The sequence below is a fragment of the Colossoma macropomum genome, unplaced genomic scaffold, assembly GCF_904425465.1.
Source record: "Colossoma macropomum unplaced genomic scaffold, Colossoma_macropomum, whole genome shotgun sequence".
NCBI classification, from domain to species: domain Eukaryota; kingdom Metazoa; phylum Chordata; class Actinopteri; order Characiformes; family Serrasalmidae; genus Colossoma; species Colossoma macropomum.
Genome location: NW_023494801.1, coordinates 32,142,382 through 32,214,470, shown reverse-complemented (window position 1 = coordinate 32,214,470; position 72,089 = coordinate 32,142,382). Strand labels below are relative to the sequence as shown.

At 41.4% G+C, this 72,089-nt stretch overlaps 2 protein-coding genes, 1 long non-coding RNA gene and 2 other non-coding genes across 5 annotated transcripts in view; 3 read left to right on the top strand and 2 right to left on the bottom strand.

The window, feature by feature from the left end:
* Positions 1 to 11,583: 11,583 nt before the first annotated feature.
* Positions 11,584 to 40,109, bottom strand: si:ch211-51c14.1 (protein kinase C and casein kinase substrate in neurons protein 3). Its single transcript, XM_036589791.1, is given in 11 exon segments — positions 11,584 to 12,804; positions 14,302 to 14,381; positions 15,026 to 15,064; positions 15,066 to 15,100; positions 16,508 to 16,628; positions 17,641 to 17,816; positions 19,544 to 19,699; positions 20,473 to 20,708; positions 21,508 to 21,664; positions 26,585 to 26,652; positions 39,944 to 40,109. Coding segments are annotated over 10 exon segments (1,170 nt in total). The 5' UTR covers positions 26,645 to 26,652; positions 39,944 to 40,109; the 3' UTR covers positions 11,584 to 12,694.
* Positions 40,110 to 43,340: 3,231 nt separating this feature from the next.
* LOC118821325 lies at positions 43,341 to 45,919 on the top strand. Its single transcript, XR_005008329.1, has 4 exons — positions 43,341 to 43,545; positions 44,594 to 44,628; positions 44,822 to 44,849; positions 45,572 to 45,919. It is a non-coding gene; the product is annotated as an uncharacterized LOC118821325 (long non-coding RNA).
* On the top strand, positions 44,061 to 44,150 carry LOC118821873. The gene has a single exon (XR_005008379.1). It is a non-coding gene; the product is annotated as a small nucleolar RNA SNORD88 (small nucleolar RNA).
* LOC118821874 lies at positions 44,664 to 44,753 on the top strand. The gene has a single exon (XR_005008380.1). It is a non-coding gene; the product is annotated as a small nucleolar RNA SNORD88 (small nucleolar RNA).
* A 10,691-nt stretch (positions 45,920 to 56,610) lies between the features above and the next one.
* Positions 56,611 to 72,089, bottom strand: part of shank1 (SH3 and multiple ankyrin repeat domains 1) — a 204,788-nt gene continuing 189,309 nt past the window's right edge. Inside the window, exons 21-28 of the mRNA XM_036589679.1 lie at positions 71,947 to 71,973; positions 71,770 to 71,826; positions 70,848 to 70,960; positions 70,323 to 70,443; positions 64,655 to 68,288; positions 59,502 to 59,507; positions 58,323 to 59,228; positions 56,611 to 58,009 (exon numbers count right to left, since the gene is read on the bottom strand). Coding sequence (XP_036445572.1) covers positions 57,925 to 58,009; positions 58,323 to 59,228; positions 59,502 to 59,507; positions 64,655 to 68,288; positions 70,323 to 70,443; positions 70,848 to 70,960; positions 71,770 to 71,826; positions 71,947 to 71,973 — 4,949 coding nt within the window. The 3' untranslated portion in view covers positions 56,611 to 57,924. The remainder of the gene's footprint in view (positions 58,010 to 58,322; positions 59,229 to 59,501; positions 59,508 to 64,654; positions 68,289 to 70,322; positions 70,444 to 70,847; positions 70,961 to 71,769; positions 71,827 to 71,946; positions 71,974 to 72,089) is intronic.

Below are 72,089 nucleotides of genomic sequence, written 5' to 3'. Positions count from 1 at the left end.
TTCTGTCCAGGATACAAGAGTTTTCTTGAACTTCTAGATCTCACCTTAAGTTCCACAGTTCCCATTAACTGCCATGTCATACTGACCTTTCTGACAGCAGAAATATGTGCTTTGATATCCTTTTTAATGGCCATTTTTATGCTCACCAGCTCACAGTTCCTAAAGATAATTCTGCCTAACCAGTCCTAACAAGTTAATTAAAACCTAATGAGTTAATTAGGTTCTGAGTCCAAACCTTTGCACATGCCACAATTATTATTTTTTTTTCTATTTTTAAGTTAATCAAACATAAAGTAACTGTGCATCAACATTTTCTGGAAAAAAAAACTGCTTTAGAGGTTTGCTTTTACCAGAATTTGCTGATTTTTATTGGAATCCATTCTTCCATCATTCCTTTCCATTGGCTGCCACACAATCCCAACAAAAAGCAGCATCTGATGCAAAGAACACCTTGCCAACCGTTAAGCACTGGGGATCCATTAAGCTTTGGGATTGTGTGGCAGTCAGTGGAAAGGAGTGATGGAAGAATGGATTCCAATTAACATCAGCAAATTCTGGAAGCAAAAGTGCCAAAGTCAGCCAAGAAAGTGAAGCTGAAAAGATGCAGGACGATGATCCAAAATGACTTCAAGAAATGCAAGCTGAAGCTCCTGGCACGGCGCTCACAGCCCCCTGACTTCAGTTCCAATCTGAGGGGGCAGATTTTAAACACGAGTTTTGCAGAACTTGAGGAGTTCACCAAGGAAGGGTGGGGAAAAATTCCTACAATGAGATTAGAAAGATTCCTCTTGTAGGAGAGGAAGATACATATAAATAACAATATGAATAAGCATACAAACAGAACCAGCTTCAAAACACACACAGTCTGTCTCTCAGTTATCCACACACACACACACACACACACACACACACACACACACGCAGCGAGCGCAGAGTGACTGACAGACGACTGAACTGTTTGTCTGCTGTTAGTCTCAGTGGAGGAGGGTGTGAGTCAGAGCTCTACACACTCAAACAGGCGCTTGTGGGTGTTTACAGCGTGGAGTCCCCCAAACCGGGATACTCACATACATACACACACACAGACACACACACAGACACACACACACACACACACACACACACACACACACAGACAGATGCCAGGGGAGTAAAAATGCATCGTGATGCGTCGATCTGTAGGTGGTGATTCAGCTGTATTGATTTTGGAATGTCAGAATGAAAATGAGGCTATTTTCATTTCAAAAATGTGAAATTCACTCTCTGTACCACATTACTGTGTAAACAGCTCCTCCAGCCACATTTCAGTATACAGTACATTTTTAATTATGATTCTGAATCTTACTTTGAGAATCAAATCAAATCAGAGAGAGAGAGAGAGAGAGCGAGTAAAGAGAGAACGAGAGGGTGAGAAAGAGGATGAGAGAGTCATGAGATAAAGAGAGACAGAGAAGGAAAAAAGAAAGAAAAGAAAGGGGTGAGAAGGAGGACGAGAGAGAGAGTATAAAGAGAAAATAAGGGAGTGAGAAAGAGGATGAGAGACATGAAATAAAGAGAGAGAGATACAGAGAGAGAGAGAGACTGTAAAGAGAAAGTGAAGGTGTGAGAAAGAGGAAGAGAGATATGAAATAAAGAGGGATAGGTGCAGAAAGCAAGTAAAAAGAATGAAAAAGGGCGTGAGATAGAGGAAGATAGAGAGAGATAGAAAATAGAGAGAGAGAGAGAGAGAGAGAGAGAGAGAGAGAGTATAAAGATAAAATAAGGGAGTGAGAAAGAGGATGAGAGAGACATGACATAAAGAGAATCAGATACAGAGAGACAGAGAGAAGAAAAAAAGAATGAAAAAGAGAGGGGGTGAGAAAGAAGATGAGAGAAAAAGTGAGAAAGAGAGAGAGAGAGGGAGAGAGAGAGAGAGAGAGAGAGAGAGAGAGAGAGAGAGAAAGAGAGAGATGCCATCTTGTCTATAGAAAACTCCTGAGGGAGGCTGCCAGTGGCTCTAACAGAACTGTGATCTAACAGTGCCCTCTGGTGGTCTTTCTGTGCTCCTCAGGTCAGTATAACTCTCTGCCCTGGAGTTTGATACAGTAGTTACACAGTAACGGTCAGTGTAGGTGAGGGTGAATGATGGAGTTTAAACAGGCGTTCCAGTCTAAACCAAGAGTTTAATATGTTTATTTTTTGTGTGTTTGTTGTGTTGTGCAGTGTTGTGTGGTGCGTCATAATATCATTCAGCCTCATCACTGTAACAGAATGCACAACTTTTATGTATTCATTTATTAATGTTCTCTCACTACAATACCCAGCATGCAGTATGCAAATACATCACACAGCCATTGGGAAACCCTGGTTTGGTGTCAACCAAAAGATGAGAGCAGGCATGTCTCACTTCCCTGTTGTTCGAATGACCACACCCTAATTTTGGGTACAAACAAACCTGGTCAGAGCACCGGCACTAGATTGAAAATACTATTATCAGAGAACTTGTAGGGAGGAGAATTCCCACTCTGTAATGTCTTCCGGAGTTTTCTTTGCTTTTTTAGTGAAATCCATCCTTCTACTTTCTAAAATTAAAGGAAAGTTCTGGGCGAGTGATTAGAAACTATTCTAACTTTTCATTTTTAGCCATTTAGCTCCATTCACTCCCATTCATTCAGGACTCGCTCGCGGGCACGCTCTGGCATTTTGCAGTCATTTTTTTAAGATTAAGATTAAGAGACCCTTATTAGTCCCACAACTGGGAAATTTCACCTCCGCATTTAACACATCCATGCAGTGAAACACCACATACACACCAGCGAACACACACTAGGAGGCTGTGAGCACGCTTGCCAGGAGCGGTGGGCAGCCCTATCCACAGTGCCCGGGGAGCAGTTGGGGGTTAGGTGCCTTGCTTAAGGGCACTTCAGTCACGTACTGTCGGCTCAGGGGATTTTGATATAATGGGGGAAATAGGAAGAGTCCAGGCTCCTCATAAACCAGCTCTGCTTGTAACACTATGCCAAAACCTGCTGCGTCACATTTTGCATGTCTAACAATAATACAGTTTATGATTTTCTTTACTTCCTCAAACAGCGAAGAACAGCACAGGGAGAGATCTGTGGCTTTAGGCCACATGGTGGGACCCAGCCAGTTGATACGTGTACATCTGAGGGAAGCAAGTTAATGATGTTGAAGTCAACAGTTATAATGTTAAAATTCAGTGTAGTGAATGTTGATGCTGCATTGAAAGGGCAGCCAATACATAGAACACAGTGAAAAGGAAATCCAATTTTATCCAATTTAATGTTAAAAAGGGTTCAGTTAACTAACAGCAGCCTCGCTAGCACTGGCTGCTGGCTTTCCCCCAGTTTGTTGAAACACAGGTACCAAGTAAAACAGCTACACCTGCCTGTTCCCTAACCTGATTCTTATGTCATGATTATCGCTATATTAATCCAAATTCATTATGTGTCTAAATGCTGCATTAATGCCATGATAATAAAACTATAGGGCACTGAATTGTAAATATGACACCTCTGGCCACTGGATAGGGATGTTCATCCACTTTAATGGAAGCAGACTGAAAGGACACTCATTCACCTCTATTTATTTAATTTTCTGTATAACGATGCCAATCTTTGATTGGCAAAGAGATAATTGTTTCCCTGACTAGCTGTAGGATTTGGGCTCCTAATAGCTATAAATCAGTATCATTATTTTATGCTATTAAATTGTCAAAAACCTTAGAATTTGTATTCACCACCAGTCAAATTAGAGGAGCTGCTTTCACCCAAAAAATGTAAGGGCAAGGTACTCGACTGTCTTGCTCTTATCTATCCTGACTGCTAGCCACCGATCTATAGGCTAACAAATACAATCAAGCTAGCATTAGTGTAACTCTCCCCTCGGTTGTTGAACAAAGTCATAAAGAAAATCATAAAGATTCCATCGTCATTCGTCACACAACGGACACCAGAGACGAGTTTTTACCCTTTGAGACAAAGAAACGAAGCCAAAACTGATTTAACGTGTCTACATAGCCAGTTAGCTACCTTGCTAACTTTATCTTTTAGCTTGTAGTCCTTCATCTGTCATTTCTCTCTCGCTTGATTAATCATTCTCTCCATTGTGATGATGGTTTGAAGACAGTTACTACAGTTATACAGCAGCATCCCCGTTAGCAAGAGCATAGCGGGCCACTGGCTTTTCGCTTAACGTTTTCCAAGTGGCCAACCAGTGGTTAAGCAGAGTATTAGACTAAATACCACTTTTCATCGCTCATTTTCCACTTCAGTTCAACTGACTTGTTTTCCCTTCATTTCTTTCTTTCATTATCTCTTGTAAATTTGTTCAGTAAATAATTTTAACAGTAATATTATAAATAAAGCTGGTTATACTGCACTGTAACCAGTCTAGCACAGTATTAGCAGCAAGAACAAAATCAACAAAACCATTTTATGTTAGGCCTGGTCAGTAATACTAATATTTGTAATATTTGTTTTAGTGTATTTTCCCATAAAACGCATTTAAAATTTGTTGAGGAGATTAAAAAGTAGTTAAACCTTGTGTGCAGGACCATAACCTGAGTGGTCTGAGGGTGGACCAGCAGTGTCATATAGTCAGCGGGGTGATATATGCCCTCTACCTGGGTTTCCAGCAATTATCTGAATGCATGTGTTCTGTATTCACCAGCCAACAAAAAAAGAAATAAAGAAGATATGAGCTGTGTCCCAATTCAGGGGCTGCATCCTTCAGAGGCTGCATTTGAAGGCCGACCGCGTCACAGCGGTACGACTAGGCCGTCCCATTTCGAAGGCTCCCTCATATGCGGCCGAGAAATGTGTCCCTCTTTTCCATGGCAAAGAAGGATCTAACAGGGTGGATCCTTTGCCAGCCAACATATCCCGAGGTTCATTGCGTGCTGGTGAGGATGCGAGAACATGGTGGCGTCAGCAGAGGAGCGAACGGCGACTGAGGAGACACTTTAAATGTACATATTGGGTTTAAGTTGAGTTGAATAGCGAACGATATAAATGTTTAAAAAGCCAATGTGGTCAGAGGCAAAACGTACTAAGGTGCAGGCACCGGCGAGGAAGCGTCTCCAGCTCTAATAAATGAAAAAATAAAAAACTCAAATCAAAGTTTCTGGATCCATGTTTTAAAGACCTTGATAGGAACGACGTTTTTGTGATGCAACAGTAAGAGCGGGAACAGCGGTGCTGCGGCGCGAACAGGAAATGGCCGTAGAGCAGACCGTCTCATTTCAGTCCAGCCTTCGCAGGTCTACACAGCCTTCAAAGGACGTGGTCTACAAAGGATGCAGCCCCTGAATTGGGACACAGCTGTAGTTTTTTAAAAGTTCCTCCCACCTTCAAGACACGTCATCAGCAGGGGGTTCTCCTGGTCTCGCTGTTCCACCACAGCACCACTGTTTACTAAGGTCACTCTGACTTAGTCAGATCTGTGTCAGTGGCTTTGAGTGACAGCAGTTCTAACCAGTAGTTTAAGCCAGTGGGATGCATTAGTTTTATAGTTGATCGTGTCAGGGGGTCCCTGATTAACACCCTTGACTTGCGGTGGAGTCAGGGCGCCCCACCCGCCGGGTCGTCCCCTGGGCCTTCGTTTAAAAAACCCAAATGGGCATCAGGGGAGAGTTAGCCATGCCGCTAACGAGCTGATTCTCTGTCATAATTACTCTGACAAACAACTACGTGTTAATTGTTATGGGCTGCCACTGCACTCAGTGTGAGATGAGCGACTTAATGAGTGTAAATGAGCCCAGGTTGATCCTGCTTTTTATAGCCTGGGCTTCCCCTGCACTGCTGATTCTCTGAGATTTTTTCAGATTTTGCAGTTTCTCTGGGCTTTCCCTGCTGAGATTTCATCATTTCCATCATCCTCGGGACCCCTGATCCAATCGCATTCATTTGTAATACTTAAACTCAAACCAAAGAAAGAGGGAGATGGAGAGAGGAGAGTGAGAATAAGAAAAGAGAGATAACAGACAACAAGAAACGAGAGGAAAAAGAGAAAGACTGAGAAAGATAAGAAAAGAGAGAGAAGACAAAAAGAAAAGAGAGAGCAGGAAGGAAAAAGAGAGAGGGGAGACTGAGAAAGAAAAAAAGGAACAGAAGAGAGACAAGCCATAGAAAAGAGTGGGAAGATGAAAAAAATGAGAACAGAGAGAAGAAAGAAAGATGAGAGAGACTCTGATTGACACATTTATTGATCTGAGACTGTAGAGAGAGAAAGAAAGAAGATTGAAAAGAGAGGCTAGAGAAAGGAAGGATAGAGTGACAGAAAGAAAGAAAGAAGAAAGAAAGAGTATAGTGAAAAAGAAAAGAGAAGACATTTTGCACCTTATTCCACTACCTCATGTCCAGAATGAGTGCTGTGTCGGCGCTGCACTGTCCTGTCGGTTTACTGTGTCTAACGTCTGTTGTCTGTTTTACTGTATTGTTTCTGCACGTTTGCACTTTGTACTGTCTATGTTGTTCCATGTTGCACCGCGTTGTTCCTTGGAGGAATGTATTCGCTCCACTGTGTACATAGATGGAATGACATTAAAAGCCTCTTGACTTTTGACTTTGACTAGATAAAAAAGAAAAAAGAGAGCAGATAGACAAATAGAAAAAGACGAGAGACTGAGAAAGAGAAAAGAGAGGGAAGACAGAAAGAGACAAAAGATGAGAGGAGAGACAGAGAAAGAGAAAAGAGAGAGAAGACAGAAAGAGACAAAAGATGAGAGGAGAGACAGAGAAAGAGAAAAAAACAAGACAAGAGATGGGAAATAAAGAAAGAGAAAAAACGAGAAAAGAGACAAAAGAAAGATGAGACTCAGAGTGACACACTTGTTGAGCTGAGATTATAGAGAGAAAGAAAAAAGAGGGAAGCGAGAACACAAAAAGAAAAGCTAGAGAGAGGAAGGAGAGGGTGACAGAAAGAAAGAAAGAAAGAAAGAAAGAAAGAAAGAAAGAGAATAAAAGAGTAAAAAAGTGAAGAAAGAAAAAAGTGGGATAGAGAAACAAGAGAGAAAGAGAGAGATAGAGATAGAGATATAGATATGGAGAGATAGAGAGAAAGAAAAAAGGAAGAGAGAAGACAGAAAAGCTAGAGAGAGAAAGAAGAGGGTGACAGAAAGAAAGAAAGAAAGAAAGAAGAAAGAAAGAAAGGGGATAAAAGTAAAAAGTGAAAAAATAGAAAAAAAGGGTGGGATAGAGAAACAAAAGAGAGAGAGAGAGAGAGGAGAGAGAGTATAAAGATAGATAAAAAAGAGTGTGATAAACAGAAAAGAGAGAGATAGGTATAGAGAGAGAGCGAGAGAGAGCGAGAGAGAGAGAGCGAGAGACTGAGAGAGAGATAAAGAGAGAGAGACAGACACACACCCCCACTCTACCTACCCACACCCTCCATACCCCACTTTACTGACCCCCCAACATTACACAACTTATTTGTGTTTGCAAAAATGTCAATGTCATTAGTTTATTAATTAGTATGATTATAATTATAAACAGTAATAATAATACTGTAATATTGCAAATATAATAATTAATATGGTTATTATTTATGTTGGTTCTTTTTATCTTATGTTTTCATTGTTTTCGTTGTTCACTTCTACTGTTGTGATGCTTTAGCAATACTGTACCTCACAGTCATGCTAATACAGCTATTCTGAACTGAACTGACTGACAGAGAGAGAGAGAGAGAGACAGAGAGACAGAGAGAGCGAGAGAGAGCGAGAGAGAGCGAGAGCGAGCGCGAGAGAGACTGAGAGAGAGAGAGAGACAGAGAGAGAGAGCGAGAGAGAGCGAGAGAGAGAGAGAGAGAGAGAGAGAGAGAACACAGCAGGCTGGTTTATCTTGTTTTATCTCTTTATTCATATTGTGACGTTTAGAAATGGCCGTTTTGTGTGTTTAGTACAAACAGCTTCTGTGAATTCGGTACATTTAAGATACTCTGACTCACACAGACACTCACACAGTACTGTACCATCTTTGGTTAGAGTAACACTGCATATAGAGAAACACAAAGACAGAAGACTCTGACTGCAGCCGGCTGATAGAAAGAAACCAATGCTGTGTCCCAACTGGCCCACATAAGCTCCGCCCACAAATGCAGTCTTTTATAGCTCGTGTTACAAAGTTAGACAAGCTTTATGGCAAAAATCCCCTTCAGTGAGAAACTTGGACCAGTACAACGTTTGTTTAGAGCTGCTACATAACATTGAGTTTGCTACGCTGCAGAGCTGGACCATGTCGTTTAGGGCCAATATAGCAAAAATATAGCATCACAATATTTCACGATACACCATATGTATCACAATCTTCCATTTTGCTGAGGTTAAATAAGTTGGAAAAGACAAAAAAAATAAAGAGGGATGCACAATGAAACTGGACGCAGTAGATATTTGCTTAAAAAATATTCAAAGCTTTAAAATGAGCTGTGTTGAATTAACGCACCTAACATAACCATCTAAAGTGGAGCTTGACCATCTAAGGGTGTTTCACACTAGTCCCAAATTCTTGAGTCCACACCCAGGACTGATTCTGGGCTCGTTTGGGGGCGGGGCTCATTATCACCGGGTTGCTTTCAATCACAAAAATTCCATTCAAACCATACGAATCTGTCACTGGGGTGGGACCCTTATAGGTCCATCTCAGTACCTTTAGTCAGGGAACATAACTGAACCATAATCCACTGAAATGATATGTTCTAAGCTGTACTGACTCCACACACCCCGTCTCGTCTCCAGGCTTTTATTTTATTGCTCTGTTTTAAAACATTCGGTTATGAAAAGGTACAAATGTGAAGTTTAAGGTGCACAACTGGACCTTAAAGCCACTGTTGTACCTTTGAGGGAACATTTACATTGTTTGTACCTTGATGAACGTTATCACATTACCAAATTAACCAATCACGCAACCCCACTTGCTCCACCAGGAGTGGATAGCTTCCACTTGTGCAGCAGGCCACACCGGAGTTTGATGGAAGTGACCCCCGACCACCGATTTGTGAGGACCAGAGGTCACTCCTGGTCTTGAAAAGAGTTTTCACACTTGATCAAATGTACTGAACTCGCAGAGCAAGCGGCCCTGGGTCCGGATAAAAGCTCTAGTGTAAAAAAAGCCCTGAAAGAAGTCGACCATGCACAAACTGGCCAAGAAGATTTGAAGTCCTGCGCCTTGTATTAGTGCTTAGCATGCAATTGGGACACAGCACAAGTCTTCATTTGAAATCACGCAGGACTAAAGGCCAATTTATAGTTCATGCGACAACCATCGCTGGACAAAAGATTACATAAAACAGACTAAATCTGTGTCTGCTTGGGTGTCACAGACCTCGTCGCGTACTTTAAAAACATCTGAAAGGGCGCAGACGCTGTCGCACAATCTGACTGGATAGAACCTCAAAGTTCTACGTTCTGGATTGTTGCCAGCTATTCACAACTAGGATCAATACACATTTATAAGACGATTTGTTTTCATTTCTCAAACATTTTCCTGCAACTGCAATTACTTTAACCCTTGTGTGGTGTTCAGGTCTGTGGGACCCATTTTTAATGTTCACCAGAATAAAAAATTATGTGATTTATTATTATTTGAAGGTCAGATTATTGGTCTTTGCTCATTTTCTGTGTAGAACATATAAAACACCCCATTTTCAGTGTCTTCACTCTGTTCACCCCCCCACACATTTATATTACACATGTGGTGTTGGGTGAACCTGCGGAGTGTAAAAGTGTGGAGGTGCTGTGTCCTTCACTCTGTTCTCCTCCTATATGGCCTGCTGTTAGTGTGTGTGTGCCTGTATGTGTTTGTATATATGTGTGTGTGTAATTGTGTGTGTGTGTGAGGATGGACAACATGCACAGGCTGCTGACTGGCTACAGCTGCTAAAGGAGAACCCTACGCTGGACTCTTGTGATATTTTAAACATCTGGTATTTTTACATAAATTGTTATGACTGTATTGGTTTAATAAAACAATACTGTGGTGGGTCCACAAGACCACTGAGTAACAAACACATCAACACCACACAAGGGTTAAAAAGGTAGTCCAAGCAGAAAACACACCACGTGACAGTGTAATATGCCCCGCACTGCACTCCTAGACTAGCCGGAATTTTGGGGAAAACTGTAAATCTGGCAACCCTGCATGACTTGTGAGTGAAACACATGCGTGTGGAAAGCAAGTAGTATTTCTGGTTGTCACAGAGACAAATTGAAATCCCTACTGTTAATGCAGTTTCACCATAGCAGCTGTTTCCAGACTGTTCTGTGTGGTTTCACTACTGCTTCAGTAGCTGCAACGTCATACAAGTTTCATAGAAACTACAGATGATGTTCTATTCCGATGTTTTGACCACGAAAGCCTACAGCACTGCGATATCTGTCGACCACAGTCTTTTGGTCGAGCGACTTGTGACCTCGACTATAAATCGGCCTTAACACTGATAAACCAGCAGAACTGGAGCTGATAACGTTATAAAAGTTCTCACTCTGAATAAGCAAGAAATGCAGCTCCTGAAATACTCCAGACGGCATTATTCGCACATACGTTTTACGCATAAATGCGTACAGCTCTCCATGACCTTGTAATATATTAGAATATTTCACTGTAAGTGTTGTTGAATGCCCCTGTAGACGCCCCAGCATCAGACAGAACAGTCAGAATATAACCTAAACAACATTTTCTCAAGAACAGTTTCAGATGAAGGCACTTGCGAAAGCAACTCTTTTTCCAACTTGTACTGTTTCTAATCTGAACCCTTCATAAACACTTTGCTCCACACACTGTCCACCTCCGACCACCTCCATCCAGCCTTGTGCCTGGGCCTTTTCATTCTACACAAAATACAAAGCAGACTGAAATAAAACAAACAAAGAAATGAAGAAAAGTGGCGTGGAAAGGTCAGGCCAGCTCTGGACAGAGTAGAGTCCCAGTAGCCTGGATGAAGAGAGCTGAGAGAAAATGAAGTATGGACTGCAGAACAGGGGCAGCACTTTCTGATAGCATTAGCTTCACTCATGTGCCACTGTTTAAAACTGTACAGCACTGTGCAGAAGACTGAGACAACCAAGAGAATGTTTTTAAAGCTGTTTATCTCGGCATCAGCACGTGAAGAATAGAGACCAGAGGCCGTATTACAGAAACTTTTAAGTCCGAAATCTTATCTGGTTAGTCACCATGACAACTTCAGTTAGGACTGAATTTAAGACAGAAGCTGTTACAGAACATCAGTTTCTTAAGTTCATAATCTTATCATTAACTCCAGATAAGAAAACAGTGTTACAGAAACATCCTAACTAGACTAAACCTCCTAAATACTGTCCTAACTTTAGGATAAACCCCAGAGGGTCTTAAGTTCTGTTTAACTGTCTGTTTCTATTGTTTTATGCAGTGAGAGGCAGCACAGTTCACTATAACTAGCATAAATGTTGTTACGTTTATCTACATTGAAAACGGTGCTTTGACTCCTGAGGGATTTTTGTGTTTTAAAACCCCAGTCACTGCAGACTCGATCTCCACCAAACCCTCTTATTACCTTTGTGTGATAATGATGATGAAATATTACAGTGATGGTGGTGAATAATGAGGAGACAGAGCTGAACACGTGTCTGTTTATTAGGAGGAATAACGTTAGCGCCCTCGGCTAAAGTGTCTGGGAAATGGAGACTGAAACTGGGGAGCGGCAACTCTGATAAACAGCACGAAGCGCTGACACAACATTATTAACTTCGGTTTTGTTTGACTCTTTTTTACCTCAGTAACGGTAGCTAACGTTAGCTGTCTGGCTAGCTAACATCATCATTTTGATTACGTGTTTACGCTGTGCGCCTATGGTCGGTTGCTAGGTAACAGACATGACAGTTGATTGTCGACTTCGATCGAGTAGGTTCAGATTTCCTAACTGGAGATAAGATGCTGTAAGATGACGTTCCTAAATTAAGATAATATTTGCTGCTGTAATACGAGTTTGTGAGTCTTACCTTGACCTCTCAGATCTTAAGTTACACTTATTTGAACAAATAAATGCTTACTGCCCAGATAAATAGCTCTACATATCAAGACTTTTGCACAGTCCTGAATATTCTTGGTGTGAAATTATTATCATATTCCTTCTGTTTGAAGCTTAAATTCAATGAGAAGTCATAACACATTCTCCTTCCGCACTGTGATGTATTTTAGAGGGAAACATGGTATTGGGGGGTCTCTCAGCTAGCTGAGCATTTAATCTCTATAACAGCTGGAGGTGGGAAACATGAAACATGATATTACTGGTTAATATTACTTTGCCCCGCCCACTGGTGCACAGTGACGTCATTAAAAAAATCAAGAGATATTTTGAGGCAGGGCAAAAGTCATTACATTTACATGGAAGATTACAGCGAAACAAAATTTTGCCTTTTGAATGATGAATTATACTTAATCTGGCCAGGGACACGAACTAACAAAGTAAAAAAGGTCAATATTGATTTGACTTTAACGCATCTTACAGGCCTACTGGGTCTACTTGTATCAAGCAACGCAATAAAAATAATCTTTTCCTGACCTCTGCTGCTTTAGAATCAATTTCATTCTGCACTGACTGGAATTTGACCAATCAGGACGCTCTCTGAAAGCAGTGACAAACTATCAGAGGATATCATAGAATCAAAAATACGTCCCACAGTCCATCTCAGGAAAGACTGCATGTATATGTCTCTCCCACGGCCCTACACCACCTCCACGTAGTTTGCGGGGTAAAGTCCCTCTTTGCCTCCGTCCATCATCCCTCTACACCAGCCCTGGTCATCCTCATCCTCAATCTTCAGAAACTCCTCACCTGTAAACATACACAGATACACGGAGGGTTACAGCTCATTCTAAGGCACCCTCAATACCAAACTTTCTCAAATATACAGTACTGAGCAAAAGATAAAGACCACCCTTCATTTTTTCATTTCTAGTTAAAACAGACATAAAATACATGAAGTAATTTTCCAGAGGATATTTCTGAAAGAAAAAAAAAATAAGTGAAAAACAGGACTTTTCAAAACTAGAGTTCAAAAACTGATTAAAAGCTACAGAGAAAACAGGCCTCCTAACAACCACCTGGAAGACCTGGTAGACACCAAAACTGCCCCCATCAGATAAACAGCACTTAAAGCTTTCATCTCTGAGAGAGAGGAGAAAATCAAGCTGCTTCAGATCTGAAAACATCCACAGGTGTTTCTGTCCATCCTTCCACTGTGAGAAGACGACTCAGCGTTGTGGGTCTGAAAGGATGTGTAGCTGTCAAGAAGAACCTCACTGAGAAAAGGAGACGGACACATCAAACAAAGAAGCTGAACAATGGACTGACCACCCCAGAGTCCAGACCTCAACACCACTGAATGTGTTTGATTACTTCAGAAAATGATCAACCAGCTTCTAAGACTGAACTTTGGAGGTGTGTCTGCAGATTCTTTGAGGAACTGAAAGTGAGTCTCCTGAAAAGAATGGAAGCTGGAATGAAAGTAAAGAGTGACACAGTAAACACTGAAAAAATGGGTCATTAAGGCTTCTGTGTCATTTTCTGTACAATATATCACTGCTGTCGGAAGAAAACCTCGTATCTCCATTTTTCATTTTTTGACATAATTTGAAAATGCCTGTTGTCCTTTACATTGTGTGTAAATTCATGATAAATGGACAAAAAGGAACGGCCCAAAATTACATTAAACGTAAAGTGGGTTTTTTCTTCTCCTGTAAAGTTATCATTTTGGAGATACGAGGTTTTCTTCTGACAACAGGGAATGTTTTTTGCTTTTTTCCTGAAACTGAGAAATGAAGAATTTGTACTTAATGGCTGTTTGGACGGAAATTAAATAAATGAAGGTGGTCTCTGAGTTTTGCGCAGTACTATAGCTGTATAATCAGATAAAATATGCTTAATCTGAATGTATTCATTACTTTCAAAAATACTTTTATCATACAAAATTGCGTTACTAAACAACCACTGGTTTTGGCAGAAGTTAAAGTAGTAGTTTTGCTAAACATCATATTTATATTCACACAGTTTCCCCCATCACACCAAACTTAGCCAGTCAACGAAGTCATGAGAAAATGTGATTTTTGGCCAAATTATTGCTTTAAATTTTTGTCTAAAAATTGGGGCCTGAATCTTACCAATGAACAACAACTAAAACTAAGGAAAAAGTATATAAATAAAACAAATAAATAAAACAAAATAAAACAATTCCCAACAGGCCTAATACAAATATGGGGTTTTCCAATCATAAGAGAATAAAACAGTAAGTTTATACACACAAACAAACATCCACATGCAAGACTGAGTTACCAGCTTTAAAGGAGAGCTCATCCGGCTCCTGTCCAACATAATCATACAGCGCTCTGACCCGCACTCCACCGATCATTACACTGAGAGAGAGAAACACACACAAGTTCACTACAAACACAAAAACATTCTGCCAAATAACAGATAATATAGAGAGATAACTATAAATCACCAGCTACACTTGATCATATGAAGGCTTTAATTCCCAAACCCACTATAGCCCAGTTTTACAAAGTTTATTTTTTATGAAATGCATTGCTGGGAAGAGGTTTTACACATTCAAGAAATATCAATGCTATATTTCAAGCACGTTTCATACAACAAGCACAATAATCTGCCACTATAGTGAGATGATTTTACTTAATCAAATTACCTAAAACAAGTAAATAATGTCTAGAGATGAGCTAAAAAATCTTAAATTAAGGTTTACAACAATCTCAACAGGAGAAATTTTAGATTTATTGACTACATTTACGACCATTTCACTTGACAAGATACCATTTTTTGCAGTGTGGATATACAGCATAGTGAAATTAAAGTATACCATATTGTTTTCAGCTGTGTACAGCGTCCTTATAAGACCAAGACAGATTAAAAAAAAATAAACAAAACATAAAACATAATTCGTAATAGTCAGCCAGGAACATTTTCTAAAATCTGGTGATCTGAGGCAGATTTACTGTTTGTTCAGTGACTCAAACTGAATCTTGGTTGAAGACTGACTGACCTTCTCTCCATGACGACCGCTTTATGCTCCACCTCTTTCTTTCCTTTTTTTCTGTTTCTTGTCTGGTACCCATTCCTGAGAGAGAGAGAGAGAGAGAGAGAGAGAGAGAGAGAAAGAGAAAGAGAGAGAGAGAGAGAGAGAGATGTAGAGAGGCAGAGAGATGCTATTATAAACCGAGTGAGAACAAAATGTCGTTTTTGGCTGGACACTCCGCACACACCGCTCTATTTATGGAGATGTGGTGGAGCAGCTCTTAAAAAATAGGGTACAAGCACAGTCACCAAACACTGCAGACAAATAAACTGAGATACAAAGACCAAAGTGACCCAAAGCAACCAGTACCAACATCTTTACAACCTGCAACATCACCAGCTCACTATTACTACTACACTATGTTTCAGACTGAAGCATCTAGGATCACATATTGATTGAAGAAGAGAAGCAAATAGAAATTTTATTTAAAAATGAAACCACTAGTGGATAATAACTATTTCAGATTTCTCATCTATCTGTCTTTCTGTCTATCTACCTATTTATCTATCTATCTATCTAGACTGTAGTCCATCTGTTTCTCTGCATACTTTGTTAGCCCCCTTTTACCCTGTTCTTCAGTGGTCAGGACCCCCATGGACCCTCATAGAGCAGGTACTATTTGGGTGGTGGATCATTCTCAGCACTGCAGTAACACTGACGTGGTGGTGGTGTGTTAGTGTGTGTGGACTGAGAATAGTCCACCAACCAAAAATATCCAGGCAACAGCGTCCTGTGGGCAGCGTTCTGTGACCACTGATGAAGGACTACAGGATGACCAACACAAACTGTGCAGCAGCAGATGAGCTATCGTCTCTGACTTTACATCTACAAGGTGGACCGACAACGCAGGCGCATCTAATAGAGTGGACAGTGAGTGGACACAGTGTTTTAAACTCCATTGGCACCGCTGTGTCTGATCCACTCGTACCAGCACAACACACACTAACACACCACCACCACCTCAGTGTTACTGCAGTGCTGAGAATGATCCACCACCCAAATAGTACCTGCTCTGTGAGGGTCCATGGGGGTCCTGACCACTGAAGAACAGGGTAAAAGGGGGCTAACAAAGTATGCAGAGAAACAGATGGACTACAGTCTGTAACTGTAGAACTACAAAGTGCACCTATATAGTAAGTGGAGCTGATAAAATGGACAATGAGTGTAGAAACAAGGAGGTGGTCATAATGTTATGCCTGATCGGTGTAAATATACACTTATCTATCTATCCATACTTATCGACTTATCTATGCAAGCATTTGTCTGTCTACCTGTTTATTTTATAAATGTTTTGTTATTTGTTGGTGATATGCTTTACATTTGACAGTGTAGTTTCTGTAAAAGCGTTAATTGCATTGCAAATGTCAAAAGGAGGCAGCGTTCCACACTCCCTGACATCGGCATACATGAGCCGTAGCCTCACATCTGTGTTAAATTTTGGAGCAGCACCTTGAACTGAGGCCAGTCAGTGGGCATTCCTGGACCATGAGTGTTCTTCCACCAGCGCAGATCCTCCTGCTCATTAATGCTCATCAGAGTGTTGTGGAGCTCGTTGTACACAGCCTTCACACTGAGAGAGAGAGAGAGAGAGAGAGAGAGAGAGAGAGAAAGAGTTCATTTATGGCAGGTTCTCCAGAACAGATTTAGAGTGAGACTAAATTTCAAGGTAAATTTGTCACTGGAAAAAAAAAAAAATATTTTGTTTGCACTGCAGCCATCTTGGAAGCTAAATTTAGACCATGTTTATAGATAACAGTGAGTCATACAGTGTCAGAAACCACACAATCAAGACTATTAGAGATACTGGACCACTCCACACGGTCTGTGGCCTGCAGTTAGCACGATGCTAATTGGTGGGGTATACGCTTGCACTACTTGTTAGCTACATTGGCCTAGTAGCTCAGGTATGAAAAGAAGCAACAATTCAGACACCAAACATGTCATGGCTGGTCAACTACATTTGGGGTAAGAGAGAAAAATTGAGGACAACTGTGTAAATTTGCAAATTATCGCTTTGAATAATAATAATAATAATAATAATAATAATAATAATAATGATGATTTTTTTAACCAGCAAGGTTACAGAAGGAGGAAAGATGTAGAGGAAAAAGATGAACTGGCGAAGAGATCCAGGAGACTGACGGAAGGACCAGCCACGTACAGAACAAAAACATCCAATCAGGCCACAGAAAATGTAAAAAAGTATCCGATCAGAGGATAGAAAACACAAATTAATCCAATAAGAGCACAGAATACATACGCATATCCAATGAGAGCATAAAAAATATGAAAAGTATCCAATCAGAGCACAGAAAATACAAATGGATCCAATGACAGCATAGGAAATATGAAAGCTTCCAATCAGAGCACAGAAAACACTAAACTATCCAATTAGAGCACAGAAAACACTAAAATATCCAATCAGAGAACAGAAACCAATAAACTATCCAATCAGAGCACAGAAAACATAAATGACGTGAGAGAGTGTCAGTGTGTTAGTGTTGTTATTTGTCTCTGTTCTGTTTCACTCATTCACTGAAAAATTCCCTTTAATTTCACCACAGAGTCGGTAGAGTTTGTACCTCTCGTTGTTGGTGACGTCCAGGTGTCTGTGGATGGACAGGAAGGCCTGCTTCAGGAAGCTGATCCTCTTCCTCTCCTCCTCCTGTGATTGGTCAAAGATGGACTCCATTTCCTCCATATATCGCGGGGCGTAGCGCGTCACTTCCTCCAGAACCTTCTCATAGCGGGCTTTCACCTGCACACACACACACACACCACAGTGCTGCCAGAACCGTTCACAGTGGTGGTGATAGGAACCAGATCTGAAGCAGTAAAGGCTTCTAAAAGCTCCTTCACAGTTCACATGGTTATGAATACACTGCCTGATGTCTGAGACAGTAAGTGCGTTTACATGCACTCAATAATCTGATCATAATCAAATTTCTGCGGTTATCTGATTATTCAAATGGTCATGTAAACAGCACACACTGATTTCTTAGATCAGAGTAAGGTCTAGAAATCCGATTAAGAAATGCGATAAAGAGAGCTGGATTTTAGCTCAGTAATCAGATTTCTCAGTGCATGTAAACTCTTACTCTGATTTCTTTCGGATTTCTCAGTCTGCGCATGTACAAAAACAGGCGGTGGTACCGGAAATAAGCAGCAGTGTTGCTGCGAGATGCAGCAAAACACTTTTGGAGCAACTCTGAAATAATACATGCTTGACAAAATGAAGGATTCAAATATTCTTCATCTTCTAGATGATCTATGCTCATATTTTTCAGGTAAAGTGGTGCAATGTTTAAAATAAAAGCCGCTGCATAAAGTTTGAGATTTACATTATGTTCACGTCACGTCTTCTTCTGTGAGTTTACTGGCTGGTTGCAAAGCAGAAATGTGGTTACTGTCTCACTCATGTAAAGCCAGAGTTTCCTCATTATCGGATTACTCAAGTGTACGTAAACACGTTGATCGGATTACTGACAAAATCAGATTTTCTGCATTTATCAGATTATTAAGTGCATGCAAATGTACTCACTGTTTTACAATAGATTTGAAATAAGGTTTTAGTGTAAAACATATTTCTTTAAATCCATTTATAGTAGAGGGGTATATGCAGGGTATTGTGAGGCAAAATAGTCCCCAAAGAAAACGTATTTTTTCAGATTTAACAATATGTAACCATCATCAACATTACATATAAAACTCTGAAGACTCGTGTAGGTCCCCTGGTGGTTTTGGATAGTAAATAAAATGGCTGTATTTGTATTGTCATGGCGACCCCTGGTTCTGATCACCACCACTGTAAAGACATCTCTACAATTAACCATTTCATCACTCTGAATCACTTTGTTTACATCCCAGCTTTGGAATTACTGGTGGAATTCCACATTAAAGCCTTAGTCTATGTGAATCTGACCAACAGAAATGGTCTGAACTTCCTTTAAATAAAATGTCTTACCTTTAACACACATTACAGTTATAAACATTTTTGCTATATTTATTCATTATATATCCAAAAGTATCCAAACAGCCCTTCTAATGAGTGAATTCAGCTACTTTAAGGTGACACAGGCAATGACTTGCACACAAAGCTTATATAATCTCTATAGAAAGCATTGACCAATAGAATGGGACACTCTGGAGCAGCAGCACATGAGCCTAAGGTCTCCATGCCCAGTGCCAAACTTGGGCTAGAGGGGTCTGAAGCCCCCCAGCATTGGGCTGTGGAGCAGTGGAGCTGCATTCTCTAAAGTGATGTAGCTCCATCCAATACCATTGGGATGAGTTTAAGTGATCCAGAACTGACCATCCAACATCAGTACCTGACATCACCAATGCTCAATCAAATCCTCACAGCAATGTTCCAACATCTGTCTTAAAGGCTTCCCAGAAGAGAGTTGAATGCCTGGGTCAGTACTGGGTGTCAGTATTCACTCACTGTTAAGGCTGTCTGGACATACAGTGCAGGAACATACTCACTTTCTCCGTCTCCTGCTGGGCGAGCTCTCGCTCCTCCTGGATCTTCCTCTGTTTCTCGATGGCGATGTCGGGGTTTCCCTGAGCGTGAGCTTCTCTCTCACGGGCCACGTGCTCCTTGCGGCTCGCCTTGTGGAACGCGGCCTTCGCCTTCTCCAGCTACGAACACAGACACCACCAGCAGAGTCAGGGTTAACGGTGCGGGACAGGAGCAGCTGTGGGTTTAGTGAGGAATAAACCCCACACAGTAAAATCCTCCAGTGTTAAATAAACTCCCACCGAGTTTAACGCCCTCCTGCAGCGTCCAGCTCAATTCAATTTAACAGACAATTTAACAAACTCAACGCAGGCCAGTTTACTGAGTGTGGCTTTGAACCTGAAGGCTTATGGGAATGCTTTTAAATTCAACATCAGTACACAGAAGGGTTTGCTTCAGTGAATGGGATCAGTATTATAATCAATATTCAGGCGCAGACAGATTTTAATTGGCTCGCGGCTTCACATTATATGTGGCCCGCCAGCCCATATATTTCCTTTTGCCTGTTGGTGGCAGACTCACAGCGTGTTGCGCCACCCTGTATTTACAAAGTTAGCTAAAGTTTAGCCAGAGTGTCTGACTAGACCTGTTCCAGTGGCTTTTCCACACAGGCACGGTTCAAGCTAACTGTACTCGGGGCCACAGAATCATTTGGTAGACTGATGAAATGACATAGCTATTCGCTGATTGGTACTATGTTTATGTTGATATCGTGCCTCCACATCCTGCCGTGATATTTTAAACCAGAACACAATCAAATAATCAAATGAACAAAATGGACAAATGAACAAAATTGATATCACTGACTGGACTGACTGGATAGCACTGTTCTGACCACAGTCTATTACAAATCATGTAATATAAACTGAATGTATAGTCAAATCACATTAATGACCTTCTTGAGTCTTTTGGCCCAGGGCTTCTGCGCGCGAGCGAATCCTGTGTCGAAATCCTGCGACTCCCTGAATCCTCCAAAAATCTTCTTGTGGAAGGTCTCCTTCTGCCACGTCCTGATCCGGTCTCCATCCTCTGAAACCAGCGAGCGACAGATGGAGGCGTGAAGAGTGGAGAGACGGTCAGCGGAGGAGAGAAAACACTGCCACGCCCGCAACAGAGAGCCATACAGAGGACCTGAACAGAGAGAGAGAGAGAGAGAGAGAGAGAGAGATGACAGAGAGTGAGAGAAGAGAAGAGAGAGGGGCAGGGAAAGAGAAAGAGAGAGAGAGTGGAAGGGGGTAGAGAGAGAAAGAAAAAAAAGAGAGGGAAAGAGAGGGATAGGGAAAAAGAAAGAGAAAGAGAGAGAGACAGACAGAGATAGAGAGAGAGAGAGAAAGAAAGGGAGCAAGAGAAAGAAAAAAGAAAAGGAAATAGATGTAGAGGGGAGAAGAGAAAGGAAAGAAAAAAGAAAGCAAGAGAGAGTGTGAGAGAAGAGAAGAGAAGAGAAGAGAAGAAGAGAGAGGGAGAGAGAGGGAGAAAGAGAGAAACAAAAGAAGAGAAAGAGGGAGAAAGAGAGAAACAAAAAAAGAGAAAGAAAGATGTAAAGAGGGGAGAAAAAAGAAAGAAAGAGGGAGAGAATGATAAATAGAGAGGGAAACAAAGGGAATTAAGAGAAGAGAGAGAAGTAGAAGAGAAAGAAAGAGAGAGAACGACAAAGGTGAGTGGGAGAGAGAAAAAGAGATAGTGTTGACAGAAGAGAGCACAGAATGAACAAAATGAGAAAATTAAGAGAGAGAAGAGAAAGACAAACACGAAGGTGAGAAAGAGAAAAAGAAAAGAGCAAGAGAGAGAGAAAGAGAAGGGAGAGCGACAGAGAGAGAGAACTGAAGTGAACTCGGAGAGGCTTCACTGTTATGAATATATTAAGTTACAGTGTTTTAAATCAGCGTATTATATAATTATGAGGTAATGTAGCTGAGGCTGCAGTGCTCACTGGCGTCCACTATGGGCTTCCATTTGTTTGTCCACTCGCTGAGCTGCTGGGCGTACTGCCGCTCCACACGCGCTCGCTCCTGAAAACACGCCACTATATCATTACACACCTGGAACGAATCCTCCGTCCTCTTCACCGTCCGCTGATAGTTCCCTGGCTGAGAAAGAGAGAGAGAGAGAGAGAGAGAGAGAATGTATACAATTAAATCTGAGTCATAGAAGTAAAGAATGACAGCAGACTGAGCCAATCCTATTTAAACAAATACAGTATGTGTGTGTTTGTGTGTGCGTGTACGTGAGTGTGTATACACGTGTGTGTCGTATATGTATTTATGTAAATGAGTATTTATGACTCTTCACATGCTTTAACAATAAAAACATAAAAAGAGAGAGAGAGAGAGAGAGAGAGAGAGAGAGAGAGAGAGAGTGATGACATCTCCAGAATAGATGTGGTATGGAGGGCTGTTTAGGGCAAAATACACTGAAACATTTACACACCACTGATACACTCGCACACACCACTGATACACTCGCGCACGCCACTGAAACACTCACACACACCACTGAAACACCCGCACACCACTGATACACTCGCACACACCACTGAACACTCGCACACCACTGTAACACTCACGTGTTTGTGAGTGTTACAGTGGTGTGCGAGTGTTCAGTGGTGTGTGCGAGTGTATAAGTTGACACACTCGCACACACCACTGATACACTCGCACACCACTGATACACTCGCACACTCCACTAAAACACTCGCACACACCACTGAAACACTCGCACACACCATTGAAACACTCGCACACACCACTGATACACTCGCACACACCACTGAAACATCCGCACACCACTGAAACACTCACAAACACGACTGATACACTCACACACTCGCACACACCACTGACACACTCGCACACACCACTGATACACTCGACACACACACCACCGACACACTCGCACACCACTGATACACTCGCACACGCCACTGAAACACTCGCACACGCCACTGAAACACTCGCACACACCACTGATACACTCGCACACCACTGAAACACTCGCACACCACTGAAACACCCGCACACCACTGATACACTCGCACACCACTGTAACACTCACAAACACCACTGACACACTCGCACACACCACTGATACACTTGCACACGCCACTGATACACTCGCACGCCACTGATACACTCGCACACACCACTGAAACACTCGCACACACCACTGAAACACTCGCACACGCCACTGAAACACTCGCACACCACTGAAACACTCGCACACACCACTGAAACACTCGCACACGCCACTGAAACACTCGCACACACCACTGAAACACTCGCACACTCCACTGAAACACTCGCACACACCACTGATACACTCGCACACACCACTGAAACACTCGCACACGCCACTGAAACACCCGCACACCACTGATACACTCACACACGCCACTGATACACTCACACACCACTGATACACACACACACCACTGAAACACTCACACACACCACTGATACACTCACACACCACTGATACACACACACACCACTGAAACACTCACACACACCACTGATACACTCACACACACCACTGATACACTCACACACACCACTGATACACACACACGACTGATACACTTACACACCACTGAAACACACACACACACCACTGATACACTCACACACACCACTGATACACTCACACACATGACTGATACACTTACACACCACTGAAACACTCACACACACCACTGATACACACACACACACACCACTGATACACACACACATGCCACTGATTCACACACACACCACTGATACACTCACACATGCCACTGATTCCCACACACACCACTGAAACACACACACATGCCACTGATTCACACACACACCACTGATACACACACACACCACTGAAACACTCACACATGCCACTGATACACACACGCCACTGATACACTCACACACCACTGATACACTTACACACCTCTGAAACACTCACACACTAATATGCTAGTGTGTGCAAGTGTTTCTGTGGCGTGTGTGAATGTATTCCACCCTAAACGGCCCCCATATAGGTGTCCTGTGTGTCGATGTGGAGTCTGGAACATGCGCTCTATATTTTCCTGGCCTTCACCACTATTTCTACTACAGATTATCATTCAACATCTATCTCTCTCTCTCCCTCTCTCTCTCATCTTTCTCAAATCTCTCCTATACAGTGTCCCCACAGACCCTCGTTCTTTCAGTTTCTCCACTCCTCTAGTCTCTCTCTCCCTCTCTCTCTCTCAGCTGTGGTTTGCTCTGAGTCTCTCTCCCCACCAGTCTTAGAAAAAGTGAAAACAGCTGAGGAATCCACTCCGTTGTCCAAGACCACAGTGGAGCATTAGCGGCCAAACCAATCACAGCTGCCCACGCAAACAGGACCCGAACGCCAAACCAATCACAGCTGCCCTGTCACACACTGCTTAGTACCACACTATCACCAACAGCACTGTTAAAGCGACAGATCAGCTACAAATCAAATTCACACAGTCCTTTCCTTTACTCCAAGTGTAGTCAATCGGCTGAGGCATAGTTGCTGTTTGAAGTTTGCATGATTAGTGTTAGTTTTAGCACCGGAGCCATAAAATTAATGTAGCTAACGAGTGCTGGAAGCTTATACCCCACCAATTAGCACTGTTCAAAAGGAGTTCACAAAATTTCTGCATAATTTAGTTTGTCAGAGTGGTTTGATATGAAATGGTTCACACTTACTCAGATTTATTTACAGTATATACAGTATATACAAGGGGACACCATGACTACAACACAAAAATAGCCATTTTATTTACCACCCGAAAACAACCAGCGAACCTACACTTGTCTTTCGAGTTTTCTATGTAATGTTGATGATTGTAAAAATAATAGTAGAGCTGAAAAAATACGTTTCTTTGCCTCACAATGCCCTGCACGTACCGCTCCACCTTTAATGTAATTTAAAAAAATTAGCCTAAACTCTCAAAACTGTCTTAAAATGTCTCAGACTTGGTACAGTGCAGCGGTCTCCAACTCTGGTCCTGGGGGGGCTACCCTCCTGCAGAGCCTAGTTCCAACCACAATCTTTGTTTACATCTTAAGTAATTGCTTATGCAGAAATTTTGAAAAATTGGTGGAATTTCCCTATAAGTAATGTCAAATAGACTTGCTTATGTGGTTTATTACAGAAGCATATTGTTAGCCAGTGTTTGCAAAAATAATGTAAATTAGATTTTTGGTAAAAATGATGTTGTAGCCAATAACAGCAACTGACACAAACAAAGTCACTCTGTCACATTTGGTCAGCAGCCAGTTTATTACAAAGAAGGGTACAGCAGCCAGACGTCCAGCAGGGCTGTCCAAAAGTGTGACGGGCAGGAGAGACTGGGTTGCTGCTTTCAGCTGAGGATCAGCGAGCGTGAGCTCAAAACACCAAATCCCAAACAGCAGAGCGGCTCTGTATATTAAACTCACGGCATGAAAGCACAGTTTCTCCTGTCCATCACACTTTTGGACGGCCCTGCTGGACATCCACAGCTCCATAGCTACGCACTATTTCTTCCTTAGTCTAAATGTCAAGGGGAAGAGGGAGAATTGAGTAAATTAGATTTTTTTGCCAAACGCTCAAAAGTCTCCAACATGTTTAATATTCCTGCTGTCTTTAATCAGGAAGGTTACAGAAGGATAAACGGTGCAGAGGAACAAGAGAAGATCCAAGAGACTGACTGTAGCATCAGACAGGTAAAGAAAAACATACAATCACAACCTAGAAAATGTAAAAGTATCCAATCACAGCACAGAAAACACAAAGACATCCAATCAGAGCACAGAACACACTAAAGAAAACATGGTAGAAACAGCTAGTAGGAGAGCAGATAAACAGATAAAGGGAGCAGCGAGCCAGTCATAGTGAGAGGAGACAGTGTGAAGATTGGATGTACTCAAGATCAAATCTTAAAAGAAGTCTAAACAAAAAGCTACAAAGATCACAGCAGCCTGGTGAGGGTGAGGTCACTCCCTCACTCCATTCAGCCAAACATTCAGTCAAAGCATTACAAGGGAAAAAACTACAGGTCTGCCTTCTTTTGAAAAACAAAACATTGTGGCTTTGTCCATCCATTTCCATGGTGACCCTCCTCTCATTTTCATGGTAAGACCACACCCATTTACATCTTTACACTATACCCATTTTCATTTTTACACTAATTTACATTTTTACACTACACCAGTTTCCATGGTTACATTGCAACCAGTTCCATTTCACACTACACCCATTTACATTTTTACACTACACCCATTTACATGGTTACATTACAACCAGTTCCATTTAATACTACACCTATTTCTTTTTTACACTACACCGATTTCCATGGTTGCACCACATCCATTTCCATTTTACCCTACACCCATTTCCATGGTTACACTACACCCATTTCCATGGTTACTCTAAAACGAGTTCCATTTTACACTACACCCATTTCCATGGTTACACTACAACCATTTCCATGGTTACTCTAAAACGAGTTCCATTTTACACTACACCTATTTCCATGATTACACTACAGCCATTTTCCGCAGTTATGCTACACCCATGTCCATGGCTATGCTACACCTATTTCTATGCTACCTCTATTTCCATGGTTACGCAAGTAACACATTCTGAAAGATCACAGCCTGTTACCAGCTGAATGCCTTTACGGTGAAGAGGTAAAGAAATATGTATGTAATATTCAACACTATCAAGCACAAAAGAGAAGAAAGTCTTAGCTGAGTCATTCTGTCAGCACTACAGTCATTCACATTATAGTTTTCCTGCTATGCAAAAGCAGATAAGTAGTGGAATGAGTCAGTTGGATAACATTAGCTTTAGCTTCACAGCTCCCCCCATTCTCATTTTCCACGTTCTACGTGCGTGACATCCTCTTGGTTACATCTTATCGGGGCGAGTGAACGTGAGCAGAAAAGCAGAGATAGAGGGAGAAGACATTCTGAAAGACTGGATGCACCAAGATCGAATCTTATCAGTGCAAACTCTGCTCTGCTCTCTCTCACCATCCAGAAGCTCTGGTGGTTGGCGTCCTCTGGGCCGTTCTCCGGAGGGGGTGATGACATGATGACCTCTGGAAAAGAAAGAGAAAGGAAAAGAGAAAAGAAAGTAAGTCTGGTCTGGAACAAATTTCATGAGGCTGTGAAACCGGAGCCGTTAGCGTCACAAATTCTTCTGTTTCTTGCCATTTCTGTTCCACTGCGTGTGTTTTTCTCTTTATTTTATTATGAACAGAGCCCGAGTGGAAACAGGACTCGGGTCTCCGCTGGGCTCCCCACTCTCAGAAAAAGTGCTGAACTGTCATTGGGGCAGTTCCCCTCTTGCAACAGGGGTCTTCATTACAGTTAGTCAGGGAACATAATTGTACCATAATCCATTGAAATTATACTTATTGTGCTGACTTCACACACCCCATCTCATCTCCAGGCTTTTCATTGTATTGTTTTAAAAATTAAAACATTAGCTTATAAAGAAGTGCAAATGCAGTCTGTCCACTGGGAAAAACATATTTTAGGTTCACAGCTAGACCTTAAAACCACTGTTGTATCTTTGAGAGCATATTTACATAGTTTTTACATTGATGAACAAAAAATGTACCTGCCTAATACCTTTTTTCTGACAGTATGCGTATTACTGTTAAGATTAAAACAATAAATAATTACATAAATAAAATAATAAAATATAATGAACAGTTTCCCCCCTAAAAGGCATGTCTGCAGTTAGCTACAAGGCTAACGCAACTAACAAGTAATGGAAGCTAATACTCACCAATTAGCATGCTGCTAACTGCAACAATGTGGAGGTGTTCAGTATCTCTAGTAGACTTATGTCTTGATTATATGGTTTCTGACACTGTAAGACACACTGTTATCTATAAACATGGGCTAAAGTGTGTTAGTGTAGCTAAAAACAGCAGTAGCAATGATCATGAAGCCTGAATTTTGTCTAAACTTTTGTCCATTCTTTGAGTTTAGTTATAGATTCAGTCATGCTATTATTGTACAATGCTAATTGGAAGGGTATAAGCTTTCAGTACTTGTTAGCCACATTAGCCTTGTAGCTCCAGTGTAAAACTAAATTAGCCAGCTTCAGACATCAATGATTCGGCTGGTGAACTGCATTTGGTGTAAGGGAGGAAAACTGTGTTCATTACTAAAATTTAATTTACATATTTATTCACTTAACAGTGATTTTTATAGAGGGCCCATTGGATAAAATAGCTAAAAATGAATGAATACCTACCAATAAGCATCCTGCTAACTGTTTGACTAAATCTATGACTACATAAATGAACAACATTATGGCTATGAGGACTTTTGCCCATGTGGTTTGTCATACAGTGTCCATTACTTAACAACTGCAGTTAGGCATGCAGTTAGCACAATGCTAAATGTTTGTTATTAGCCTCCACCCAGATGGCGAGAGGACAGTGGCTCACTGTTGGCCCACGAATGGCAAAGTTGGCAGCACATTGAATAGTTCAGTGTTTTCTGGATGGCCCAGTGGTGGTTAAGCAGAGTATTAGACAAAATGCCACTTTTTATTGTTCACTTTCCTTTCATAGTTGAATTCACTTATTTTGTCTTTTGTTATTTTTTTTTGCTATCCTTTGTAAATTACTTTAATAAAAAAATGTACAACCCCATTTCCAAAAAAGTTGGGACGCTGTGAAAAATGTAAATAAAAGCAAAATGCAGTGATGCACAAATCATTTAACCCTATATGCTTCAAGGACAACATACTAAATGTTGAAATTTTATTGTTTTTTGAAAAATATATGCCATTTTGAATTTGATGCCAGCAACACGTTCCAAAATATTTGGGACGGGGGGGAACAAAAGACTGGTAAAGTTGTGTAATACTAAAAAAAACACCTGGTGGTTAATTGGCAACAGGTCAATAACATGCTTGGGTGTAAAAAGAGCATCCCAGAGAGGCGGAGTCTTTCAGAAGTGAAGATGAGGGGAGGTTCACCACTCTGTGAAAGATTGTATGATCAAATAGTGCAACAATTCAAGAATAACGTTTCTCAACATAAAATAGCAAAGAACTTTTGCTTTTCATCATCTACAGTACATAATAACTATAAAAGAATCAGAGAATCTGGAGAAATCTCTGTTTGTAAGGGTAAAGGCCAAAAACTTGTATTTGCTGGCCATGATCTTTGGGCCCTCAGGCGGCACTGCATTAAAAACAGACATGATTCTGTACTGGAAATCACTACATGGGCTCAGAAACACTTCTGAAAACCACTGTCTGTGAAAACAGTTCATTACTGCATCCACAAATGTTAATTAAAACTCTTAAATGCAAAGAAGACACCATATATAAACAGGATCCAGAAACACTGCCACCTTCTCTGGGCCTGAGCTCATTTAAAATGGTCTGAGGTTAAGTGGAAAAGTGCCCTGTGGTCCGATGAATCAACATTTGACATTCTTTTTGGAAATCATGGACACTGTGTCCTCTGGGCTAAAGACCACTCAGCTTGTTATCAGTGCACAGTTCAAAAGCCAGTATTCATGATGGTATAGGGCGTGCATTAGTGCACATGGCATGGGTGACTGGCACATTTGTGAAGGCACCATTATTGCTGAAGGATATATACATGTTTTGGCAACATATGCTGCCATCCAGAAGACATTTTTTTCAGGGAAGGCCTTGATTATTTCAGCAAGACAATGTCAAACCACATTCTGCATGTATAACAACAGCATGGCTCCATATTAGAAGAGTCCAGGTGCTAAACTGACCTGTCTGCAGTCCAGACCTGTCACCACTGAAAACATTTGGCACATTATAAAATAAAAAAATACGATAAAGGAGACCCTGAACTGATGAACAGCTGAAATCCTATGTTGAGCAAAAATGGGAAAACGTTTCACTTTCAAAACTACAGCAGTTCCCAAACGCTTACAGAGTGCTGTTAAAAGAAGAGGTGATGAAACACAGTGATAAACAGGCCCCCGTCCCAACCTTTTTGGATCGTGTTGTTGGCATCAAATTCAAAATGGGCAGATATTTTTCAAAAAACAATAAAATTTCTCAGTTTCAACGTTTGATTTGTTGTCTTTGTACTATTTTCAATCAAATGTAGAGTTTAAATGATTTGCACATCATTGAATTTTGTTTTTATTTACGTTTTGCACAGCATCCAAATTTTTTGGGAAATGGGGTTGTAATAGCAATATCATAAATAAAGCCCATTGTACAGCTGTAACCAATCAAACGCAATGTTTTCTACAAAATAATTTTGTATTTGACATAGTCATTACCCTTTGTCTCTCAATTGTTTATTTTTCAAAATAAAAGACCTTGATTTAAAACCTGTTTGAGGGGACTAGTTAGACCTTGAGTACAGGTCAATGATCAGAAGGTGGCCCATCAGTGGCATACAGTCAGTGGGGTGGTGACCTTATCAAGCCAGCAGACTGATATATGCTATCAGGGCCTTTAGTATACTTGCTAGCTACATTAGCCTCGTAACTCTAAAGAACTAAAGAAACCTCAGGCACCTTATGTCTTGGCAGATCGACTATGTTTCTAGTAGGGGGAAAGCTGTAAACTCTGTTTTGTGGCAAACCTTTTCTTTAAGGATATAAATGGAACCTGAGAATGACAACAGCGGCTAACCGCTCCATCTGAGCAGACGTGTGTAGTTTATATGAGTGGAATGCATGTCTGTTCTTGGCTAATTCTGCGAGTGAGAGAGAGGATCACATGAGTGTGGATCTGGCAGCAGGCTGAGCAAGCGCGGTGTAATTTACAAGCTTTATTTTGTATAAAACTGAGTTTATGAACTAGAGCAGACAGCGCAACGCCTGCCATGAAAACACATTTAAAGACTTTTCATGTGAGCTCGCAAAGAAGAGCCGGATAGTAAAATCCTTTGCTGTAATTTAGCAAAGGTCAGAGAATTAAAGACACAGAAACTTATGGGTGAAAAACAGAGGTGGTCGCAACAAAATACAGTCACCCAGTTCCATGTAAGTTTACCTGACCATGTAGGGTGAATTCTACAGAATTTCCGCATAATTCAATGAGTGACATGTGAACAGTCGGTTCACAGTCGTGAGTCATTCGGAGTGCGCATACAGAAATCTGAGATATAGCAATATATGGATTTCATCATATATGGGCTTCCCTCCTATCCAACTTGTATTAGTCACATTTGGACATATATATGTGATCTATATGCCAACTTATTTGAAATCGACCATTTTTATATATGGGGCATGTATTTCAGTCATACATCATCGTTTTTCAGTTTTTGACGTAATTTAAAAAATGCCTGTTGCCCTTTACATTGTGTGTAAATTTCATGATGAATGGACCAAAATAAACGGCCCAAAATTACTTGGAAAAAAAGTGTGGTTCCATTGACTTACATTAAAAGTAAAATATGTTTTTTCCTTCTCCTGTAAAGTCACCATTTTGGAGATACAAGGTTTTCTTCCGACAAAAGCGATATATAAACATATGTGCTACATATATTTAACAAAATATAAATTATTATATATGGATGGTATATATTACTCACATATAATAGCTTTATGTTATATAATGTAAGGGTTTTTATTGCATGTGCGTTGCTGTTGCTGTATTTTTTATTGATTTTTTGCTTTAAATCAGATACATGCTTGTATCAGATATATATGTATAATCCACGTATCAGACATAGACAGACAGTATATATGTGATCCATATTTTATGCATATAAGAGTTCACCCACCTATCAGACATGATATGTATGGTCCATGTATTATGCATATATGTAATATTTGATTCTTATACATATATTCATGATGTATTTGTACATATATTTACAATATATGTGTGGCCCTTTATGATATGTGCATTTATGGCCATTTATCCGATTTCTGTATGTTTTTAATTGCAACAAAAGTTACAGACAGGGTTGTCTTTAAAGTGGTGGTGATAGGAACCAGGGGTTGCCATGACTACAACACAAATATAGCCATTTTATTTACTATCAAAACCACCGGTGAACCTACACGTGTCTTCTGAGCTTTATATGGAATGTTGATGATGGTAAAATAGTGATGAATCTGAAAAAAGTACTTCTATGCCTTAAATGGCTTTTATAAAATATGTTCCAGGTCAAAATCTTATCTCAAAACTATTGTAAAACAATGTCTCACACATCAGGTAGCATTTTTGTAACTATTTGACATAATAACTTTCTGTAACGGAGCTTCTAGAGGCATTATCCTCTTCAGACGTTTGGTTCCTATCACCACCACTGTGAACAGTTCTGACTCGGTACGTTTCTCTAGAACAGATTATTTCACACCAAACCACTCTGAAAGACTCTGTTTACATCTTCACCAGTTACTTATGGAAAAATGTTAAAAAATCAATGTAATTCCCTTTTAATTATAATTTCATTCGTTGTACTTTTCCATATATTTCCACGTGCTAATAATTCTACTTCTATTCAAGAGCAATATCTACTTTTCTGTAGTTCCATTTTAGACAGAGTTGCTAATTAAGCTGCTAATTATCTCAGCCCCTGTTCTGCGTTACTGTAAATCACACCTCAATTTAGGGTTTTAACCTTTTTATTTTAGACCATAAAGATCCACAATGAGAAGCACAGAGTCAAAGAAACCTTGATTCCTACGCTGATGTAGTTTTTGGACCTTGTATGTTTCTACTGAAGTTGATTTTGGCTAGACTTTAACTCCTCCTTGAAGCAACGGTATTTGTAGTCCAGTAATGGACTGATGCATTTACTGGATTCAGATGTGTACACCTTTTCCATGTGAACAAAATATATTATTTCCAGACAATTATTTGCAAAAGTAAATAAACTCAAAAGACAAACTTATTTAGGCAAAAGATTTAGGCTACTTTACCCTCCTCTGGTGAAAGGAGTGCTAAATGTCGGCCTATAAGGCTGTAACAGAGCTGTACATGGACACTGAGTGCATGAGAGGACAGCTGATGAGCGTTTGGTGGTCAGACAGTAAGAGCCTGGCATTTCTCTGAGAGGAATCTACCCTCCCTCTCCCACAATTCCCAGCTTTGAAACCTGAGCCATCCCAAAATAAACAGGGGTTAAAGTTCAGCATCACCAACACACACACATACACACACACACACACACACACGTTTGTTTTTATTATTTGTCAGGACATGAAGTCAGGCTTATTCCCATATCTATCATATACATGTAAATACCAATATGTGATAATAAGGTGTTCCATAGGTATTATAAATATAGAGGACTGCACAAAAGTCAGAGACCACCCTTCAAAAACTGATTAAAGGTTACAGAGAAAATGTGTCTCCTAACAACCACCTGGCAGACCTGATAGACACCAAAACTGCCCCCATCAGATAAACAGCACTTAAAGCTTTCATCTTTGAGAGAGAGGAGAAAATCAAGCTGCTTCAGATCTGAAAACACCCACAGGTGTTTCTGTCCATCCTTCCACTGTGAGAAGACGACTCAGCGCTGTGGGTCTGAAAGGATGTGCGGCTGTCAAGAAGAACCTCACTGAGAAAAGGAGACGGACACATCAAACAAAGAAGCTGAACGATGGACTGACCACCCCAGAGTCCAGACCTCAGCATCACTGAATGTGTTTGATTACTTCAGAAAATGATCAACCAGCTTCTAAGACTGAACTTCGGAGGTGTGTCTGCAGATTTACTTGAGGAACTGAAAGTGAGTCTCCTGAAAAGGCAAAGGATGGACACAGAACTGACATGTACTTAATGTCTGTTTAGACTGGAAGTTAAATAGATGAAGTTTGGTCACTGATATTTTCTCACATTTTAAAACAGTAAGAGCTGAACAGTTTCTAATATTAAAAACTGTTTTGCTCTTTGAGTTAAAAAAGTAAACAGTGAGATTGTAAAAAGCACTTTACACAGTGAGGAGTGCTTTCGTCCAGAAAATGTACAAAAACAAACACACACACAAACACACACACACTGGTGAAGCTGGTGGGCTTAGTCGTCTCCCGTGAGAGAGCACATGTTTTAAAGCACGCAAAACACACGGCCTACAGACACCAGCACATGTGGACGGTAGACATGTCCACACAGGCCCTCTCTCTAACACACACACAGATACCTTAAACACACACCCCATTGACAGGCTGACATGCCTCGGGGCATATTGTGGGGTAAATGCAATAAACCACATACTATCACAAGACTGAGAGAGAGAGAGAGAGAGAGAGAGAGAGAGAGAGAGAGAGATAGGGGCCCAACATACTGAGCCTTCTGCACCAGTTTCAGGGCACATTCTGCCGGGGGACGTGGGATAGTGTTTTAAATTGAGGCTACTGAAATTTTAAGTGGTATATAGATGACGTGAACAGTGTCATCATGCAAGACGCTTTGCCTGTTTTCATTTGAATTTTTAAAATATTTTACATTAAACATAACTTGCATAACTCAAAGGCGCCTTGAGCGGGAAATTCGCTAAAAATGAATCTATTAAATTTATTTTTAAGTTTAAAAGCAATATCAGGCTGTTCTGAGGAACTGCCTACAGCACTGCATACCAAAGCTCTGCATACCCTAAAGTACCCAACGGTTGGAGAGGGCAGTGTTTCGACTGGCTTTAATGAAAATACATCTCAGCTCAAATGGTGTGCGGCTACTGTAGATTTGGAAAACATATTAATTAAACGTAAAAAAGACAAACTCCACTCTAAAGCAAGCACGAGTCTTTTCTTCTTTATGATTGCTGACAGGAGCTGATCCTAGATCAACACTCCTAATCCGAGACGCTTTGGGCCCTGATCTTTTTATTTTTTCATTCTTTTTATTGGTTGCAGTGAAACTGCAAATTCTCAATGCAGCAGTTCTGCCGCTTTCCTGCATTCTGCCCTAGTGTTCTGTGCAAAACTGTTGCATGAGACTAAATGTGCATGGTTAAAAAGAGAGAAAGTGATTGGTTGTTTCATGAAACTTGTTTCACAAGTTGAGACACTTGCAACTGAGTTGCGGGATGCTTTACATTTTGCAGCTCAATTTAGTTTCTTGTAGGTTTCAAGCAACTAAAGTTGCATGTATGTTTCACAGTGCAAAAAACTGGCTTGTGTAAAGACGCCAGGCAGAGGCCCAGATAATAAGAGCTAAAGCTGCTGTCCCACTTTACTGTCACCCACCAAACCAGGGGTCAGGGCTCCAGAGCCACATGCAGCTCTTTCACTGCTCTGCTGTGGCTCCACAGATGAATTAGATTTGTAGGTAAAAATAAAATAATCCTCCTTTACAGTAAAATAAAGCTCTGCTGATCGTTCAACACAGTTTTAACACTAAATGGTCTTAAATGCTGGAATTAATGTAGAACTGCTAATTCACCTTTTAACCCTGAAGATCAGATGCTGGTCACCATAGCAACGCAGGCAACAGTCTCATCCAGTTAGTAGCTAACAAAACTGCAAAGAGAGATGTTTAAGACGAACATTGATCATTTGGAGACGAATGGACTTATTTGCATTTATAATCACTCCAGCTGGTTTCCTGATATGTTTAATCTGCATTAAGAAAGAGCTTGTTGTTCGAATTTTCCTGTTCCACCTTAAATGGTCAGGCACCATTTAAGGTGGAACAGGAAAATTTGAACAAGAAGCTGGTGAATGAGAAGCGACTTCAGCCTCGTGAAAAGTAAAACATTGAGAGACATTTTACAAGAAACTGTTCAACTTTTGTGGAAAGTTTCCTGCTGGAGATGCGAGAAAAGCAGCTATAGCTGAGCTAAAGCTTAAAGCAGAGCAAAGTAAGACTAATTTTTTATTTATATTAGATTTTTTTATCCTATACTAGCACATACAGAGACAGATTTACAGCCAAGATGATAAAATGGACATAAAATGTTGTGGCTCATAAGGTGGTTTGATTTTTGTTGACAGAACAAAATGGCTCTTCTTAACATTTGGGTTGCCGATCTCTGAACCCTTTAAACCAGGCAAGTCAAACTGGGTACCTTCTGGGCCAAAGTGCTGTGGAGGTTCAGCGTCTAACGCTCTGAACTAAGACGATGAAGGCCTTACTAAGTAGCTGATGAGCTGAATCAGGTGTGTTTAAAGAGGCAGTGTGCTGAAGTCTGCAGTGCTTTGGCCCATGTGGACTGGAGCCTGACACATATGCTTTGAACGCTACCACACCTGTACCAAACTGTTCTGAGAGCGCCGAACACATGACCTTCATTTCCACAACAAAAACCTGTTTCCATCCCCACTTTGTGCGTTTTGCTTCTATCAATAAAGCAACTTCATCCAAGCAAAACTTCTTTGCAATATTTAGGCTTGTTTTTTGGATTTCTGCCTTTCCTATCCATGGTTTTTATGCGCATTATTAAAATTCGCATAAAAGAGACAGACATAAAATCTGCAAGTGTGTTTTTAAAAGTAAACTGAGTCGTAACAAAATAATTTAAGTCAAATCAAACTGAATAGTGGCAAAATCTGAGATGACTCACTGTATCGTTTTGTAAAGAATCACTGTGAGGTCAGTCCACTCCTACTGCGGTTTAATGGTCATTTAGCCTCATGAGTTTGGTTAAGTGTCTAATGGCCCATTAACGTCGTATCTGTTTTCCTGATTGGGTTAGCGGCGCCTAATCGTCTTCACCCTCAACTCTCTCTTTCTCTTTTTGGGCTTCTCCTCTCTCTTACTCTCTCTCATTCTCTCTGTCTCTCTCTCTCTGGTTCTTTCTCTCTCTAGATTAAATCAAATACGCTTTATTGTCGGCGGAATGTCACCAAAGCTGCACAATATATGTTAATGTGTTCTCGTTAAAATGTAAACGAGTTATTAGAAGTCAAAAGAGGAAAAACGATGTAATGTTTGAAGTGTCCGTATGAAAACACATGAAAGAAGCATAATTAACAAGAGAATCTCTCTCTCTCTCTCCCTCCCTCTCTCTCTCTCGCCCTCTCTCTGTCCATCAACGCTCAGCATCTTACAGCTCTGTCTTTTTCTCTCTGTCTGCCTGTCTTAGTCCGACTGTCTCTCTATTTTCTTCTCTCCTTTCATTCTCTCTTTCTTCTGTCTCTCCTTCTCTCTCTTTCCTCTTGTCTCTCTGTCTCTTCTGTCTTTCTTTCTCACAGATTTTTTTCCGTCCTTCTCTTCTCTTCTCTTCACTCTTGTTCTTTCTGTTTCCTTCTTCTCTCTCCCTCCTCTATCTCTCTTTCTCCTTGTCCTCTCTCCGTTCCCATGAACCATCATAATCTTGACCTCTGAACTGTCTTCCTGGGCCCTCTCTCTCTCTCTCCCGCCCCTGTGTTGCACAATCACAGATGATATGAGGAGAGAACTCAGATCTCTCTCTCTCTCTCTCTCTCTCTCTCCCTCTTCCCCCAGCCCCCCCTCTCTCTCCATTTCCTGCTCTGCTGTCCTGCAGAGCTTTATTCCTCCAGGAAAATTGCACAAGTGTTTATTCTTTTGTTGCAACTGAATGACTGAATGGTCAAACTAATTACAGAGATAACAAGACTAATACAGTATATATGTATATATACATATGCATTTCACTGCTGCTGGAACAAAACCTTGTATCTCCATTTTTGTCTTTTTTCAGTTTGTGACATAATTTTAAAATACCTGTTGCTCTTTACATTGTGTGTAAATTTCATGATGAATGGACCAAAAGAAACGGCCCAAAATGACTGTATGTTTTTGCCTTCTCCTGTAAAGTTACTATTTTGGAGATACAAGGTTTTGTTCCAAGAGCAGCGATATCCAGTGTGTTTTTTCCAACTCAACCAAACTATATGGCTAAAAAGTCAGTTTTCTCTCATTTACTTTATCATATTAAAGTCACGGAACTACAGGGTTTTAACAAAACAATAGAAAACCCATTTGATTGTGAATAAAACGGGGATCCACTGCTGTAAGATCTTCATCTAAGCTATAACTGTAGACCAATCAGATCAAGTTCTGTGGGTTTTTCTTCATCATAATAAACTTAGTCCTTAGACAAGAGTGGGTTGATATACACTCTGACAAATAAAGACATCAGTGAAGCAATAGAAGAACCACTTTTGACCCCCTAAAGAGCCTTTCAAAGACGGTTCTTTAAAGAAGAGGACCTTTTTCACACAGTGTGAAGGTTCATTATGAGTAGAACTGAATGTCAATCCCAAGAACCATTTGGGAACCTTTATTTTTAAGAGTGCAGATGCTGGATGTACCAAGACGTTCCACTGCAGTTCTACACTGAACTCCCATCGTACATTTTTAGAGTATTTATTTCCTGTATTTATGGTTTCTGTTAATGACTTTATTTGTTTTATTTAATCTGCAGATCATTTCACAAGAAGCTTTGCCTCATTGCAGCATGACGTTTGGTTTCATTTTCCATGTTTTGTTATTTCAGCCGTGATGGTGTTTTGTGTTTCAGTTAACTAGTTCAGCCTGTAGTGTCACATTAAAACAGACGCTGGGCTGCTGCCAACTTTCGAATCTTGAAATCGGGAAGAAGAGCACCTTACCGGTTATAATGTCTTATGTGTAAAGTGCGTTTGCTGAACCGTTTAACTGTTTCCAGTTAAAATCATGATCACACCGATATCTTTAAAAAGCTAAAATTAGCTGCAATTCATCAATGTGTAATATTTCAACATACATTTGTTTACACTACGCTTGTTGAATATATACAGTATGCGGTTGGGAACTCTGCTGCTGCTAGCATTTTACTGTACATTCAGATGTCTACAGTAGATTACTGTATTCTGTAACTGCAGTATTATTCTATTAATCAGATTTACAGTAGAGCTCCTGTAAAAGTCTGAGATTTGTTTGGAACATTTACTTTTATTTTGAAAAGGTTCTTCACAGTTGCATATCTCATTTAGACGAATGATTCTTTTAAGGAACCAGACTCCTTGTGTATTTGTGTATATATTTAGAGTCGGTGTACATATATATTTCTTTTATATATATATATATATATATTATATATATATATATATATATATATATATAGTATTTTAATTCTAGCGCTATGCAGCTAAGATATGCAGATTTAAAGGCAGATTTATACGTGATTTGATTTAGAGAACCCAAAGTGGTTCTTCTATGGAATCGCTCCAAAGAACGCTTTATGTCCCAGAGTAAAACATAGAGTAAAATATTAAAAATGTTTGTATGACACTTTGTATGAGTGTTATACAAACATCGAGCAAAGCTTGAATTAAAAATATAAGATATAAATACATTAAAACACGGCTTAAAATGCTAATCAGCCATATCTGAGAACTGTGTGGGCGTGGCTAACAAGCAGCTTGATTGACAGCTCTCTGTTCAACAGTCCTCTGATACAGAACTAAAATCATTATCCAGATTTTATGTGACGATAACTGGACGAAAAAAGTCACAGATGAACAGATGTGCAGAAGGGCGGACGTTCTGTGTGGGCAGAGCCTGAGACATCAGCATTTTGATTGGTAAGGGGAACGCTTACGGAAGCATTACTCAAGATTAGTACTGCCCAGTTTACATCAAGAGGAGAGAAATATGGTGAAATACAGCGGTCATTTATTGGTCAGTGAGCTCTGTTCCTATTGGCTGCCCCGTATTGTGACTGATTCTAAAAGCAGTGCAGGCTGGAACTCTCCTTAGAACTTCAGCATGAGTGGGCGGGGCTTAACTGCTGCAGTCAGTATGCATATGAGGATGGATGTATGTAAATTTGTTTGGATTTTGTGACATCACAAAAAAGTTTCCAAATATAGACTGTATGGACACATTTGAGACTTTATGCACCATGTCAAACCCTTTTATTTAAAAAAGAAAGTGAGGAACATTCAGAAAATTAAAAAAAAGGTTCTTTAAGGGTTCTTTAGTAAAGACTGGTTCTATATAGGACCATGAACACCATTAAAAAAACATTTGCATGCCTAAAGTGGTGAAATGGTTCTTCAGATTGATGGAGAATGTGTTGTACATGGCTCTATACAGAACATTTTTGAAAAGGGTTCTATCTAGAAGAACACTTTTCGGTGCTACATAGAACACTTTTCGAAAAGGTTCTATACAGAACCATATACAACACATTCTCCATCAATCTGAAGAACCATTTCACCATGCAGAGATCCATTTAAGCATGTGGAAGGGGGTTTGGACCCCCTTTTCAAACCCCCTCATAGTTTTGGACCACCCCTCCCCCCTCCCCCCCTCTCTCCTCCCCCTGTCCTCGTTTTGACAGTCACACGCAACCCGTCACACGAGGAAATATATAGCAGCTCATGAATGCATGCGACAGAAATAGAGTATGGATCAGGCATAACATGCCACAGCAGCCCAACGCAGAGCCAACTGCCACATACATACTGGAGAAAATGTGTCAAACATGACGAAAAGAAGGAAAAACTTACCTCTAACTTCTCCTCCGTCAGTTTACTGGCAGTTCTTGGCTTCCTTTCTGGAAAGTAACGTCTCCCTCCGTTCCTCCTGCTCTTCTTTTTCTCCAGACCTCCAACTCCACCACTCCCTCTCTCTCCTCCACTGCTTCTTTCACTCACTGTCAGTGTTTGGTGAGGTGGCTTGCTCTCTCCCTCCTCCCTCCCTCCCTCCCTGTCTCCCTGTCTCCCCTCCCTCCTTCACTCCCTCCCTCCCTCTCTCCCCTCCCTCCTTCCCTCCTTCCCTCTCTCTGTCTCTGAAAAACAGCTGTGCATGCAGTTAGCTTCTCTTTCGAGTTTTCCATTCCACCTTAAACAGTGCAGCAGTTATATTCTGGTGTCTGTAGGCACCACAATGTGACTGCTGAAGCATTTAAGGTGGAACAGAAAATCGGAACAGGAAGCCGGCGAACAGGACACCTTCAGCCTCGTATTATATGTATAATATCGTTTTCTTTTATAATCGCTGTTTTCTGAAGAAAACCTCGTATCTCCAAAATGGTAACTTTACAGAAAAAGGAAAAAAACTGCTTTACTTTCGATGTAAGTCAATGGAACCAGACTTTTTTCTAGTCAATTTGGGCCGTTTCGTTTGGCCCATTCTTCATGAAATCTACACACAATGTAAAGGGCAACAGGTATTTTCAAATTATGCCAAAAACTAAAAAACGTTAAAAACATAAATACGAGGTTTTCTTCCGACAACAGCGATATATTGTAGCGTGCTCGAGAAATACTTTTGCATGTTAGTTCCAGGTTATTTGTTCTTCAGCATATATTCACAGGGTTAATCTGATAAGGACTCTTATTGTGAAGGCGGGGCTAATTTTCCTTGATGGGAGTGTGTAGAACAGGAACAACTGAAAGTCAATCAACAGCCGACGGCTGAGAGAATTAGGCCAGAAACATAAACACAAGTACACGAACGCAAACGACAGTGCTTGACCAATGCACTGCAAACGCTCAGCCCTTCCGTACAAACTCACTATGCATTCAGTACTGAAGGGGGCGACAGAGGACAAATCAGAGAGGATAGACGATCATATATTTATGATTATGTAAGCCGTCTTTGCACGCGACTCAACTACTCGTCTGCTATGGCAGTTAAAGAAGCACACTAGCAGTACACAACCGATTGGACAGGCTTGGCTGTCATTATAGCGCCCCCTGCTGTAACGCTCAGAAGGCAGCTCACACTTGTGTTGCATTATGAAATGCATTGTAACACATTTTTGTACTCAGCTACATGCGAAATCCCGCGAATAGTGGCTTAAAGTGCACTCGCATCCTTTCGTAAAAAAAGCATGTTTCGGGCGCGGTTGTTGGTCACAGCCACACTGCCTATGTACAGCGTAGCTGTAACCAACAATGTCTTGTGTGAAAGCTAAGTCTCTTTGAATAGTAGAGATGCTCCCAGCTCTCACATTAGCAAAATCCAAAACCTTCTCTTTGTTTACATTTTTTTTCAGCTGGCCAGGCTAAACCCTGCTAGAAAAACTCAGCATAGACCAGCACGGCTGTTCACTAGCAAAACCAGCATATGTTTTGTTTTGGTTGCTGGTATTGCTGGTCAACCAGCATGAGTGCACTGAGTGACCAGCTAAACCAGCACCAGGCCAGTAAAAACCAGCATAGACCAGCATGGAATGCATGCTGTATTTTCAGCAGGGAATGAAGTGAATATTTGGCCACATTAGCAGCTCTGAGTTTGTGTTCAGTCAGTGCACTTCATGCGGCCTACATGCAGCCTAATTAGGGCACTTCAAAGGTTGCATTAACTGTACTTGCATTTTTAGTGCTGGTAATCTAGTAGCTATCAGTTCTAGTAGCGCATTCTAGAAATAACACTGACTAATGTACAACTCCCAGTTTGTCACTAGCTAGAGCATTTTAGCTAAAACAATGCCAGTCCAAATTTACCTATACGCTAATATTATAGTGTAATGTAAGCCATTCTGTATACTAGTGCACTAATCTGTACACTAGCTAGTGTAAATGTACCTGTCCGCCAGCCACAGTACAGTAAAACTGTTAAATACTGGCTCAGGTTAAAGGGTTTAAGTATCTTGATTTCTTCTAGTGCTGTAAAGTACATTTAAGAGAATTTATAATATTTTTACTTCCTATAATAATAATGTAGTGCTGTTGTATAATAGTCTATAACACTTAAGTAGTATCTTGTATCCTGTAACTGATTGTCTGCATTTTTTATAAGACGCTTACCATACTGCCTGTTTGGAAACAAAATGTGTTAAAATAATGCGCAATATATGTGATGTGTTACAATATACGTGGTAAGTATATTTAACAATAACAATTTTAATATTTAAATATATGCTAATATATGCACATATGTGTCAATTTTTAATATTTACATACACGTCAAAAATATATTACACACTTGACGCATATTTTGAAAAACATATTCTCTTCACGCATGGGTGAAGAAATTCCCGTAGTATGGAAAAAGCATTTTTAAATGAAACAGTGTCTAACTGGACATTATTTGTAGGACAGGCGACTTAATAAAATGCCAAGACTTAATAAAACAGTAATACAAGTAGTGAAGTAATACATTTAGGCCCAATCCCATTTCACCCCTCGCCCCTACCACTTAGCCCTTAGCCCTCTGTTTTGCGTTTTCACGTCTAGGGGTAGGGTGTCCCGATTTTTGTTGAGATAGAGGGGGAGGATGAAGTGTTGGGTCTACATGGCCCTCCAAACGGAGGCTTTTCAGAGACTCCAAACAGAGTGATATGAGAAAATAAGAAAAACCGGCAAGACGGCTGAACAAGAGACCAAAGAAACCCACAAATGTGAGAATTTTCTCTGTTAAAAATTACAATAACCATTGTATTACCTTAGTTTAACGTCGTCTCAGTGTATTATGGTCGTTTGCTTCATAACAAGCATAAAAAATCGCTAATAGCATGCTAATGTTTCGGTAGCTAGCTAGCTAACTTTCTCGTTCCACCTTAAATAGTCCAGCAGTTCTGACGCCTGAAGCGCCAGAATGTAACTGCTGCACCATTTAAGGCGGAACGGGAAAATTCGAACAAGAAGCTGGTGAATATCTGACTTCAGCTTCACATCACCGAAGAATTACGGGTGGGTGGTAATAAATAATTGCCCCCCTCTTTGAAAGCATATGTTGTCTTAAATGTAACTAAAGCCCAGCAGTGAGGAGCTGAACTTTACCCTCCTCTGCTGTCACTGCAGACTGGCAGGGTCGCCTACAGAGCCCCGCTGGTAGCTGTTGAAGCAATGTTTTTTTTTTGTTTTGTTTTTTTTAAATTTGAGGGTCCCATTTCGTAGGGCAAGATTTCGACCACTACTAGGGTGACACTCGAAAACAAGGGGTAGGGGTAACATTAGAAGTGGGATTGGGCCATAGTCTAAAAAACGAAGAAGTCTTGACGCGACCTAACGGTGACTCTTATTTTGTCACATGCAGAAGCGCTTTGAAAAGCGGGCGGATACCTTAAGAGTCCTCAGGACCACGGACTATAAAAGCCCCCATTTTGGCGGCTGCTCGGTCTTTCTTCACTGTCTTTGAGAGGAGCTGAGCGCTTCAGCTGGTAAGAAAATAATGCTTAAAAATCTCTATGCCAATTATGTTAAAAGAAGGGCGGTCTTTATCTAACGTTAAAAGACTGGCGTGTTTTAACGAAGCTAATGTTTGCTTCTTATTCGAATTATCCCGTTCCACCTTAAATGGTGCAGTAGTTACCTTCAGGTCCTTAACACAAGGTTTAACACTTTGAGAATTATATATTCTAAAATAAGCCAAAGTTCTTTATTTGTTGTCGGGATATTTATTTAGCTAACGTTTTGTTTCCCCCATTCAGTGCCGTTCATTGTTTTCTCTAAAAGAAACTCCTTTAGCAACCATTAGGAACCGGAAGTACTAGAGTGGGTTATCTCCGCTGTTAAAAGTATCTGTGGCGCCACCGCATGGAAGCGGAGTCTGTTGCTTTGAGCCGCTTTTGTAAAAGTTCCAGCGTCTTAAACGGGTTTAAAAAGCGGAATCTGGTCAATTTCTGCTCATTAGCTCCGCTGCAGACCTGTTTAATCGTGTAAACGAGCTGAAGTGAGTCTCTGATGATGTCTTGCACTGGGCTCAGAATATCTGTGGCGACACACGTGCTGCTCTGCTACTGACATGGCGGAGTCTGAAGAGGCTTCACTTATTTAAAGGGGAACTTCACCACTTTTCAATTTCGACATAATTAATGAGATGTATGCAGGATGTTGAGGAAAAATAGTTTAGCATTTTTTCAGATTTATCACTATTTTATCAACTTTACATATAAAATCTCAGGCACGTGTCGGTTCACTGATGGTTTTTGATAGTAAATAAAATGTCTGTTGTAGACATAGTGACCCCTGGTTCCTATCAACACCACTGTAAAGAAATCTTGTTTATTGCATTGATGGAATTATGCAAAAATGTTAAATTAAAGGAATTCCCCTGTAACATTTATCTATCCATCCCCTGTTAAAAGGGAAGTCCCCCAATATTTCAAATCCCATTTACCTGCAGTCTGAACAGTCTCAGACTTTAGTGGCTGCAAATGAATGTTGAACTTTGAGAAGCACTAATCAGTTTATTTGATTCTCTTTCAGTGGACTTCATAGATGCTTCAGCTGGAGATGAGAAGGTATGTGTGTTCAGTGTCTCATTAGTCAGTATTAAGTTCTCCGGTGATGTCTTGCACTGGGCTCTGATTGGCTGTGGTGACAAACGTGCGGCTCCACTCCTGACATGGTGGAGTCTGAGGAGAACAAATTACTTTCTTCTCATGTTTTCTAAAATCTGCCATTGTGACTTATTCCTGTTTGTGTTTGTTTCAGGTAACGAGTCCCTCATCTATCTGCTCCCGTAAGTTAATTTATGTAGCTTAGTTATGTACAGTTAGTACTCTGTGATCTTAATGTGACCCTATGATTAATTGCATATAATCTAGAGATCAATATGAAGAAATATAATACTTGAAATTTTCAAACTGTCATTTTTTTTCAGACATCTGATCTGAACAGTCTACATTTAAAATGCTGTCAAACTCTTAATTCAGTGATTTTTGTTTGGCGTACTGTTACACTACCCCAATAGAGTCTGGCTGCAGACATGCACTCTCTGCCACAATGGCAGAAGCAGGTCAACAGCACTAACTTGCGGCTGCTTCTGCTTAGCAATATCACTTAATCCATTTTTCCTCTAACACAGCTATAAAATTACATTTAATGTACCTCCCTGTTAAAGTTTAATCTGTTAAAGGTTGGTTCCTGGTGGTTTTCAGTAGTTGGTAATAGTATTGTTTTCCTGATGGGTTGAGATCACAGTGTAAAGGGTTCAAATCATTTAATCAGGTGTTTTGGGACTGATTCCAGATACATTTGTTCGTTTTTAACAGCAACCATTAATTTAATTCATGTTAGGAAGCAAAACCCTCATTTTATTCCTAACGATTTTAATCGTCTTCAGCGTGGCATTCATGAGTTTCAGCCGTAGCCTGTTTTTTTGTTGTGGTTTTATTTGGAAAGTTTCCATATTTAATTACCTTGTCAGTATGAAAACGTTTATGTTCAGCGTATCTCTTGTAGCCCAGCAGTACGTGGCTGTTTCTTCATAAAGCCGACTAAACACTGTCGTGACAGAGCGGCGCTGGCGTTGCATGTCAGGCTGAGTGCATGTCTGCAGCCAGACCCTTTTCCATCTTTAAAGGGGATTCAGGAGGACCTGATTAGGTACGGGAAGGCATGGTGGTCTGTTGTGCCATCTACTGTTCATTCATCAGACTGTTTAAGTAACAAGTAATAATAGCAGTGTTCTGCAGGTCACTGTATAAAAATGCATATTTAGTGAAGTAAACCAGACGCCTACCTGCTTGAATCATGTCCTGTTACCTTGAAAATGAAAATGCAATAAAGTTACTTTTCCATAAGACCAAATCTGCCTGCTTGTGTTTCTTGGATTTGTCAGATCTGTCTAACGCATGATGTCGATATAATGCACTATACTGGTTTGGTTATTTTGACGTAGCTTGATTTGCTACATTTGTGGGTCATCCATTTAACCCCCATGTGTCAAACAGAAGGCCTGTGGGCCAGATGAGAGACAATCCTATCTGGCCTGCAAAAGTATTTATTTTCTGTTAATATTAGCCTCTTTCACAATGTGCTACACTACAGTCCCCAGCATGCACTGCAGCATAATGTGCTCTGACTCTTCTACCCCAACAGCAGTCTATGGGACAGCGGTTACACCTCAGTTCTACATAATTCTACACCAGTCATATCACCAAACACACTGGCTGCGTTTCAGCTGCAGTTCAACCAATATAAACAAACGTCAGCTCAGAAACTGTCTTAACGAACTTGGAGCAAAGATGCAAAGCCAGGTGTCCAGATCAATCAGATAGGTAGGTTTAAAAGCCTGAGCTCCTGGGGAAATTTAAAGTTGGAAAATTTCAAGCATTCATGTAACATTTCAAGGTCTAAAACAAGAGCCTGTATTTTACTGTTGATAATTTGGTCTGTTTTGTGCAATGGTCAGTATGGGTTATAGCAAAATGTTGAAAAAAAAAAAGGTGAAATAAAAACATTGGTGTTCTCTGGTCCAGAGATTTGTTAAGATTTTTTTTAATATTGCGCTTTTAGTTTGAGTTTGACACCCCTGATTTAACCCCTTAACAATCCAGGCTTATTGCATTCAGCGGCTTATTATTCAGGAGCTACAGGGACTTCAATGCAAACTATTGGGTCTGTTCTCAGGATAAAGAAGTCTGTAATAATGCTTTGGACCTGATTTGGCTTGTTAAGTGGTTAAGAATGATTTCTGCAGCGTTTTGTGCACAGCAGCTGTGCTTTACACGTGAGCATTTGATGACCAGTGAACCAGTATAATGCACTGTTGCTTTAAATGATGTCTCGTTACATTAACATGCATGTTTTTTGCTTTCTCCTTTAAAGCTGCCACATTAGATATACAGGCCCAATCCCATTTCACCCCTCGCCCCTACAACTTAGCCCTACCCCTCCGTTTTGCATGATCACGTTTAGGGGTAGGGTGCCCTGATTCTTGTTGAGATAGAGGGGTAGGGCGAAGTGTTGGGGCTACATGACCCTCCAAAGGTTTTTCAGACACACTCCAAAAAGTGTGTTATAGAAAAAAGAACCAGCAAGATGGCTGAAGAAGACACCAAAGAAACAAAAATGTGAGAATTATCTCCATTAAAATTACAGTAACCACTGTGTTATCTTAGTTTAATATCGTTCCAGTGTATTATGGTCGTTTTCTTCATAACAAGCATAAAAAATGGCTAGTATTATGCTGATGTCTCAGTAGTAGCCAGCAGCTAAATTTCCCGTTCCACCTTGAATAGTCCAGCAGTTACATTCTACAGGCATTATTTAAGGTGGAACAGGAAAATTCGAACAAGAATCTGGTGAATATCTGACTTCAGCTTCATATCACTGAAGAATTAGGGGTGGGCGATATTAAATAATTGCCCCCCTCTTTGAAGGCATATGATGCCCTAAATGTAACTAAAGCCCAGTAGTGAGTAGCTGAACTTTACCCTCCTCTGCTGTCACTGCAGACTGGCAGGGTCGCCTACCGAGCAGCGCTGGTAGCTGTTAATGAAGTAATGCTCTTTTTATTTGAGGGTCCCATTTCAGAGGGAAGATTTCAACCACCACCCGTTGTAACTTGGTTCCAAGGGGCAAGATAACACTCGAAAACAAGGGGTAGGGGTAAAAATGGGACTGGGCCGTAGTCTGTATTCTGAGGGGCCCCATGTAGCTTCCTTGTTGCCTTGTATTTCCCATCTTGTGCTTGCAGTGCATGTGTTGTGGATAAAACTGTAGATTAAGAGCTACTTTGCCATATGTGAAGGTTCCTCCTGCAATTTGGGTGTTTACTCAGAGGCAGCCTGTGCCCAAACAGAGGGGTAGTGACTCAGACGAAGAACAATGGCGTGATGACATCGAAATCACAGCCTCATTTGTGGTTTGCTGTAATCCTGCTTTGAGTAGCTGAAATCGTAGGTCAGACCTGCCACTGGAAGCTTTGTTTACTAAACAGTGCACTTTGTAGATCCACAGCACAGTTCGTAGACAATACAGCCACTCAGCTGTTCTAATTGGTGCATTTCACCAGAAGGCCCATTCGTAGTGTAGAGCTGGCCTCATTGCCAAGAAGGCCTAGCTAGAGAAATGAGGCTAATGAGCTGCCAATCTAGTGGCGTAGTTGAAGAAAATGGCTCAAAATAAAAGTAAGAAGACTGTTTATTTGTGCTTTGGAAGGCAGTGGTTGAGTCGTCTTTTTAGAGCAGGAAAATAAAGCAGTCTTGTCTTAATCTGAGATTAAAATTAAGAATACAGACTTAGTGTTGAGCTTTTGACTTGAACTGTCAGAACATTAATAGTAATGGATGTTAATGGGTGATGGCAGATTAGTAGGGGGATCATATCTTTTTCAAACATTTCCTTAACTTTCCCCCTCAAATTGAGCCCTGTTGGGTCGTTCTCCATTTGGAGTGGGAATTCAGGTGGATACGTTTTTAAAAACATCAATTTCTTTCATCCCAAAACTAAATAATCATAATACATCCATTAACATCTCCTGTGATCATATATGCAGAAAGGAGAGCTTAATTCAAACATATTTTACAGTCACTGGTGTTGTTTGAATACGGTGTCACACCAGTGACGGTGACTCCAGCAACATTCTGGTTAAAACTGAGGATTTTGTAAATTGGCTGACTCAATCATAAAAATGGTTTAATAGCATTATTTTGATACAATTTTAATTACCCAGCCATTAAAGCATGTAACACCAGTGACACATAGATGTTCTGTGCTGCATGATAAACAAAATTATTAAATTAATAAAATATAGTGAGAAAGTGTGAATTGCCTTCTCACGCCTTGAGACGCTTCCTCTCTGATGAGCCTCGACCCAAAGAAGCAGTTTAATAGAGCTGAAAATACTGTGTTAAAATGTAAAATAAGAGTCCTGATGAGTCACCAGTGACCAAAATCTCTGACAAATGAAGTTTTAAATAATATGCATATTTTAGAAACAGAGTATAACATAAAATATAAAATCTGCTTTATACAAATTCCTAAGGTAAACCTTTAAAAAATATTGTTTTATATTAAAAATGCTTCCTCAAAAATGAGTGAAAATTGGTTTTGTGATGAGCTGTTTTCGATTCAGAGCGACTATGAAACAGGATAAAAAAGAAAAATCAGAGAATTTAAGGGAAGTGTTATTTAATCTTATATGAACTGTGTAAATGTACATACTGACTTTTGAAGCTGTGTCTATCTTTTTGAGCATTTCTTAAGCCCTGCAACCTTTGTAACAAGGTTTCCCCTCCAGAGAATGACCCTGTTAGCAGGTCAGAGGAGTGTGAACATCTTAATGTAATTGGTCAGTAGTTTTCATGCCCTACACCCTACACTCTTTTGCAAATGTCTTTCTGATGTGCTGAATCTCAGGATGTTATAAACTTGGTCACTTAACGCTTTTGTTTGTTTGTGTGAAAAGCTTTGAATTGCCGTTGTGTATGAAAGGTGCTGTACAGATAAACTTGCCTTGCCTTACAGCAGAGGTCCTCAGCTGACCAGCAGTTTGGTGAGTTTCCTGCTCAAATGCACCAACTGAACCTGGTAACTAACTATTGATCTGTTTCTGTTGTGTTTAAGCAGGGAAATCGCCAAACTGTCAATAAATGAAAATGATCCCACACCTTTAAAATAAGATATAATAAACAGATTGGTTTTGTTTTCTCCTTTAAAGCTGCAATGCTGCAGACGTAGCCTGTATTCTGAAGAACCTGCAAAACTATCGAAGGTGGAGTCAAAAATCCTCAGGCACAGTCCTGGTTCGTCTTTAAAGATGATTTCTTACGCGTGATAAATTTGAAGATGTGCACAAAACTGACTACCTAGCAGTTATTTTGAGTTGTACTTGGGGACCCACTGCCCTGTGGCTTCAACTATTCCCTACACCAGGGGTGTCAAACTCAACCACTAAAGGGCCACATTAAAAAATCTCTACAAATCTGTGGACCAGCTGTGTCTTTATTTTTTTTTTTACTTATTTTGCCATGACCCCAGCTGACCATTGTTTATTCAAAATATGCCAAAACTACAACAGCAAAAAACAGGCACTAAATACTTGAATGATTAAAAAATAATTTTAAATAAAAACAAATTCCTTTATATAAGATAATAGACTACATTAGCTGCAGAAAACTGTTAAACCTCTTTAAATGTCCCCAAAGTACAGTAGTTTTTTTAAAGCTGCCCATTCGCTTGAACTAGACACCTGGCATCTTTTTGTTTGTTTGTTTTTGTGGTGCTGTCTCATAGATCGTTGTTGGGGAGTTGTTGGGAGCACACTGTGTTGCAGTGCATGCTGGGATCTGTAGTGCAGCTCATGGTGAAACAGTCTAATATTAATAGAAAATTAAACTAATTTTGCGGGCGGAATAGGATTGTGCCTCGGGCCTGACTTGGCCCGCGGGCCTTGTGTTTGACACATGGGCCCTACACCATCACGCCTGTTGCAGCTCAAGAGCAGCTTGATAAGTATGTGATGAACTGGATAAGGTGTTGGGGCAGGGGATGCTGAAACTGTGCGGGGCAGTGGGTACACAGGACTGGAGCTGACCACTGTCCTGTAATTCTTCCATGGGGAACAGTTTGGCAAGGTGTGGTGGATCTGACCTATCCAGGGGGGTAGATCTCCAGGACTGGGATTGGTCTCCTCTGACGTAGGTAATGATTGTTTCTAGATATCTTCGCTTTTCACTATCTGTGTCCGTCTGCTTCACCACCAGCCAGAGGACAAAACAAAACACACTGACAGTATACTAGCCATGAAGCCAGTAGGTATTGGATCGAGTACCTGTTGAGGTCCTGAAGGGCTACAGCAGTGCAGCGTTTATTGCTGACCTGCTCTGACACACATGAGGGTTTGGGGTATAAGCTTGTAAAACTCTGGAGTCTGTTATGTCAGGTCTTGCTACTTTGTCCCATGGGGGGGTCCCATGTTGTCAGGCTACTCCAGCACTGGCTAACTGCTAACTTTAGAGGCATTGGATTGTTTGGTTTAACCATTCTTTTGGAAATGCTACTTTCAGGTTTGGTAATGCGCTCTTCCACACATTAACTGAAATCGTGAATGTCTCCTCTTGTATCTTTGTAACAGTTCACTTTTTCCACCGAACTCATGTGAAATTGGGCAAGTTTTCAGATTTACAAACATGCTACAGCACACTGAAGTTTTTCAAAGGTGTTCTGAGCCACAGCCGGTTTATGAGGAGTCTGGCCGCTTCCAGTTTCCCCCCTTATATCAAAAACAGGACTGCAAAACACCAGAGAGCACCTGCAAGCTAGTCCTCAATGAATGAGAGTAAATGGAGCTCAACGGCTAAAAACTAAGTTAAAATGGTTTTTAATAACTTGTCTAAAACTTTCCTTCAATTTTAGAAAGAAGAAGGATGTGTTTCACTAAAAAAGCAAGGAAAACTCACCTTTTTTCCTTTTTTCAACAGCAAACAGGTTTTGGGCAGCAGGACGGTAACATTACTGCTACCGAGTGCTGATTAGTTGGCGAGCAGGGCAGCTCATTGGCTGTTCGCACTCACTGACGTCATGGACATACATGAGCCGCCATTTTGAAATCCTGTAACTTAAGTTTAAAAGCTCTTAAAACGTAACAGCGGTGTTAAAATGTTTTATGCTGTTTTGTGTTCAGAAAATAATTGTATTCTTATGTCTTAAAAATGTTTAAGCATTTATAAACTATGATTTTACTCAAAAGCTCCATCTTAACCCATTCATTTTGGAGTCGCTTGGGAGCGCCCTCTAGTGTTAGAGAAACCTGGAAGACATTACAGAGTGATAATTCTCCTCTCTACAAGTTCTCTGTTTTGAGCACAGCTGCTAGGCTATGAAGGACCAACAGGGCGAACTACTTGCTATAGCGCCACCCTGAGGCAGACCAGTTCTGCAGTGAGTTAGGAATATCAAAGACAGAGACTCGCCAGCTGTGAAATAGGACAAATAATGGCCTTTCCCTGAATTTGTATGTGAGTGTCTGGTTTTCCCAAACTAAGAGCGTAACTTTATTTTCAAGGACCCCTCAGAATTTTGATTTTGAGACATTCAGGGGGTCCAAGAGGTTAATTAGGGGGGCGCAGACCCCCAAGAACTCCCTCAGTTTTGCAACCCCAATTCAAACCAAAAACCATTCAAGAACCATTTTTGTGAGAGGTCTGAGTGTGAGTCAACTGTTTATCGTGCTGGTTAGTGTTTATGTTGCTCCAACAGACTTATCTTAAGCTTCTAAAGGTGCTGGTAGAAGCTGTAGATCACTGAAGTGCACAGAAACTTGGGGACCTGGGCTGCCAAACACTTATTTTCATATTCCCACTGTAAACGAACTTCTGTAAAGCTGCATCATCTGAGGTTAGAAGTGCTGTAAAAAAAAATCCAGACACATCTCAAACCACTCAAAGTTATTCCTGCATCTTTATTATAATTCTAATAACTTTTACTCATATATTAAAACATTTGTAATTCATATGTATATATGAATGTGTATATGTATACCACATATACATATATAGTCTGTTAATAATCTTTCATCTCTCTTCATAGTTAATTTTCTTCCATTTCTTTTTTTTAATATATATTTTTCAAATAAAACAAAAAAAGGATGCTTTCTGCACACCCCGCTCAGCTACTGCATCAAATGGTTCACATCTGACCAGCATCCCATATTGTGGTCGTATTCATATTATGGGGTCTATATGGAATGGAGCTGCTTCAAGTCGCCACGTTGTTCAGACCAGGCTGAGAGATGAGGGACGTATTTAACCTTGCTCTTCTCAGTGCAGATCTCTATTGCATATGCATAGCCTCATGTGTAAATTTCCCAAAGCACTTCTCTAGGACTATATAAATCAGCTTGTGCAGCATGGCGATGAACAAATGACTGTGCTGTGATGCTGCCATGGCCTGAAAATATAGCAGTAAACCTGGTGAGAGCCTAACCCAAAAACTCATCACTTTCCTCTTCAAAGGCTAATGCTGGACCGACATTATGAGGACTTTAACCGAGGTCCATTACTCCCTTTTCTGTCTCCCTCTTTCTCAAGAGAAGGGTGGAAGACCCTGCAACCCCTCCCCCTGGTGGTCTGGAGGAGATGCAGCTGTCTACACTTTTAAAAATGAAGGTGCCATAGAAGAACCACTTTTGCTACCCTAAAAAACTTCAATGGAGAACAATTTTTGTAGATGAGTTATGAGCGTTCAGGACCTTTTTAAGGTTTAAAGAACCTCCACATAAAAGTATGAGGATAATCGTTCTGTATAATTCAGTGGTTAAGATGTAAACAGTCATTCAGAGCGCTTTGACGTGGAGTGGTTCACTGCAGAGATTCAGATTTCTTTACAGTGGTGGGGATAGGAACCAGGCGGCCTCATGTGTACAGCGTGAATGCAGCCATTTTATTTACTATCCAAAACCACCAGTGAACCTACACGTGTTTTCTGAGTTTTATATGGAATGTTGATGATGGTAAAAATAGTGGTAAATCTGGGGGGAAAAGTTTTCTTTGGGAACTGTTCTGCCTTGGCCGCATGTGTCTATGCTATAAATGCATTTTACAAACTAAGTTTTAGGCCAAAAACAGTTGTAAAACAGTATTCAAATGGCCATGTACACAGCATACACTCAAAAAAAAATTATTTATGGCCTTCATAAACATTAAGCAAATATTTTACATAAAATTTCTCTAAAAAAACTAAAATATACTTCACTTATTTATATTCATTTGAAGCAACCCAATTTGCATACATTCAAAACTGATTTAATTGAATTGTATAAGACCCGTTAGATTTTTCCACTAAATCTTATTAGGAGGCAGTGCACAGGAAACACATCATCAACCACAACTGCAACTGCAATGAAACAGTGATGCACATTAACTTAATGTGTTTTTAATGTTTTTGACCAAATATTAATGTTTTATTTTGCTTATTTTGACAGATACTCTAGACAACACCAGCGAACTAGCTAGCTAACATCATTGCTAGGTCTGCTGTCATGTTAACGGGTACAAAAGGTAGATTAAATAAACAATAGCAGTGATTTATTGTGGCATAGTATATAAAGACGTATTCCATTAATATTCAAATCAACAGTTCATGGTTTTTGTAACTGTAGGTGACCTCGACAGGTTAGCATGGCATGAAGTGACTGATAGCGTTAGCTAGCTAACTTGCATGATGGTTAGTTTGAGAGTTGCACCTCAATAGGAATGTTGTGCACATAAAAATTTGCTTTAATTAGTAGTTCAGTTGCGAGTGAGTAGAAATTCTAAACCAGGGAATTTGATCACAGCTGAAATATATAAAGTTGTTTATTTCTTTCACATTAGACTTTAAAGTTTACCTGTGTCTTGTTTGCCTCAGCAAATACCGTTTAATACAGTTTGGACTACAATAAATATTTATGAATTTAACATGTATTGTCATTTAATACATTTACAGTCTAAGTAATTGTGCTGTGAATACAGAAGGTACTAGTAAGTCTTTAGAAATACATAGATGTTATGTAAAAGAATTGCATAAATCCTACAAATACTTCTTATTTAACCATTATTCAATTCATTCAGGTTTATTGAACATGATGGAGAAACAAATTATAATACCATTTTTTACATTGGATTTATGTATTTAAATTGAATGGAAAATTGACGTAATTAAAAAACATAAGTTTTAACTTTTGGGCTTATATATTTTTTTGGGTGTACTCTGATTTCTCAGATTGAAGCAACGTTTAGAAATCAGTACATGTGAACTCTTATTCATATAACTCATATTTCTCAGTCTGCGCATGTGTGAAAACAGATGGCGGTACTGGAAATAAGCGAGCAGGCTTACCGAGAGACGCAGCAAAACACTTTGGGAGCGACGCTGAAACCAAATACATGCTTGATGAAATTAAGGATTTAAATATTCTTCATCTACTAGACGATGTATGTTCATATTTTCAGGTAAAGTGGCACAATGTTTTTAACGCACTCTCGCAGTGTCTCAAACCATAACTATATCATGTATACCTCAGATAGTTTTAGGAGGCATTAAATGCTTTGGACGTCTGGTTCCTATCACCACCACTGTGAACTATTCTGTCTCGCTAAGTTTCTCTAGAACAGAGCACTTCATACCAAACCACTCTGAATGACTTATTTACATCTTTGAATTATGCACAAATGTTGGACAATGGATGGAATTCCCCTTTAAATTGCTGTGCAACCTTTTCATTATGTAAACATTTAAAAGTCGCTTAAATGGCTCCTCTATGGCACAGTTCAAAGAACCCTCTCTGGTAAGAGTGTACTGTCTAACTGAGTAAAAGCTGCTGCGACAGTATTAGAAGACAAAGATGTTTCTGACAGTATTAAATTAAGACCATGTGGCAAAATAATTATCCCAGCCAGACAGACAGACACAAGGACTGTAACAGGATGTGTAGAAAGCATTGGGCATAAATAACAAACTTTTTTCATGTTAAACATTATTTGGAAGACAGAGATTCTTTAGAAGTTGGAATTCTTTTTCTTTACATCTCAAACCATATTTAGGATGAACGTGTGTTTTCATTGTCCTTACTGTTATCAGCAACAATAACGTACCGGACAACCGCGTCTAGCTTTCTGTTCAATGTAATGGTTGCCCAGGTTTGTCCGACGAATAGATCACATGCTTTCTCTCTGTAGGAAAACGCATGGATGAAGTGGGAGGTGGGCTAGGGGAGAGGGGTGATGAAGACTGCAGTCAGCAACATCTTTCACATCACTCGGAAATTAATATTGAAGGGGGCGCACTGGCTAACTCATGAGAGGGGATGAAAAAGCCCTTTTTTCATTGATTGAGCAACTGCATGTGACAGATGAGAGAACCGAGGGTTGAGAGTGGCCGACTTCGTTTGAACACACCCGGTGCAACAGTTCCATGTGGGACAGTACAGGCATGTCAAGTGGTTTCACTGATAGTCATTGCATATAGTGGCATTTCATCATTTTACGAGCTGATTATGTGGTAGAGGGGAGCAGAATGTAAGGTTTCGAAACAGTAAAGCAACCAAAGAAAACCAAAATAAAGACTGAAAGCCTGCTCACCTTTGCCACTGAAACAGAAAAGCTGTAACCCAGAAACTCACATGGATAACAGGAAGGACCATGAGAAGAATGGCTCCACTAAATAACAATAAATCTCTCTCGTTTTTTTTTTTATAACAATAGGCGTATTCCAGACCCATTTAAAGTTTAAAAACTCGTTATAAGAACAATCATCATATTAAAACAGATATAAGCACGAATCCTGTGGATCCAGGGCGTCTGGATGCACGTTCCGCTTTGCTTCGCCTCCTAAGAAAGAGTGCTTTTTGGAGGAAGAGGATGGGGGGAGTGGTTATAAAAGAGAGAAATTGGCCTGTTTGGTCTCTCTCCTGACTCCCTCATGAACCTCTGTATTGTTGGTGGGTTTGATTGGTGTAGCAGTCACTCCTATGCGCTGAGAGTCTGTTGTAAAAATGTTGATCAATTTTTCAGCATTTTCTCTTTGTTGATGTCTTCCTTTAGTTTTTTTGCGTCATTTTTTTATTGTCAGCTCGGATCCATACATAGAGATTTAGGTGTCCCATATTTCTAATATAAATAAAAGATGTGTGTTCATATTTGTGTGTCTGTGGAATGCAAAGGTCAGTATGGTGTGTGCACATGTATGTGTATGTGTTAGAGGGTGTGTGTGTCTATTCAGTTGGTCTGGGCACTTATTTTTTGCTACGGGTTTGTAATACAGTGACCAGTCTGTATAGAGATATATATATATATTTATATATAATATATATATATGCCATTTTATGACATGAGAAGGTAAAGAATTTCTAGCGAAATACAACGTCAGCACAAGACCAAAGCAAAGAGGTTCGGCAAAAGCCTCCAACAGGTGAGGTAAAAACAGAAAAACCGAACACATTCAAGCCTCTACTAACACCGTTCAGCTCATCATTCACACGCACACGCATTCAGAAGAGGGGTCCACGCATCGACACGCTCTCACCGAGGAAATGTCAGGCAGTAAACTGGCCACGGCTGTTTAGGACTCGCAAGAGGAAAGCCAATCGCATCGTTCTCTACATTTGGCCTCCACCGATCAGTTTCTCTCCTCGATTAGAATCTACCAACCGAGAAGGCTGTGCCAGAAGTCAGGCGGATTCTCTCCTCTCAGCTGGATTTTTGGTCAAGGCAACAATTAACCACACCAAATCCACTGGGAAAGGGGAGAATAAGGCATATAGTCATCAGCAACACAGACCGGAACTCAAAGGCCAAGAAAAAAAAGAGAAAGAAGGTCGTGGAGGACTTACACTCTCTCCTTATCGTTTAGACCACGAATCACAGAATTACAAATAAAAAAATAAAAATGAACAAAACGCAATAAAGCATTCGATTGTTTCTCTCAAAATATTTGGCTCAGTAATGTTACTGTTGTGTTGGTTTTTCTGAGTTGTTAAGATTCCCTGTTTCTGCATTAATCACATCAGGCCTTTCTTTGTTTATGCACAGAGTATGGTTGTGTACCGTGTGTCTGTATCTGCGGATGTGTGAGGTGTGTCTGGATTGTGGTCAGATATATCGATGATCCTAGGCATGTTGATCCCTCGTTACGCATTTCTCCATCCCTCCGTCCAAGCTTTCGCTCTTCTTTCCTCACCGGAGATCCTGGCGGATGTTGATGCTCCTCTTGGCGTTCGTTTGTCCAGGAATGGGTTAGCCTTGGCTAGCAGCAGCAGGTGCTCACGCTCCCCCCCCACTTTTTTTCCTCTCTCTCACTCTTTTTCTCTCCCTCTCGCTTTCTCTCTCCTCTCAGCTTCGGGTGCCCTCATCCCTTGTTCTCTCTGTCCGTCTGTCCCGAGGGGAGAGAGCAGAAACGGGGAAAGAGCTAGACATCCTGATACGGGAGGGAAAGTGGAAAGGCTTTATATAGGAGCAGCATCTTTCTCTCTTTCTCTCCAACATTCCCTTCTTTTTCTCGCTCACTTTTTATAGAGAAGTAGTATCTCTCTCCCTTTTCCTCTCATGCATTCCCCTTTTTTTCCTTTCTCTTTGGCTCTCTCTCTCTCTTTCTCTCTCACTCATCCCCTTTCCCCTCCATGCCATCTTTCAAGCTCATGCAGTGGCCAAATCTCAGATGATCTCACTTCCCATGCACTTGGTTTATTTCCCCCCTCCCCCTCTCTCCATCTCTCTCTCTCTCGTCTCACCTGTCCATCACCCTCCTGAGCGCTCTCTCTATATTCATGCGGTGGCCCACCCGGGTCACGCCCAGGTCCAGGTAATCCTCCTTGGTGAGGGAAGGCAGGTGCGTGCCGTCGATTTCGTTGTCGAGGAATCGCTCCCTGTGCTCGGCCAGGTTCAGGTAGGCGAGCCAGTCAGCCACGTCGTACTTGGTCCAGTAGGGCAGGGGCTTGGAGGCGAAGGGTTTGGAGGGGGATGGAGGGGGCAAGTGGGGGTAACTGAGGCAGGTGGGTGGAGGGATGGAGTGGAGGGGTGGGGAGGATGTCCCGGAGAGGAAGTGAGTGGGCGAGAGGGAGCGAGAGACCACCAAAGATGAGTTTGGTGGTGGTGGTGCACCAGACGGGGCAAACAGAGGAGGAGATGGGGAGAAATAAGGGTCACCCAGAGGGTTTGCAGGTGATGGTGGGGTGATGGAGCCACGGAGGTCATAGAGGCTGCTGTAGAGGGGCGTGGTGGGAAGGATTGGGAGGGAAGAGGGGCGAGGTGGTCCCAGTTTGGGCCGATCTGAGGGAGAAATAAGTGGACTTGGTGCTCGCCGGCGCTGAGAGTGATGTGACTCTGCCTTGCGAGATTCCCGGCTAGGAATGAACTGAAATTCCAACGCTTTGGTGCGATACACAGGCCTGTGTTTGGGAGAGGTTGGGTAGGGGGCGTAAGCGGAGGAGGGAGAGACTGGAGAGTGGGAGCGAGCCGGAGGGGGTTGAGACGTGGCGGTGGGGGGCTGAGGGGATGGAGAACGGGCCCAGTCTGGGTAAAGAGGAGGCTGAGAGGAGGCGGTGGGAGAGGGAGAGAGAGCAGGCTGAGAAAGAGGAGACGGAGAGGGAGAGCGAGCCGATGGAGGGCTCAGGGCACCTGTGGAATCCTCTGAGAACCTGAGGAAAGGGGAAAGAAGAGATTAAGAGCGAGAGAGACACAATAAACACAGGAAGAGATAGACAGGGCAGTAGTTCCCCAATATGGAGTACCCCTGCCCTTCATATTTAACTGTTTTCTTGCTCTATCACACCCACATCAACTCAACAAGGCGTGCTAATTTGCTGATTAGCTGGATCAACTGTGTTAGAGTAGAGAAAACTAAGCAGGACAAAAGCACTCCAGGATCAATCATATAGAAAGAAATATATAGTGAATAGTGCTGCAGTTACCTGTGTCTGAGGAAGGACAAACAGATGTACATGGACAGTGGGATAAGCAGAAATTACAAAAAGAAGGAACAATTTAAACATAGACATAATGACAGTACGCTCACAGGGTGTAGACCCATTCAAAAGAGTGACCTGCAAGCACAGATTCATGCGTTCATGTTCCAGAAAGACATCACTACCAATGAGTAAGCAGGCAAGGGTGATGCAAATATGCAAGGACCTATTTTGGTATCACCATGTGGTCAGAAAATTCATGCAAGGTCCTTACAGATGCAATCAGTAAATAAACTTGGGGAGACATTTACATTAGTGCCATCTGGCTATTAAAGTTTGGATCACTCAGTCATGCTAAAATCACTTTTATATATACTTGTAATAACAACATGCACAGGTACTGAGTTAACCATTTGAGTTCTCAGTATTTGATTACTGCAGTCACAAATTGGGTATTCATTGTGTTTCATGATAGTAAGTCAGAGAAAATATACAGGCTGACAATTCGGTGAAATGCCAATTTGGTGTTTTAACAGGATGTGGCACATTTACTCATATTTATGGGAATGTATGTACATACAGACACAAATTCCACTTTGCTATGCCTCAACTTTAATGTGTTGCCAAGGATGTGTTGAGAATGTGACCAAGAAGACTGCTGCTTGTGGTGCGTCTTTTCCGTAAACTAGGCTAACTACTCTAGCTGATGTTAGCTCAGTCCAGAAACAGAGAAAATATAAATAATATATTATTTGTATACATAACATGTTGGCACATCTTCCACTTAGGAGAAAAGACCAATAAGACAATGATTTCCACCAGCATCCAGGATTGTAGCCCATCTGTTGCCATGAACAATTCGTGTTAGCCATCTAGCCAACATCCCTGACAGCAAGAGGATAGTGGGCCACTGTTGGCCCACTGATGGCAAAGCTGGTGGTCTATTGGCGTGCAGCTCAGCGTTTTCCGGACGGCCTACTGGAGGTTAAGCAGAGTAATAGACAAAATTCAACTTATCACTCATTTTCCACTCACAGTCCGATTTACTTATTTTTGCTTTCTTCCTTTCTTTAGTTATGCTTTGTAAATTAGTTTAGTAAATAATTTTAATCTAGCACAGTGTCAGCAACAACATTTACTATAAAATCATTTTATATTAGGCCTATTCATTATTTTTTTTTCTCTCAGTTGTTCATAAATATTTGTCTAAGTTTATTTTCTAAAATAAAAGTCTGTGTGCAGTTAAAATCTGTTTAGGGACAGTAAAAACTAGTTAGAACCTGTATGCAGGACAATAATCTGGGTGGTCCGAGGGTGGACCAGCAGTGGCAAACAGTAAGCGGGGTGCCGACCTTATCAGGCCACAGCACTGCAGAGTTTAGCGTTATACCTCAATAAACCTCAATTCAACTCATTAGTAAGGTCTTTGAGAGTTACATTAAGAGGCTGTGTTCGAAAATAACATACTGTGTACAATATACTGCATACGGCACCAGTATATTCTGTATAGACCCAATCAGAATGTTTGTAAACATGAACTTCTGGGTGCATAAGTCGCATTCAGTCAGTGGTCAGAGCAGCTCGTTTTAAGTAGACGCAAATCCAAACGTTTGCGTGGTGCCACTGTAACAGCTATTAGCATTATCATAGCAGATGAAGTGATGGCTACTTATAAAGTTAAGTTTTTCATTAAACAATGCAGTGAAAATGCGTGGCTGGTGTGTGCTCATGGTTACTGGTGAAGTTACCGGTGTGAGAAGATCAGACCAGAACGGCTTTAGTAGCACACAGGTTTATCTACGTCAACAACGGCATTAGCAGCATATAGTTTGCTAGTATTTAATAATGAATACATAGAGGCACACACTCATACTAAGGTTCATCTCTGTATTTAGACGTTTCATCACAAGATCAAAAAAACTTGTTTTCTCCAATACTTTGGTTAAATAACTCTTAAATAAGTATCAGGATTGGTACAAAACCCTGTTGTATCTGTGCATTGCTACCAGTGTTTTCCACCTGGAAGTAAGTTCTTTGTTGTTGTGATACTATACTGCATGCTACTCTTTTTAGCGACAATTATCATCATGTATTGTGTATCATACTACAGGGCGGAGACGTGACTAGACTGTACCAACATCAAAGACAGAGCCAATCAGACCAGTCTCAAAACCTGCCTCATTTACTCAGCCGTCCAATCACTGCTTAGCAACTGTTGCTAGCTGCTTTTCAGTTCTTTAGCAGGTCAGCGACCGTTATATGGTGACCAGTGAGCGGGCTTACAGGAAGGAGATTCCAATCAAGTGGAGCATGAGCGTATGTATATATGTGTACATTTGTCTGTCTTTCTCATTGTATTCAGTATATCTATATATGGGATGTAAATGTTTACAAACAGTTTGGCATGTGCACATTTATCTGTCTAAACTGTGTTTTGGAAACATTTTAACCAATGAAATCTCCTAGGCTGCATTTCCAAATACCATTATTTTAAATGCAAAACAGCACTAATTGCTCTGAATGAGCTCTGTTAAGACGGCAGACTGGAAAAAGTTCCTCCAAACTTTTTCAGAACAGGCCTGTTTTCCCATCACACAGTGAACAGGCAAAGACAACATGCAATACTCATGCATCAAACAATATATAAATAGTCCTTTGTTGCCATCTAGTGATTTTAAGTCTGAAGACCTGCATGCAAAACGAGCACTGTCCTGCAATAATGTGTTTGAAAATGTGTTTACTATTCATATCCATATGTGTCGTACTGCAAAGACCACTGGTAAAAAAATAATCACATTCCTTTTATTCCATACTGTTTATAATATACCAAGGTATATTTATTTTTGCATTATTTTCAGTTCTCCCCCCCCAAGTTGTTATTTATTTACTTTGTAGTACGCATTTAAAGCATAACCAGGAATTGCGTGAACAGCATCATAGCTGTCCCTTAAGTAATCATTCCTCTTTTGAAGGAAACATGGGATTAAAAAAAACAGGTGTTTTTACCTGTTAGAAGTGTTGAAATCTGTCCAGTAACAATGACTGCTGGTCAGAGATTTAAGAGTCTTTCTTTCTTTAAAAAAATGATTCAACATAAGCCAGTGACTTTGCATGTCTTTTCAGGTTTTTGACTGAAAATAATACTGTAAAATGCCATTACTGACAAAACTAGCACCAAAGCAAAGCAGCTGAGAGCAAACCCAGCTTTCTGTGTGTCTCTCTCACATGCACACACAAAATCTTGGAAACATGGATACGCTATGTGTCCAAAAGTTTGTAGACACCTGCTTGTCCAGCATTTCTTCTGAAATGCAGGGTTTTAATTAGAGCTGGTCAATATGAAAATATATATTGTTATCGTGATAAATTGTCATACTACAATACAGAATGCCTTTCTGAACTTATCATTTATATTGTCAGGTCTGGTAAAGCACTGTCCAACTGAATGTTTCATTATAAAGAGAGCAAAATTAGTCCGTTTAACTGGATTTAGTCCACCATGCTACGCCAAATATTTAATAATAAAATAAATAAAAAATTAATAAGAATTATTGTGTTCACTGTTTTTGATCGTATCTTTTAAAATGTAGCACTACTGGTTCTTTTTTCTCTGTTCCAACTGATCAGATGTCAGAAAAATGAATATTGTGACATTAAGTATCATGAATATTTCTTTAAGTATTGCGATATTAAATTCTTGCCATATCGCCCACCTCTAGTTTAATTAGGGAGTTTATCGCCTTTTTTTAACAGCCACTACTCTTCTGGGAAGGCTTTACACTAGATGTTGGAACATTGCTGTGAGGATTTGATTGAGCATTAGTGAGGTCAGGATCAGTTCTGGATCACTCCAACTCATCCCAAAGGTACTGGATGGAGCTCCATCACTCCAAAGAATACAGTTCCACTGCTCCACAGCCCAATGCTTTGGGCTTTAGTCTAGGTTTCTGTTTAATGAGGGTCTGGGAAACTGGCCCAAAAAGTTGAGAAAAAAAAATCTTTATAGTGTTCAATGAAAAAAATATATTTATAATAATGAATAGCATTTCTGAATAACATTTCTCTTAATGTGTAATGAATAACATAAAAAAATATCTCTGCTTCCTTTGGTCCTTTGGGCTGCTATTGAAGGTCTTGGCTAAAACAGGCTTCAAATGGTACAGGTAAGGCAACAGTAGAAAGCAACCACTTTCTCCTGATAACCAGAAGAATCGGTGGACAACACCCAACCCTATCCAGGACCGAAGAATAAAATTTCTGTAGGGGAATAGGGAGCTTTAAAAGAGCCAAATTCACTCATTAGAACGGGTGTCTACATACTTTTAAGCAAAGTGTGTGAACTGTTATACTGAGACCAGGTCGTTCTCTGACCGATGGTGGACAAAGCACATAAATTTGGTACTTCAGTGAAGGTAGAGATTCTCTTGGATAAATATTAGTAAATATGTAAGTGCTCCATTTATATTTTTACGTGTGTTAAAGTATAACAGCACTTTATATTAAAAGTACTTAGTATCAAAAGAAAAAAGTATTGCAAGATATTTTAAAAATACAAAAATCCAAACTCGTGTGTCTTGTGTTGAACAAATGAGTAAAATTTCACTTCCCATCCCGAGTTCTGGGACGGCAGGTATCTAATTTAAAAACACCACAAACAACATTACGGCATTTTCTTTAATTCTGAAAGCATGTCAGAGGTACTTGGGCCTAGTTACAGTTGTTAAGCTATGACCGCACATGTAGTTTTTAGGGGAGGGATTTAATGAAAAGTGCACTATGATTGGTTTGGTTTATTTGTTATATTGTTTTGGATTTGATGGAAAATCTAGTGTTAACTTCACAGCATTTAGCAAAAAGTGTTTCTTTAGAATATTTTACTGTGAAAAGTAGTGACATGAAAGTAAAAGTCTCAAAAAATTATATACTTTATTTATATACAGATTCTTAACAAAAGTACTTAGGCACAGAAATAAAGTGCATGTATTTCATTATTGTCCACCACTGTCACAGACTGACACACTGACACACAGTCCAGCAGTTGAACTCAACAGGCACATGTGTTGTCATAAGGCCTACTCTCTCTCTCATGCATACACAAATAAGCAGTAGATCAGTCAAGCATGGGCATACTGGACAAATGGACACATGCTTACACTCACCTGTGTCGGCTCAGTGACCGTTGTGCTCCCCAGTTCTCCATTCCTTTGCTCCTCTGTTGTAACTTGGTGCTCAGTTCGCTGATGATGCTTGCCTTCATGCTGGACACGGGAGGGTGCAGCTTACGCCCCTCCAGGTACGTCCCCCCAGTCTGAGCTCCAATTTCCCCCACCCCCTGCCCTGCCCCTGCTGACCCTTCACCCCAAAGAGGCTTCATTTCAGGGGTACGGGGCCGGTCAAAGTACATGACAGATGAGCGGGCCAATCCTTGTCCTTCCCTGATACCATAACCATCTCGAGTGCCAACGTCCTCATCCTCTCCCTCTTCTGGCTCCTCTTCTTCAGGCTCTTCTTCCTCTCGCCGTCTATGGAACGCTGGAGGAGCTGTACTAGTCTGTCTTCTGAGCTCAGCCGCCCGGCTACCCTCTCTATATCGCTGCGTCTTAGGGTATGTGGATGCAGTGCTGGCTGCTTTGGCGTTGTGCATTTCAAAGGTCTGTCCATCCAGGTAACTCATGTAGGACTCCAGGAAGTCTGCTCCGCTCATCCTGTCGCTCTCCACTGCTCCTCCTCCTCTCTCTCCTATGCCAATACCTCCCATCCCCGCTCTCTCTAACCTCTCTCTCCCACTGAGTGCTAGGATGTTGTCCAGATGGTGATCGCTGCTGCTGCGGCTGTCTAGCTCCTCAATCCCAGAGTCCACCACAGTCTCCTGGGACTCTCCACTTTTGCCTGATGCTGAGGTTGGTGGTGGGTGGTGCTCGGCGCTGGCCCTCCTACTCCCACTTCCCGTGGCCACAGTGGAAACAGTTGCCATGCGCTGGGTGTGCATGGTCACGCCGATGCTTGAGGCAATGCTAGCGGCAGTGCTAGCGGCAATGCTAGCGGCAGAGCTAGCCGTGGTGGTTGTTGCTGTGGCACAGGTTGCGGTCGTAGATAGGGTAGCGGTGCCTCTCAATGGGGCTGATGTGACACTGGCTGAAGAAGCAGTAGGAGGTCCCCGGTAGGCGGGGGGAGCTGGGATTGAGATGGGCGGAGGTGTTGGAGAAGAAGAGCGGCCAGTTATGGGAGCGTTGTTGTAAAGATGATGGGACTGGGCTAAGCTAAAGGGTCTGTGGTAGGAGGTGGGCGGAGGAGGAGGAGACACAGAGGGAGGTGGAGGAGGGCCAGAGGGCTGCAAGGTAGAAGGCGAAGGAGGCGGGGGAGGGTTGGGAGAAGATGGAGAAGGAGAAGGGGCAGACTGGGTTAAATTAGCCACTTCACTATCATAAGAAGTGAGACTGGAGGCGGTAGAGTCGCCGGCCTGTGGAGAGGGCAGTGGTGTGTGTGCGGGGAAGCCGGTCATGAAGGCGTCTTTTTGGGGGGGTGGTGGTGGAGGGGGTGGAGGAGGTGGAGGGGGATGATGTTGCTGTTGCTGCTGACGAGTAGCTAGATTATTAGCCATCATCCCAGAATAGCCCACTTCACGATCAAAACTGTTAGCAAACTCTAGAGGAGGTGGGAGAGGGTCAGCAAACACAAACTCGTCATCTGCATCCACAGATGGAGCAGGAGGAGGAAGGACCATAAGGCCCATGCCACTGGTCCCCTCACCCGCAGTCCCTGCCCCAGCTGGGTGGGTGCGTGTCGCTGTGGGTGGAGGAGAAGGAGGGGTCAGGGACAAGATATATGCTCCAGCCTCACTTTCCATTCTCAAAAACGATGGTCTTCGAGGCTGCTGAGTAGTTGACTGTAAGGACGGCTGTGGCTGCTGCTGCTGCTGAGTCTGAACTCTTTCCATCTCTCGCTCCCTTTCTCTCTCCCTTTCTCGTTCCCGGGAGCGCTCCCTCTGCCGCTCCCTCTCCCGTTCCTTCTGTGTGGGCTGGTAGTGCTGAGACTGGTAGTGGTGTGTGTGAACTGTTTTGTCCTCAGAGAATCGTACTCTTAAGCCTTCCCGGGAAGAAGGTGCAGCTCCAGCTGCCTCTCTCTCAGCCCGTTCCCCTGCCGTTCCTTCATCTCCCCACCCTCCCCCTGCTCCTCTCAGGATTCTGGGTGATGGAGGCCGGGTAGAAGGGGTGGTGGCAGCTAAAGAAGAGGAAGTGACAAGGTATGAGGAAGAGCTGGAGGATTGAGCGACGGAAGAGCTGATGGAGGAGGATGGAGCTACAGAGTGAGAAGGAGGGAAGGCCCCCACGCTGGAGAGCTGGCGGCTGAAGTGGTGCTCACCCCTCTCCCTGCGCATGCGCCCGTCATCCTTCAGGGCACGCTCCCGAGCAGCCAGAGCAAGTCCCAGAGGAGATGAAGGGTCCAGGACCTTCCCTGTCAGTGGGTGGATGAAAGTGGTGGGAGGAGGCTGCTGCTGCTGTTGTGGCTGCTGACGGCTGCCTCCCAAGTAGAAGTCAGCAGGTACAGACTTGGGCTGGTAATCCCCTGGTGGAGCGGGAGTGGAGTACTCAGGTAGGCCAAAGGCAGGTGGCATGCTACGAGCATGGTGGATGAAAGTGTCTCCTGAGAACATGCCCTCATCTATAGACTTGGAGGGCCTCAGGCGAGGTGAAGGCTGGGAGCTCAGTGACTGCTGCTGGGACTGCTGTGACACTTGGCTCCTTCCTGTTCCTCCTACTCCAGTGGTGCTGGCCAATTCCTCCTCAGCTGAAAGGAAAAAAGATGCGCTCTTACGCCGAGCTTCATGGAAGCGCTCGCGATCTCTGCGGGCTGCTCCTACAATGGCAGCACCAAACTGGCTGGTAAAATCAAGGCTCTCCTGGGCACGGAGAGGTGGAAGCGATGGGGGTGGAGGAGCAGGGACAGAGGGTGGAGCAGGAGGGGGCATGGTGGGGGCAGGTGGTGGCGCTCCTGGAGGAGGTTTGGAGATTTCGCTTTCTCCTGGAGGTGGTGGTTCTGCTTCCACGCTGCTTCCTTGGCTACTGCGTCCACTGCTGCTGGTAGAGGGCGCTTTGACAATGATGGTAGGAATGGGGATGGAGCTCTTCTCAATAGAGTCTTTCCCTACTAGCGTACCTTGGCCAGAACGGAGATCTTCCACCTTAGATTGCTTGACCAGGGGTCCCTTGCCTCTACGTACACCTCCTTTTGGGACTCCAGCTGCAGACGTTGGTCCTGCTGCACCGCGCTCTGTCCTTGTGGGCTGGCTCTGAGCAGTCTGTTGCTGCGGGATCACTGTGGCCACACTGGTGGGTGGGACCGCATTGCTGTAGCCTCTCCTCAAACCAGCCGTTCGAGCTCCTGCTGCCCCTCCAGCCCCTGCTGAATCTCCTGTGTAACCCATCACCTTCCTGGAAGCAGTCCTGCTGGGGACGGAGGGGTGAGATTGGGCATGAGAGTACGAGGTTGCATGGTCTGCAGCTGCAGAGCTTGTAGGGGGTCCAGGTGACCTATCTCTGGGTCCGTGAGCAAAGTGAGATGACTGGGAGTAAAGCTGATAGTGGGTCGAAGTGGAGGTAGACTGGGACACAGAGACCGAGGGCTGCTGGGATGCCTTGCCCCTCCAACCCAGAGGGGGCGCTGAAGAGAAAGGGGGATCAGGGGGTGCCGTGGTTGGAGGTGGGGGGATGTCGTCTGGCCCAGGGACCGAAAGGCTTCGTGCAAACTTCATGGCTGGAGGATGGAGGAACTGCTTCTCCTCCTCAGGAACCCCTGGAGAGTAAGAGATGCAAAGAGTAAGAAGGAGGAAAAAGTGAAAAAGAAAAAGGAAATAAAGGAGCTAGAAATGGGAAAAAAAAGACAGAACTCTAACTTTTGAATAGACATGAACCAATAGAATGAAAGAGTCAGAAAAATACCGAATGAAAGAGAAAGAGAGTGATAGCGAGAGAAAACGGTGAATGAGAATTAAGAGGCAGAAAATCAAATTAGCTGTATAACCACTGAAACTGAAATGGAGTCCATCTTGTAATACTTCTGCTTGTCTGTCTGTCTGCTTGTCTACCGGCTTGCCTGTTTATCATCATTACTGGCACAGTATATAGTATACCTGTCTTCCAGCATAAACAGGTGAAGGTAAGACTCTCTACTGCAACAAAGCAGCCTTTGTGTCAGTACATACCTGTGTTAGTTGCAATGTGTATGCATGTGTTACAAAAACACAAAAACTGTGTAGACAGGACTTGTATCTAAAGAGAGAGACACAAAACACAGTAGGCAGCGGTCTAGTACTACAATGCAGCATGCATTCACAAATTAAAATAATAATTTTAAATCCAAACAGAATTCCCCAACACAGATAAATGGAACAGTACGATATCTAATTTTTTAGACTGGAAGGCTTGCGCCATAATCACCAAGCTATAGTTTTGAATCTCCAGCTAAACACCAAGAGAGTTGGTGTACATTATACTCAATTTAACTTCATTAAATCACACATTGGCCTAGTCGTACTTTCACTATGCACTTTTTAGAAAGTCCTCCCTTGTAACTCCACCTTGCTGGTGTACAGTTAGAGACTGGACACTGTAAAAAAAACAATTTGGTGTTTGTACTAAAATTGAGTAATCTGGCTCCCCTAAAAATTTTGATTTAATTAAACTCAAGTTAAGAGAATGTAAAGCGCATATTATTGCTCTTTTAACTTTATATCTGATGCTCAATATACTTAAAATATTAAGGGTAGTCAGGTGACTTGTTTTTTAAAATTAAAACAGTGATTCTTGTTTACAGTGTAATCTTCTGATGCACAGTTTGTGTTAACCGTCCTCTAGCCCTCCATCAACGATCAGTTTCTGACAACTACTCTTTGCTGAATATATCTGGGTTGTGGACCACTCACAACTTTGCAGTGGCATTTGTGCCTGATACACATATGATATACCAATGATCAGTGATCAATGGGCAGCAACAGATGTGCTGTCTGTAACTGCACACTGATATAGTGGACCTATTAGGCACGTGAAGCTCATTCAGTGGTCACTGAGCAGAAGTACAAGGAAGGGATTTCTATTAAAGTGGGTGGTGAATGTATGTTTGACATAAGCATTATCTAGACAATATTTTGCAAACTCACTTAGCAAAGGGCTAATAGTCAAAAAGCAGTATGCTAAGGAGTAAACCTGGGTAGTAAAAAAACAGAGTGTACTGATTTTGGTCAGTCAATAGAGTGACTGCACTACAAAGATGTGCTTCCCAAAATCCAGTCTAACCCCTTAGTCAAGCTGCCACTCAGCTATACAGCAAGCTGCAAAAGCATGGACGGTATTTTCAGGTGTGCTCTATCATCCAATGTGGAAGTCTCTGGGACAGAGGAGTGATAGCAGCCTGGTATGAACAACCCTGAAACTTGTGAGAGTTCACCTTGTTTTCCTCCAGTGATTCAGTCTGGCATCCGTCACTAGCAAACCATTTGCATCCATGTCAATCTAAGAAGCTTCACCATTCGTCTCAGCCTCGAACGCAGTTGTTAACAGAACCATCCGAGCATCAGAACATATTTATTTGTCTGACTAAAAAGTATCCAGACAAATAGCTCCCAAACAGGATGAAGTCAGACTGAATGAATGGAGCAAAATGATGTGAAAGCTCACGAGATTCAGGCCTTTTTTTTCTGTAATTTTGACGCCAGGCTAGCGCACCCTGAGTCTGGCACTCTAGAAGCACAGGCACCACGGACAGACTGCACCATGGCGGAACGGACAGACAGGTGAGCAGACAGACAGACAAGCAGACGGACAGCCTCACCGATGGACTTCTGTCGCAGCATACCGTGCTGGGGGGCGTGGCCAGACACAAATGGGCCACGGTCGTAGCCCAACCCTGCCCCAGACGACGTCAACCCCATCCCTGATTGGTCGTAATTTGTCTGGTAAAGAAAAAGGTTGGCGGAGGACGTTAGAGATTTGTTATTTTATAGAAATTCACTGCTTTCACTGCAACATTTTTCTTTAAACGGTTAAAAATGTTCAAAGCAATAATGCTTTTGACCACCAGAGGGTGCTTTAGCTCTGAGCCTGTCCATCTCAAGCACTTTCAAAAACTACACAGATGGCATTTTCACTTGTAGGTACACAAGGACTTTTTTGCTTAGTAGCATCTTTCTGTTCATGACTGGCAAAAACTTTACTGTACTTTTCAAGAATTACACTGAACACAGTTTGTAAAACAGCACTGCTGGGTGTTAATAGTAATGCTTGTTGAAATCTTCATGTATACACTCAACAAAATATACGCCCAAAACAGACACACGTACATACACATACTACACACCTCATTGTAAAAGCCTCTGCCTCTCTCCCTCTTTGCCCCCTGAGCCCGTGGTACTGGTGTCTCGTTGGTGCTGATGGTCTGCTGTGCTGCGGCTAAAATCTCATCCAGTTTATCTGAGAAAGTAAGAAAAAAACAGTTGCAGGGTGGGAGGGTGGTCTTACTTAATAATACATGTTTATGTATTTGATTCCCCAAAGGTCCACTTATAATGTTTGTGTCAGTTTCTGTACCAAAAACATCTGTAATTAATTTGTACATGGACATTTTCTAACCTCTCTTAATGGCTTATAATTAAACAGGCTATGCTACTATGTCTTTAAGACTCTATATATATATATATATATATATATATATATATATATATATATATATATATATATATATATATATATATATATATAGTATTTATATATAATATTTATACATCTCCAAAATGATAATTTTACAGGACAAGGCAAAAACATTCTTTACTTTTAATGTAAATAAATGAAACCAGACTTTTTTCCAAGTATATTTTGGCCATTTTTTGTTGGATCATTCTTCGGGAAATTTACACACAATGTAAAAGGCATCAGGTATGTACAAATTTTGTCAAAAACTGAAAAACGATAAAACGGAGATACAAGGTTTTGTTCCAGTAGCAGCGATAGATATGCGTCTGTAAATGTGTCAGTTTTCATGATATAAAACCTGTGAATTCAAAACAGGCTAGTTTTGATGCTTAGTTTCCATGTATGGACTGTTAAGACTGGGGATTTAGTTTTCCATGATATGGACCTTTTAAAGGCCTATAACCTTTCTAGCAGGTTTAAAGACTTTAATGTTTAACTTAATGTAGAAAAATTTAAGTGCTTACTAGATACAGAGCAATGACTAATTAATTCAAACATTGATTACACAGCAAACACCCAGAATTTCTTACTCAAAGCCATCTGATAGACTGTCCTCTTCTTCTCTGTAGCTTGTGAGGATTCGAACTCTGTAAAAATCACAGAGGAAGAACACACACACACACGCATATGGTGACTCCTGCCAGTGGATGCGGCCCATAAACATATTTACAGGCTCTCTCTGAGCTACAGGGAGACGAGCGCTTTACCTGATTTTTTTTTCCATGGGGCTGAAGCTGTGAAGAAGCAAACGGAGAGTGTGAGGGAGACTCAGTCACAACACTACCGTAGCAGCAGCGCTGTATTTGGCATGCAGGTGGCAGCTACAGCCCTACTGTTCTTACTATGAACA